Consider the following 72,089-nt stretch of genomic DNA (forward strand, 5'->3'; position numbering starts at 1 on the left):
TAAGGTTTGAAATGAGGTTTTGGGGTAGGCTATAATTCTTCAAAGTCTCCCGATTTAGGTGCTAAAAATGGTACCCGAGTTCTCCTTGCTGGTGCCCCCTTGGGCTTGCCAGACCCTTAGTCCTAAACCCATCACAGGCTCATGTGGACTAAGTTAAACCCGAGAGGACAAATTCCCTTATGTCTATGCGGAGAATAAATTCACACGAAGACATAAGGTATATGAATCCCGAAGGCTACTTGCTAGGCATATGCGGTGAATAAATTCACACGAATGCGTCGCTTTCACCCCCACTTAAAACGGGTTTGGAGCTCGGGTTTAGAGCCTTAGATGAAAAAGACTTTAAGGGCTGAAATCATTGAGAAAACGGTTAGTACAACTATTTACGCGAAAAAATATAATCAAAAGTAAGCAATAAGGATCGAAATGTTACCTTAAAATTTAAACTTACCCTTTTCGTTGAAAAGACAACTGGAAATTATCTTAGCATGACTCACTTACCTGTGTCCCCAGCGGAGTCGCCAAGCTGTCGGATCCGTCTTTCGGTTGGGCCCCGGAATTGGGCTTCGACTTGAAAATGTGGATTGGAGTCGCCACCGATCATTTATTTAAAGATAAATGGGTTGATCGGATACCCTATTTCTTACCTGATCTGCGTCTTACCAGAAATATGTCGGGCTCGGGAGTCGGTTACGGTCAAGGAAGGATTAGCACCCTTGAACCGCCCTTTCGGTACTACGTAATTTCCAGTTGTCTTAATTAAGAAAAATAACAAGTTAAATTAAAAGATAAAATAATGATCCAAAATTACTTACCTTTGACGGATTTACAAATATACCCTTTAAAAGTCAAAATATGGGTTAGAAGAGATGAATAAATGATAAATAAAGTAAAACAAATAAAATAAGGAGATTAAGTAAGAAATAAAGTAAATATAAAATGAATAGAATATATAAAATAAAAAACAATAACACTAATATATGCACAGCAAACAACTAAATAAAAATAAAATGATAATGCAAATAAATAAATAAAACAAGTAAAAGAATATAAAAACATAAAATATAGGATAAATATAAAAATAGATAAATAAATGAGTAAAATATATAAAAAAGTAAAAGCATATATATATATATAAGTAAAATAATAATAAAAAAGAAAATCAAAAGTAATATACGTATATATACATGCAAAATAGGAAATATATAAATATATATATATATATAACACTAATAAAAAAACATATACATATATAATAAAATTAATAGAAAGTAATATGCATATATAACAAGAATAATAAAGTAGGAAAAAATGATTTAGGGGGAAAATTAAATATTTTAAAAAAAATGAACACGCCTCGGGGGTAGATCTAGGTTCGAAACTTCGAAATTCCACCATTTTTTAGTCATCGGCGCAACCCACGTTTTGGGTTATTCGAACAAAATCTCAAGAAAAATAACGTGCACATGCGAGAAATGAACGAACCAATGTAAAAAAAATGCTACCTTTTATTTCCTTTTCGAATCGTTTACAACAACTTTGCCTTTGTATTTTCCGTGCTTTCCTCTGTGTTTTGTGTGTAAATCGTGTGTTACAATGGTGAGTTACAATGGCTATTTATAGTGCTTGTGGATCCTATCTTTAGGAATTTAAATCTTAGTAGAACTCTATCCTATTTTTAGGAGTTTGAATCCTAGCAAAATGTTATCCTATTTTTAGGAGTTTGAATCCTAAAATTCTATCCTATTTTTAGGAGTTTGAATCCTAGTAGGACGAAAATGTGTGTTGACAATATCGAGACCAGATCTTAAATAGTTATAACAACCTTTTCTCGATAAATTTAAATAACCAAACATTTCTTTATCTTCCGTTCCCAAATTTTAAAGTGATAGATCAATTTTTAGGTGTCACTAATGGGATACACTTTTAATTTAAAATCGTTAAAAGCGGACCTCTAATAGTTAAGACAGCCCACTTAAAACGAATTTAAATTAAAAGGGTATTACCTTTAATCCAATTATATCGTATGGTCGAGATATGCACATGAATTACATAACCATGTATTTACAGGACATTCTAAATTAAAAAATCTAATATGTTATGCTTAATGTAAATGAGCTAAAGACAAAGGAATAATTATAGAAAAAAAATATTAGCAACATGACCAACCCACATCATGCATGATGAATCATATCTCAAAGTAATCATTATTTTATATCAAACTATGAACTAATGCACACATACCCATCAAAACAATCATGCGTTAAGAACCAAATTTAAAGGATAAACAAATCTAAGGACCCTATTTTAATGAAAGTCAGAAACTATTTTTGGTATAACAAGAACCTTAAATGTTCGCCTCTCTTCATTTCTCTATTATTCAATGGTGTCGATTTAATAAAAAACCAATAAATGTAAATTAAAAATTAATACTAAAATAAATACATAGCATGTTCATGCGTATAATTATGCATCATAAATTAATTTACAAGGAGTAAAACATACGGTTATATACCATTAAATGTATACATATATGCGTACTATTCATAATACATGCATAGGATCCAGAAAACAAATGTCTATATATGACATGCATTCATGAAAAAATATATATATTGGCAACTAAAATATAAAGAAAATTAAATCTTCATAACATAGGCAATATGCGAAATTTCATGAACATGGAGGGGCCTTAAACAAATTGATTCATTCTATTTTTACTAAAGTAAAAAAAACGTCATTACTAAACCCCAAAACAATCAACAACTTAAAATAGATTTGTTTTTGCTTACATAACTCAAAATATTAGCTTGAATTTCCCTGACTTCTGCCGCAACAATGGAACAAAATACCCCCTTATCAGAACCGAGAGCCCTCTATTTGAATCCCCTTTTCCTTCTCCTTGAATTCTCTTTTTATTGCCGAAAGCCTCCTCTCTTTCCTTAATTGCTTTCTTTTTCTCATAATATGCTGCCCCCACTACTTTGAATTTGCTGATGGATTAGGTAGGAATAATGAGGGTAAGTAATGTATTAGTTTTTGACTTGGAAATTTGCTAAAACTTTCGGTCGATATATATATTCCTGCACTTGATATGTTTCTCTTGGTGGGGCATGTTGAGACTTCAGGTATTAAACCTGAAAAACATGTAAACTATAATATTAAAGATAATAATAATAATAATAATAATATATAATTAATATTTATAATATTTTTTATGTCCGGTCAAAAACGGGTGTCTACAGTTATATCTTATTTATTTTTTGTTACTCATCATTAAAAAATTAGTAACGGTGTTAAAGTGATATTTTTAAGTTATTTTTTATTTTTCACTTAATTATTCTTTAATTAATTTTTTTGTATTACTTATTATTAGGACCTTAATTTCTATATTCGTCCTAGACCAGTAAAATCTCATAAACGGGTCTGAACATTCGCTAAACATTCCACTTTGCCGGAGCCGCAATCACCGGTGAGGGAAAAAATTTACTTGGTGGAATCATGGGAGTAATGGTTTCTACCCCAAAGGCGACCATCCCATGATACAGATGGGAAAATGGTCTCGATTTCTCCTCTTTGGAGAGTGAAACCTGTTTTCGGGGACTGCTTGAACACCCACGTTTGAGAGAATCCTAGACCATTTCACATAATCGCATTTGTTTACCGGTGAAGGTCTTGCTTTCACTCCTGTTACAATACATTGGAAATAAGTCTAAAAAAGATAAAAACTTGCAACTTCAAATCCTGATATTTAACTAACAACTGAAGTTATGAACTACATGATATGAATGAATGACAGAGAATAAGAACACAAATAGCAGCAACAAATGTAGAGTGGGTCAATAAGTCTAAAATTTGCAATCGGAACATTTTATATAATGATGAAGAAGAAGTTGGAAATGGGCAGAACTGCTTCTTCTTTAAAAATGGATGTTGGGAAGATGAAATAAAATAAGAAATCATTATTTTTAGACATTTATATGAACGTTTCTATGAAAATAAAAAGGACACGTGTCAAACTAGTATTCGTGGGGCACTAAGAGGGGCATATAGTGGGGGCAGAGGATTTCTGTTCAGTATACACACAATTTTATATATACATATATGCGCATTGAAGGGTAATAAATAAATGAATTCTCGTCAAATGGTTCACGAACATGAATCAAGTCAAAGAACTGCTATTAAATCCACCATCTTAGACTGCATTCTCAGACTGAATTTTGCCTTCACCGTCCATGTACAGATCATAGTTCTTAAGTTGCAACAGAGAGATAAACTGGAGACTATCGGCAGCTGCGCTTTTATGAGAAAGAAACTCTTGAGACATACACTTCATCGTTGGCGGGAACTTTGGGTTCGACCTTAAGCAAACAAAGTCAATTGTTGCTGAAAAACAATATCATTTGCCACTCTTCGATCGCTCGGAAGTGATATGCGTGGATCTAATATATCACTTAATATTATATTATTGGAAGATAATGTTGAGTGATGCCACAAGTTCACTAGGCTGCTTTCCCAAGAGTATTTTGTTGCGGAAGACGGCTATCAGATAGAGCAAAATTGCAACTGATAATTCGAGAAAATAAAAATGAAGATAAAAGAGACAAAATTTACGTGGAAAACCCCTAAATAGTATAGGGTAAAAACCACGAGCAACGGTAGAAGAATTTCACTATGAGAAAATAGGAATTACAACTTCTCTCGATCTACCAAGGATAAAACAATGATAATTATCTCTTGATAAAAAAGATAAAACAACTCTCAAGAAACTCTCTAAATTCTCTAGTATTGGGAGAAAGCTAGAATGATTTAGGATGATTTTGAAGCTAAATGAGCAAGGGTATTTATAGTTGAAGCTTAAGGACTAATCTTATAAATAGCCTAAAGTATAATGACTAAATTAGCATTTTTACCATTTAAAAAATTCAACAATATCAGGCTGATTTTTTTGACAAATCCATTGCACCTTTCGGTGCATTAAATTTATGCACCTTTTGGTGCATAATCAACAATCTCCCACTTGTAGATTTGATTGGAACAATCATATCTTTACATCATTCTTTCTACCTTGTACCTTCATGTTGTTTATGTTTCTTCCAGGCCATAAGAGGATCGACACCAAGTAAATTTATCAATGTTGATCGGCTTCGTCATGAAATCTGCTATGTTGTCTTTGGTATGGATCTTATACATATCTACCGTCCCTTCTTCAACCTTTTCACAAATAAAATGGTACCGAACTCGTATGTGATTTGTTCTTGAATGAAATGTTGGATTCCTTGCTAGATGCAAGGCACTTTGACTGTCACAAAACAGAGAGACATACTCTTGATTGTGCCCAAACTCCTCCAATAGCATCTTTAACCAAATTGCTTCTTTACTGGCTTGTGTAGCTGCTACATATTCTTCTTCTGTTGTGGACGTAGCCACAACTGAATGCAATTTTGAAACCCAACTTACAGCTCCACCAACAACTTTGAACACATATCCTATAGTAGATTTGCTTTTATCCAAATCCCCTGCATAGTCAGAATCAACATACCCATTGATAAGTAAGTTTGATCCTCCATAATATAAAGTAACATTTGAGGTCCATTTGATGTATCTCAGGATCCTCTTTACTATATTCCAATGCTCTTTGCCTGGATTCGCCATGTACCGACTAACCACTCCCACTGCTTGTGCAATGTTTGGTCTTGTGCATATCATAGCGAATATTAAACTTCCCACTGCCGATGCATACGACACTCGAGACATCTCCATCCTCTCTTCTTCACTGCTAGGACTCATACTGGAAGATAATTTGAAGTTAATAGGAAGAGGGGTAGAAATTGGCTTACAATCTTGTATGTTGAATCATGACAAGATTTTTTTTCAAGTAATTCTTTTGTGAAAGCCAAATCTTCCTATTACTTTTGTCTCGGTGAATTTACATCCCTAGAATCTTGTTTGCTGATTCCAAGTCCTTTATTTCAAATTCCCTAGCCAATTGTGCCTTCAATTCGTCAATATGATCTTTGTTGGGTCATGCAACCAACATGTCATCCACATACAATAGCAATATAACAAAATTGTTATCACCAAACCTCTTGAAATAAGCACAAGGGTCTGCATTAAGTCTGTTGCATCCAAGGCACATAATGAAGGAATCAAATCTCTTATACCAATACCTCGGCGTCTGCTGTAGACCGTACAGAGATTTGTTCAACCTGCAAACCAAGTTCTTCTTTTCCTCTTCTTCAAAACCTTCAGGCTAGAGCATGTAAATCTCTTCTTCAAGATTTCCATGAAGAAAAGTTGTTTTAACATCTAGCTGCTCTAGATGTAAGTTTAATGCAACACACATTACCAAGACTACTCGAACTGTTGTTAGTCGAACCACAGGAGAAAAGATTTCATTGAAATCAATACCTTCTTTTTGAGCATATCCTTTGACCACTAGTCTTGCACGATACCTCTCCACTTGATCGTCACCATTTCGTTTGATTTTGAAGACCCATTTGTTACCAATTGGCTTCCTTCCTTGTGGTAGTGGCACAAGGTCTCATGTATTATTTTTATGAAGGGTTTCAATTTCTTCTTACATCGCCATCATCCATAGTGAAGCATCTAAGCTGTTTATTGCCTCCTGGTATGTTAATGGCTCACTTTCATATGTTAAAAGATAGTATGTAATATTTCCTTCTATAACATAATCTGAGTGCCAATTGGGATGTCTTCTCACATGATCTGATTAACGAGTTGTTGGAGCTTCAGAACTCTCTGGTTATTGTTCATAATGTGATGGTTTTGCTTCAGAAGAATCTTCTTGTTCAAACTCGTTTTACATATGTATTTGTGTAGTCTCTGACTTTTCAGCGCTATCATCGTCTTTTTTTCTTTGTAGCTCATCTTCTACAAAGATAACATCCCTGCTTATGATCACTTTGCGGACAGTGGGATCCCACAAGTGATACCCCTTTACTCCATCAGCATACCCCAAGAATTTGCATTTCCTGGATTTTAGATTCAACTTTGAAATTTATTGGGAGTTGTACATCACGTACACAATACTTCAAAATGCATGGAGGTTTGAATAATCAGCTGGTTTACCAGTCCACGTCTCCATTGGTGTCTTGAGTCTATTGCAGTTGATGGAGCTCAATTCACCAAATAATAGGCGGTATTGACAGCTTCTGCCTAAAATGATTTTTCTAGGCATGCATCCCTCAACATTGCTCTTGTTCTTTCTAACAAGGTTCTGTTCATCCGCTCTACCACTCAATTTTGTTGAGGAGTATTCACCACTGTGAACTGTCTTTTGATGCATTTTTCCTGTAAAAGTCATCAAATTCTTCACTTGTGTATTCTCCTATATTATCTATTCTGAAACACTTGATCTTATTTCCAGAATCAAGTTCCAATCGTGCTTTGAAGCTTTTGAAAGTGGAAAACACATCTGATTTCTTCTTAATAGGGTACATCCAACATCTCTTGGAGTAGTCATCAATAAATGAGACAAAGTATTTTGCTCCACCTATGGATGTAACTGGTGCTTGCCATATGTCAGAGTGAACCAATTCTAGAACACTTTTGGCTCTAGAATTTGATGTGTTGAATTTCAACCGGTGCTGCTTACTTGCTATGCAATGCTCACACAAAGTAATTGATACATTTGTTAGGCCTTGAAGTAGGTTTTGCTCCACAAGGACTTTCATTCCTTGTTCTGACATGTGTCTAAGTTTCTGATGCCATAGCATTGTAGAATCTGAACTACATGAGGCAACATAGGCTTATGCTTCTAGCAAAGTCTCTCCCTTCAGCATGTACAAGTTTGCAGCTATTTTTTCGCCTTTCAGCACCACAAGCTCTTTGCGGAAGACATTCATGATTCCTTTTCGTGTTTCAATCTTGCTTACATTATTATCCAACAATCCGTAGGATAATAAATTTTTCTTCGTGCCTTTCACGTGCCGTACATCTTGAACAACTTTAATTGTTCCATCATACATCTTCAATTTGATGGTCCCCACGCCAACGATCTCTAAGGCATGATCATTGCAATTATACACAAATACTCCTGAGACAGGTTCATGATGATGGAACCATTCTCTTCTTGAGGTCATGTGATATGTTTCTCCCAAATCAATGAGCCATATATCTGCAAATCTTTTTCTGCCTTCCACGGTGGTTGACGCTTCACAACATAGAGCATCTCCATCATCTGAAGTGTTTGCGGTATTGCCTTGTGGATTGGAGTTTTTTTAGACTCCAACAATCCTTCTTCAAGTGACCCTTATTTCCATAGTTGTAGCACTTTAAATTATTTTTGCATCTCGACTTCAATCTACCATGTTTGTGACTACTGCTTTGGCAACGTTCTGTTGATCTCCCTCTCATTGTTGTCAACGCTTCTGCTTGTTGCAGATTTACTTGTCTGTCTTCCTTGTTCTTGCGCCGATTTTCTTCTTGTAGAACAGCAGCTGTAACATCATCGAAGACTAGACTGGTGACATTATTGTTTGTCAAGTTGATGATGAGTTGATCATATGAATCAGGTAGACTTTGAAGTAGAAGTTTAGACGTTCTTGTTCTCCTATTTTACATCTTAAGGATGTAAACTAAGAAAATAAAGTGTTTAGCGTGTTTAAGTGCTCAGTCACTGAAGTAGATTTTAGCATACGGAGAGTGTACAAATTTCTTTTAATTTTTTTTTTATTGTGCAACGATGTGACCTCATACAATTTGGTGAGATGATCTTATATCTCCTTAGTTGTCTTCTTCTCCTCGATGCTTGACAATACTTCATCTTCTAATGCTAGATGAAAGTTTGCCATAGCATTCCCGTCCATTTCGATCCATTTGTTGTCATATGTGAAATCTACCGGCCTTTCACTAATAACTGCTAGATAACCGTCTTTCCTCAAGATAACCTTCATCTTCAATTTCCACAATGAGAAATCTCTCCCATTGAATTTTTCAATATTAAATTTCGTTGTCATAGCTTCTATTACGGATAGCTCATATTACGTATAGCTCCCACTATTTCACTATCGTGAATAGTTCTCTGGAACCTTCAAAGAATGGGTAATACTTCTTACATTCTTATGTTGGAGGATCCACCTTTTGGTGACAACCACAAAGACAATAAGCAGATATTACACACTCAAATCTGGCTCTAATACCAATTGTTGTGGAAGACGACTATCAGATAGAGCAAAATCACAACTGATAATTTGAGAAAATAAAAATGAAGATAAAAGAGACACAAAATTTACGTGGAAAACTCCTAAATAATATAGGGTAAAAACCACGGGCAACGGTAGAAGAATTTCACTATGAGAAAATATGAATTACAATTTCTCTCGATCTACCAAGGAAAAAACAATGATAATTATCTCTTGATAAAAAAGAGAAAACAACTCTCAAGAAACTCTCTAAATTCTCTAGTACTGGGAGAAATCTAGAATGATTTGGGATGGTTTTGAAGCTAAATGAGCTAGGGTATTTATAGTTGAAGTTTAAGGACTAATCTTATAAATACCCTAAAGTACAATGACTAAATTAACATTTTTACCATTTACAAAATTCAACAATATCAAGCTGATTTTTTTGACAAATCCATTGCACCTTTCGGTGCATAGTCAACATATCTCAAGTGCCAACACTCCAAAGCTATACACATCACATTTTTCAGTTGCAACCATGGTATAAGCAAGTTCTGCGACCAACAGCAAAAGGGTTACAATTAAAAACAGTTATTAGAATCATTTGAAAGATCGGCAAACATCAGTTTTTACAGAACTAGAACTTCGACACTTGAAAGCCATGGTGTTTTGTATGTAATCCCCTACTTATCTTTAGCCACAAGCATTTGAGTAGTTTATTATGGTTCAAAAACTTGAAGGCATATACTCAACCTTAATTAGATATGATGGTTAAAATAAAAAGTCCAAAGTGAAACTTTACCTGATGCAACTTATCCGTAGGTACCAACCATCATTGTTTGATTGGATAAATCAGGATCGAGGAGTCTAGGGGTGCCGAAATCTGAGACTCCAGCCTCAAAATTTTAGTTCAATAAAATGTTGCTGCTTGATATGTATCGATGAACTATTGGTGGGTGGCAATCATGATGCAGATAAGATAAAGAGCATGTTGTATCTTTGATTACATTACTCTTTTGATCCAATCCAGCTCCACTGCTTCCGTATCGTCTATGAAGACATAAAATAAGCTTCCTCGGGGCATGTATTCATAAATCAAGAACATGAACGATTATGGAGACAAAATCCATGAAGCTTCACGATGTTCTTGTGTCATATTTCAGATAACATTTTAGCCTCGTTCTTGAAACTCCTCTCAAAAGCTGGGACCTCTGCTTCTCTGCGGTGAAGTTTCTTTAAGGCAACAATGTTTCCACATGGTAAACGTGCTCTATAAACACTACCATAACCTCAGGTGCCGATACAGTACCGGATGTCAAAGTCGTTTGTCGTCTCAACGATGTCTTCGATCGCAATTCTTCCATCAAAGTCCCAGATTGAGAATAAATCTCCATTTTTTGTGACATTTGGCTCAAGGGAACCGGTCTTTCATGAGGGATTGGACCTCACAAAAGATTTGAATCAAGCTTAAAATCCTCCAAATTGATATTGATGAAGGGATCCGGTCTTTCAACTTATTCTCACCGAGATGTAATGCAACCAAACTTTTCATGTCTCCTAATTCTGATGGGATGAAACTAGTGATTTGGTTTGAAGTACAACTCAAAATTTCCAAATTGGTTAAGCCACCCAAAGTTGGAGGAATTGCCCCCCACTGATAAATTACAATTTCAATCATAAGTGGTTCGAAGAATATAGAGGTTAGTTAGAATAAAATGTATCCAAAGGATGCAATATTTTATTTACATTGTTACTTTATGAAACCTGAATTTAGAAGAGAGAATAGGAGGTGATATGTTTGCTGCTGATGGATTTTAGAATTAAAAAATAAGAGCGGACTGCAACTTCATGTTAGAGGTCTTAATAGTGCTCATAATGTAACTTTGAAAAAATATGAACCTCTAATGAATCATAAACAACATGTTGAAGTTATCGTTACAAAATAATCTAATCAAGTCCAACAAAAATGTCATACTCATCTTATAATTAGAGTTGATTGTGTTTGATTTATTTTATAACAAGGATTGATTTTTCGTGGATATTATGAGTCTCGTTATTTTTATAATTAATATAACGTTTTAGAGTTTTTGAAGTTTCTTATTACTTATAATAAAACTATTAATAAAGTTTTCAAAAATATTTATGGTAATTTTAAACTAACATTACTGACGGTACAAAAAGATATTGTTAGTGCAGTTTCTAATAAGCTTATTTGTGCAATTATTGATGATTTTAAAAATGAATTTAAATATTTAAGTGATTTGATAGATAAAATGAAAAGTTTAATAGTCAAATTAAAATCTCCGATAATCATGTGGTCATGGGTTTAATTTTCCCTAAAATTAAAAGAAATTAAAAGGAATCATATAACACCATAATCTCCCTTTTACTCTACAACAATGGATACCACATCAACTAAGAGTGGCCGTGAACAAATGGCATCGAAAGATTGTGATACCATAGTTCCGGCAGCCAAATACCATTCCTCTAGACGAACACCTTGCTCGTGTTCATCATCATCGTCATCTTCACTCGGATCTTCGTTTATCCCGGGAGATTCGCCTCTCAGTCCCGCTACTCCGCTCCGATTTTCGGGTGTACCATTCTCTTGGGAGCATTCGCCAGGGGTTCCTAAGAAGCTACAAAATCACAAGAAGAAAGAGTCCACAAAGTTGCTACCATTACCTCCTCCAGCAACTCCATCGACCTTGAAAAAGAACGATTTTGAGGACATTTTAGCCCGGAAAAAGCATCCGGAGCTGCCGCTGAGAGTCTCCGTACGGATCCGTTTTTCGCGGCAATGATGGAATGTTCCAAGGATGATACCAACGAGCAATCTGCAAGCAATATCTGGACTGGAATTAAGGTAACAAGGAGTATCAGTGACAGGTTCGGATTCATTAATCTTTGCTCCTCTTGTAAAAGAACTTGTACAGTTTTGGAATCACTAGTTCATCTTCCAAGGCCTAACACAACACCTAGTTACGACCGAGTTACTCGTCGCTCTCGTTGAAATTTAGGGATGAATCAAAGAGTTGATAGGTAGCCGTCTTCTAAAAATTTAAATTTCTCACATAATTTAAGTATTTTCTTCATATTTTCTATTGATAATCTGTTTTCGCTCTCTCAACATAAAATTTTATGTTCTTGTTGTGTAACTAATCAAGTTGTGATCTTGGTGTTGAAAAACAAGACAACCTACATTTTGTTTCTTGATTTCATTTCTTTGGTTTTCTTGTGTTGTTTTTGTTGCATGCGAGGACAAGGATATATGATCTACTGAAATATAATATGAATAGACAGCTGAAATGTTAGGGATGCCTTTGTTGTTTAGTGAATGAATTTTGGCTATTTGATGATGGGATATTATCTAAGAATACTACACTACTCCATGTGAGATCCATTGGACCACCATGCAAAACGACAGATGTTTGTTAAATTTGATGTTTTCGAAGTTAACTGGTTTTAGGCATCTCATTTTCTGTGAATATTATTGACGTTTTCCCAAGTTGACCAGTGTTTGGCTTTTTCGGATTATTATTGGTACCCTAACGTTGATATTTTTAATGTGATTAGTATATTTATTTATTTATAAATTACATTATTAATCCTTAATTCATCATTTTTATTTTGGATATCAGTTGTAAATATAGAATCGTTAAAAAAATAATAAAAATAAATAAATGAATAAACTCACTCAAAAATAATGAATCGATTTCATTGATTCTTTTATATACTTAAAAAATGAATCGATTTCATAAAAACTTTTATATACTTAAAGTTTATATTTGATATTTTTATAAATATTTAATATGATGAAAATATTTTAAAAGCATGTTTACTTCAATAGTTTTGTGATAATTTTCCTATTAAACCATATTATACATTAGATTAGGATATACATTAGAATAGGAAAATTCAATATTATACATTAGTTTACATGATTTTTTTTTCTATATAACATTTAAACCGTTCAGATTTTCAATCTCTTAAATCGAAAGATATGGCACACTTAAGCACGTTCGGAAAATTATTATTATTTAAATAGTATCAAGATATATTGATTAGTCAAGAAAAGTACCATCAACGACATCTTGCCAAATATTTACTGGACAGATACATTTATAACTATCAAAAGTAAAATATAACAATGAACGACTATTGATAGCCTGATAAGTAAGAGCACGAGTACTTGAAGCAATGACATACATAAATAGATCTGATTAGTGCTTAAATTATGCATTATTTTGTGGTTAATTACTCCTCGATTAGTTATTCTAAGTTGCTAATTTGATCGTTTTCATGCATTTTTTGTGCAGAATAATTGTTTCCAGAAAAAGTGCTAAAAGACACGAATTATTGTAAATTTTTTATTTTCTGGAGTCATGGTTGGATTAGTGGGCATGAATTGGGGCATGACGCGTCTGACGTGACATCTAGTCAGCAGCTTCTAGAAGGTCCAATCGGCAATTTCATGGAAATATGAGACTCAGCCACAAGTTCAAGATTCAAATTAGAATTATCTTTTGAAATTAGGATTTATTTCTTGTTTTTAAGAATTATCTTTAGGATTAAAATTTGAATATTTTTGGAATTATGTTTTAAACATTTCTTTTACAATTATAGGGTTTTAGGAAGCTATAAATACCCCACCGAGTAAGCTCAAATCATCACTTGTATCGCATTTTCTTCTTTTTCTAGTTCTTAGTTTTTTTTATAACATTTCTCTTTTTTTACTTCGCTTTCTTTAGATTTTATTTTAAAGATTTCTTTTATCAAAGACGCTAAGCATGATTTCTATCATGCTTAGCTAAGTTTTCCAAAGTTAAAGGTTAAAGCGATGACTCAATTCCAATAATGAGAATTGAAAAGCACATCATACCTTTCAGGGTTAAATTCTCAGTTTTCGAAAATCAAGGATTGATAATCAAACATCCTTCACAATCAAAGCAATTTAATTTCAAAAAGTGCATGTTGGAATTGAATTTCAGTTTCTATTAATAGTTGGGAGGAAGGATTGGCCTGTGGCACATTCGACTTCCTGTAAACACACTTGGGGGCGGTCCGCTAAGGGAAACTAAAATCGGGTTAGATTCTCAATTGAGACGGTACAATCCGAGTTGGGGTTTTCAAGAATTTAAAGGTGCTGAATTAGTAAACGATTGTGGCAATTAATTTAGAAAGAGTTGAGATCTAAAAATTGATTTTAGATGCTCGATTCATTTGAGAGAAAATAAGTTACAGGGGTTGGGCCTTTAGATTGTAACCGGTGTAAGCCATAAGGTAAAATCCTATTCAATTATCGATTTAAATTGAGGCAAAAGGTTTAGCTTAAGGCTAATTTTTTCATCAATTGTATTTTCACTTTAATCTTCTTAATTTATTTTCTTTGAATCAAATATTATCTTTATCTCAACTCTCAAAACCCATTTTTTTTCTTTCTTTGCAAATCACGCCAGAATTAAGATCAAAAGCAAGGAATTTGTCAACTTCCTAGTCCCTGCAGATCGACCCTTACTCTCTCTATACTATCTTTCATATTCTTTTATTGAGATTTAGGCTAAACTTTATTTGACATCAAAACGACGTGTTGTCAAATTGGCACCGTTGTCGGGGACTATGGTAGAACATTGATTTAATTTTCTTGTTTTTGATTTACGATAGGAAAAATTTGGGCTCATTAGAAGAATTTGATTATGAAATCGAAGCGCGGGCTAGACGAATTCACGGTCAAACGCTCCGAGACAAGAAAAAGAAACGACAATAACGATCCAATCTTGATGAAATCAACACTACCTCTCAAGAAGACTCTACCGAATCTCAATCCATCAATCCAATCGAAGCTGATCACACACCCGAAGAAATTAATCCAATCGAAATAGAGCACATGTAGAGCATACAACCTCCAGGACTAATAGGCGATCAAACCATTCAAAAACTAGCCGTAACTCTTTTGGTACAACAACCCTTTTACATCACTTTCCCTCAAGGTGAAACATCGTTTCAACTCAAGACGGGGTTGATACATCTACTTCCTACCTTTCACAACCTTCCTAGTGAGAGTTCACATAAGCATTTGATAGAATTTCACTTGGTTTGTTCAAGTATGAAACCTCAGGGAGTATCCGAACACCAAATTAAATTAAGAAGAAAACATGAAACCCATCAATACCTGGGGGCCTTCGTGGGATCCATATTAAACACAACCTGGTGGATTTCCTCATCCGAAACTGAATCATAAAGCACAGAAAGACAATGAGACAACACTTGAGGAAAAATTATGGATTTAACATGAAGGCCTCGTTTGGTTCACGGAATATTTCATTCCTGAGAGGAATATTTTTCCGAAAGATACCCACGTTTGGATGGGGTAACATTCCCAAATGCCAGTAAAAAACCAATACCAACAGTGCTATTTTTTCCTGTTTCCCCGAGAATCTTAGTCCCCCGTCTCCCTTAGGTATTTTCTTATTCCCGTCCCAGCTGTCTAAATTACCCTTCTCCCTGCTTGCTTCTGGCTGAAACAAAATCTTCTTCTTCTTCAATTTGGCGAGAGTTGTTGCGAGGAGATTCCATTACTTGTCCAACAAACTTCTTCTTCTGTGGTGCTCCACGAAGACGCCACCACTGATGATGAGAATGTGAAGCAGCTGAAGGAATGCTCTGCTCTGTACTTATCCTTGCAAGTTAATAAAATCCCCCCTTCTCTTTTTATTCTTTGAACCATACGCTAAACCTTAGTTATACCCCAGCTTCTTTCTTTTCTCCTTTTTACAGGATTGTCTTGTTAAGAGCAACAAAAATTGGAAACTTGTCAAATGGGTATGCTTTTAATCCTTTGATTCTCCCGTTTCTATTAAAACCCACTTAATTAACTTGGCTCTTTGACCAAATTTCTGTTTTTTCCCCCTTAATTTTTTATTTTGCAGAGGTTCAGGCTTTGAAGACATGCAATGAGAGGAGAAAGAATAGCAGTGGGAAGTGAATTTTTTTATGTTGTAAGAATGATGAAAATTACCTCAACAATTCACAATTTCAGAACAATTTTATATTTGTTTTTGTTTTAAATTTGATTTGGCCGAGTAATGTAATGCAACAACCATTAATAGACTTCATTGTTTCTTGATCTTGAACAAAAGACCCTACCGAATAATGCTTAATTCTTCCACAGTAATTGTCTTGCTTTAGAATCTTAAAAATTCACAGTGAAAATCAACACTTCAAAGATACTAGAGATAATGAAAATATGCACAACTTTGATCTCTATATATCCATCATTAGTGGAATTATTTGACATGTGCAAGTGAGACTACTACAACATATACTGCATTATCTCAACTTTTCTATGTACAAACTTATCTTTTTGTTTAATTGTGATTCGTCTTTTTCCCTTATATAAGAGTTTTATTATAGACAAGTAAGATTTTGCAGTCTACGTCAATGGGGCAAACCTCGTCCTTGCTCCAAAGGAAAACTATCTTCTCTTCCAGCAGTTAAAAGATGCAACAACTCTAGCCAGTGTGGAAATATTCTTCTTGCTTATCTCTCATGTTGCAATCCTTTGTATATGAAAAGGTTGAATTACAAGTGATCTAATGATCAATGAGAAAAAAATTGTCATACTAGGAGGGGTCTTTTATTGAATGGACAACGTAAAGAGCGACAGTTATCGCCTTGTTCTATGAAGAAATGCTAGGTATTCATGGAGCATAACACCTTGCAGCATGATTCTTGAATACCTTGCATAGTGACATTCCTTTCATAGTCAGGTGAAACATGGGAATCTCCTGATTTCTGATTCTAGAAGTGTGATGATGGCTGCTAATTTTCATTTGCCGCATACGGATGACGGAACTGCAGGGGATGAGGTGAGTCTGTAGAAACTTGAAGAAATGACTTATGTTACTGAAAGAAAAAATTACTAAATTACTGTAAACTTGTATGCATCATCAAAGTGAATGTCGCAAACCAATGTCTTTATTGTTGCCTAGACCTAGTCCAATTATTAACTTCGTTAACACCCTCTGCTCTGAATCTGTAAGTTGTTTTTGTTGATCTTCTATTTGCTTCAGGTTAAAGCTGTTGGGTGATGAGGTTTACTGATGTTCTTACTTGATGTGATTGAAACAGTTTGGTTTATCATTAAGGTCACCTTCTTCATTGATTAGTAATCATTGATATTTTTCATTAATTTGCTACTTATTTAAAGCTTAAAATAATTATTAGTATGAACACTGTCATTTTTCTTTTTCTAGCTCTTTAGTATTAGATGTTGTTTTACTGTTTTCAGAGAGTTGGTTGCTTTTTGTGTTATTAGCAACAGTTAGTATAGTCAGATATTATGGAATATTAGACTACTGGCTTTGATAAATTACACTGTTTATTTTTCAGATTAATCAAAATATCTTTTTAGGTTCTAATTTTACTTTAGAACACCTCAAAATCTGCCAGAGTTTGGAGGTACACGGAATAAGAACTCATGAAGATGTTTGTTTGTTCATACGTTGCGTAGGGGTTGGTTGAATTGATTAGTCTTCTTTCACATCTATTTTTAAGTTCAGGTTTATAATTGATCCATTGCCATAGTTAAATTGCCATTGTTGATAGTATTCTTATGTTGCTGTCTTAAGGTGCATTCATGAACTATCTTACTGGGGTTCGGGTGTGAATTTCATAAATGGATGATGTGTCCAATTCATAATGTTTGATATATTTAAGCATTCAGATGTATTTGAAGGGTGCCTGGAGTTTCGCATCCCTGTACATATGAGAAAAATAAAGAACCAAAGCAGAATAATTCTTGATTGTGGTTTTGGATTGATATTTTTGTAAATTTGTTGCTGCAAATAGTATTAAGGCTTTTGTACATACCCATTTGATTGTTTCGACAGGTATTTGTATTGCAATTGGTCTGTTCTTTGATGCAAATTATTGTCAAAACATACTTTACAAAATGCAACCAAATCCATGGAGGATTACTTTCTAGCGGGTCCACCCAATTATTGTCAAAACATACTACAAGTGTAGTACCAATACTACTCCTTTGATTTTGACTCCAAAATTTTCTAGAATCTCAAAATGGTACCGATATCATTGTCTGGTATCGATACGACTATATATAAAAGTATCAATACTCCTTGGATGGTATCGATACTGTTTATTTCAAACGGTCAAAATATTTGAATTTTATGCAGGTAGTATCGATATCATTAGGGATGGTACCGATATCAAGACGCTCCCAGCAACTATTTTGTGTGGAAAACATTACCCAACGGAATCATTGTCGTGGTCGATTCAATATCATATTGAAAGTTAAAAATCTCTAATATTGAACATTTAGTTAAATGTTAAAGTAAAATTTTAATATATTTTTAGATTAATTATGTAAAATTTAATATTAATTAAAATTAAAATAATACATTATATATTTAAATAATAAAATAATATATCATCGATGAATTTTTATATAAATAATGTTTATTTATATATATTATCGATGATTTTTTTATATAAATAATTTTTATTTAAATAATTAGAATTTCACTTGTTAAAAAATATAAAACAAGATCAATTTGGTAAAATATACATTCTAATAATATTTTATTCCTTCAATCAAACACTGTAATCTTACATTACTGCCAAACAAACCAAACACAATAATATAACATTCTCAGTAATGTGTTAGGTAATGTTACATTCCGATAATCTTATTCCCGAAGATAATCTTACATTCTGTGAACCAAACTCACCCTAAATCATTTTCTCTTCCCCTTCACTCTGTTGGCCAACATTCCGTCTCTTCGATAAAGTGCCAACGATAGCTCTTGTGAGTGGTATTCGTCAGAAGCATCAAATGGATCTGGGTGTTCAAACTGGCTCCATTGTTTCTGCATAGCACGCATGGCAGCTTCATACGAATCATGTCCTCTAGAATCCGTTCGATCTCCATATGTTACAATCCCATTTTCATGGTGATCTGAATCAATGTTATCGTTTGTATGTAATTGAGCGGAAGGATCAAAAGATTCGTAAATGTGACCCCTTGAGATAGATCTACTAAGTGATCTTGAGGATGCATCATCTTTTCGTCTTTTGGCCCACGCAAAGCCACTCGATGAAGAAACTTGGAACGGACCAGAAAAGGGAATATCACCTTGAGATTCATGCTTTACATGATAAGTCTCTTCTGGTGCATCAGTAGAAGTATTTGGCACTCCTCATTGATAATAGTTATGTGCTTTGAGATTTTGATATGATTACCATTAATTTTTCGAGAACCTTGAATTTCTGCGGCAGAAGCAGTATCCTGTATGTAAAAATAAGTATAGAAAATTGGTTTTCCTGGCACCCGAAAATACAAATAGAAGGGAACAAGGAAGAGAGAGAGAGACCTCAACCAGTGCCGATTTACTTATTCCATGGGGTTTTCTTACAGGCTTTCTAGATTCAGGCAAACGATTTACTTATTAGGGTTCCTTGAAAATTTTCAGAATGGGAAGAGAGTGACGGGGAAGAGAGGAAAAATGATTTAACTTTTTAATTTTTCAATTGGAATTAATATTTTTTTACTATTTTATTATAAAATTTATTTTTTAAATATTAAACAAAAGTCGGGTGGTATTTTTGAACTGAAGTTTGGGTCTTTGGTAGAAGGAAAAGATCAACCATCACATTTCTCCAATCTTTGGTAGCCTTAATATACAGTTAAAAAAAACGTTATCGGTTTTATTATTATTTTAAATAATAAAATCGGTAAAAAATATCAGAAACATTATTATTTTTACCGATTTTATTATTATTATTAATTACCGATATTAGTAAACGCGGTATAAAAACAACTTCCCACCTAAGTATCCAGTAGAAGTTAACAATACAAATCTAAGTAGATTAGGCCATAATTTGAGATCGAGTAGAGACTCGAGCCCCGAGGACCGGTGCTCTTCACCGTCGCTTACTAAAGGACTATTCTGATGAATCGGTGTCGATGGGGCTTTGTGTCGGCGGAGTTTGGTCCGTTATCCGCCAAAGCTTGACAGACTTATCTAGGCTACCACTGTAAAGAATCCACTCGTTTTCACCGGATGTTGATTCATGATCCTTTTCGATTGCCAAGCACTTAATAGGACCGTAAATGGCTGGTCACTCTCCCTTCTAACTCTCTTCTCCAAACCTTCACCGATCCATCAGCTGAGCCTCTAAACACTAAGCCATTACACCCTGCAACAATGGAGTTAACTGCATCGTCGTGAGCTCGAACCGATTCCAAGCATTTCGAATCCGAAATTCTCCAAACTTTGAATGTTTTATCCCAAGAACCCGAGTAAAGCAACGTCTTATCTTTGTTGAAACACAAGCATTTAAGCCTTTGTAAATATTGGGGAAGAGAGAAGAGGGGTATTTTGGGTATTTTCTATTTTATTTTATTATTTATTATTTATTTTTTTAAATAAAGAAAATAAAAATTAACATGTGATGTGATGTGATGTGTTCTAATTGATGTGTGAATTTTGTTTTTAACTATGCTAACAGTTTGGGACAAACATGTACAATCTATAGTTAAGTGACAAAACGTCCCCAAAAAATAATTTAGGAGACAATTCAATACAAGTGATATAGTTGAGGGCAATGGGGACATTTAAGCCATAACTTTTCATTTTTCCCTTTCTTGCCTTTTTAGGATAAGTTTATTAATTGTTCTTTTAATTCCTTTTTTAGTGGTTTAACGGTGGGTTTAGTCACATCAAAAATATATTAAATGTATTATTAGAATAATCCACTTGTCAATATGCTATTGATGAGGCACCAAAGTAGCATCCATAGGGGGCAGAGGAATTCTATTTGCAATCTTGGTAGTTCAAATATATAGGATACAAGTGTAGAAACATAAATAAGCATGTAAATTCATTTAACCACCTTTAAAGATTTTATCCGATAAATCTGTAGTTTGAATTCCAATGTACACAATCTTTTCTTCTATCCCAAGGCTATGTATATAAAGATCACCGTTTAGTAATCCATATCTTATAGTTCTAACGTTCCCCATCATCAGTACCCACAGCTGATAGTGATTACAAGGACCAAAGTAGTTCTCCATCATCGGTACCAACAGCTGATAGTCATTACAACGACCAAAATAACATTGCTCAAGTCCTCAATCACTACGAACAACACATAAGAATTGTCTGTGATCTTTGTTTCTTTGATTTCCAGTTCAGAGAGGTTGCCTAACAGGCCAAAATGGGACATTGGGTTGATTCCATTGTCCTCATTTCTTCATACCATTTCATGGTTTTGGCTCTTTTTTGCTGCAATAAGCTGGCAAATGGGTGCGATTTGTTCACAGGCAGATGGGTTTATGATCCATCTTACCCTCTCTACAATGCCTCGGCTTGTCCTTTCATTGAAAGAGGGTTCAGTTGTCAGAAAAACGGACGCCGGGATCTGCTTTACACTCGATACCGGTGGCAGCCGTCTCGGTGCTCCGTCACAAGGTACAACTCCGCGCGCGACGCACACACACGCATACGAACAAGTTAGGATAATATGTATTTATTTACAATTTATTTTTCTTTTTGTTGTAGGTTCGATGCATTGAACTTCCTAAAGAAGTTCAGAGGGAAGAGCATAATGTTTGTGGGAGATTCTCTGAGTCTAAATCAATGGCAATCCTTGACATGCATGCTTCACTCTGCACTTCCTAATGCCACATTCAACATTACTAGAGTTGCAGATCTCTCCACATTCGAATTCCAGGTCCGTAAAACCGATCATCTTTATTCATGTAATAGGTGTAAATGTGTCGGATTTAAACGATCAAGACCGTGTTTGTGTTCGTCTTATTTTTTAAAGTATTAATGCTCAGTTTGTGTCCGTTTATTTATTTTTTTAGTAATATATTCGTTTTCATATCATTTATCATTCGTAAACATGTTGCTGTTTGCTTAATGTTATAAGCAACTCTCTCTTTTCACTTTTAATCTGCAAGCCAAAGAAAAATAGAGAAATTATGTCACTAATTCTTAAACTCTCTAGACTTTATAATTTGAACTCCAAAGTTTATCTTGTTTTCAATTTAGTCCCATCATTACCCATATTTAAAATATAAAAAATTAAAAGTAAAATGAGAACAGGGTCGATAAACGAGTTTCCAAACAAATGTTTTCGTAAACATAAACAAGCTGAACACATATTTGTTTGTGTCCATTTATTAAAGGAACATAAAATTTTTATTCATAATCATATATTTAGCTTAATAAACTGACATAAACATACATTATACAAACGATTTACGAACAATTTATCATAATAATTTGAGAAAATTGGCTTTGTTGCAGGATTATGGAGTGAAGGTGATGCTTGATCGAAATTTGTTTCTAGTAGATGTTGTCAAGGAAAAGATTGGGAGGGTATTGAAACTTGACTCTATTGAAGGAGGCCAGCTATGGAAAGGAATTGACTTGCTTATCTTCAACACTTGGCATTGGTGGAGTCGTCGTGGACCCACGCAACCGTATGTTTCATAATATACTTCCATACTAGATTTAAATTATAATTACGATTATGTTTTTTATTGCCTTATGTTTGTTACGATTACAACAATAGTGAATATTTTATGGGCATTATGGATATTAGTAGTGGACAGTTATTTGAATCCCTGAACATAAATACATTATATATATATATAATTAAAATATTATAACGCATGTATTAAAATAAACTTTCCAGGTGGGATGTTATTGAAGTAGGAGGCGTAATTAAGAAAGACATGGACCGTATGCTTGCTTTCGAAGCCGCACTCAGAACATGGGCTGCATGGGTGAATGCCAACATCAATCCTTCAAAATCTCGCGTCTTCTTCCAGGGAATTTCTCCATCACATTACAAGTAACCCTAACAAACCACAGTTTTCGACGTCAAAACTCTCCAACTCGAATCGAATTTAATTTTTTTATTCCGTTATTTTCAGTGCATCTTCGTGAAACGAACAAAAGGCGAGGAGTTGTTTAGGGCAAACGCAGCCATTACTTAGCTCAACCTATCCCGATGGTGTTCCACCAGCTTTAGGTGTGCTGAAGAAGGTGTTGACCACAGTGAGAAAGGGTGTCACGTTGCTCGATATAACAATGTTGTCATTGCTTCGGAAAGACGGGCATCCGTCGATATATGGGACAGGAGCGGCGAACGGGATGGATTGCAGCCATTGGTGTTTAGCCGGAGTTCCAGATACTTGGAACGAAATTCTTTACAGTCTTATTGTTTGAGTACTTGGATAGTTTGTTAATATTAGCTAATAATCTTCTGTGAAAAAGATAATAACAGTATACAGAATGATCGATTGTTGATTTGATTAGTATGAGGATTTGAAAGTAGATAAGGTTGACGTTATCATTTTTTTGTTTGTTAGAATTCGTTTTTTTTTTCTAATTCAAATGAGCGTAAACACAAACGTTAGGCAAAGTTACAAAGACGGATACGAGGAGATCCTACCATATTCCAATCCAAAATCTCATGAAAATTAGGTGGAGAACTGCCAATTGTCAAGAGTTCACCATTGATGTCGCCAATGGACTTGACCAAAAATCAGCAGTCATATTTATTTCTCGTCGGATAAGCTTAAAATTTATATGTTAGTTTCTATTAAGCAGGTAAAAAATACCACGAACTAGAGCAATAGGGTTGTTGGGTGTGTAACACCCCAAATTTCGGGCTAGTAGTTTCAGATATACCTGAGAGGCACGTGGGCTCATGGATTTCATAAATTAAGTCATTGGGCTTAATTGGGTTTGGACTTGGGCTCAATTAGCCATAAAAAAAGGGTTTTTGAATAGTAGAAAATGGTAAAGGACCAAAAATATAATTTCCCCATTTTTAAAGATGAGGGTTTTTATATCTTATTTCATCCTTTCTCTTTATTTCATCCTCCTCATTTCCTCTTCCTTCATCTTCTCTAATAGCCATAGCTCAAAGGTAAGGTCTTGAACCCTTTTCATGCTTCATTTTCGTTCATAATCCCCCTTGCAACATGGTTTTAAAGAATCAAAGTCTTGGTTTATTCCTAGCTAAAGAAAAGTGGGGTTTATATTCAAATCATCAAGGAAAAGAGTGTGACTAAACAAGGAGCTCAATTTTGGGATTCAAACATCAAGATATTGTATTTATAATCCTTTGAAGTGTTAAACTTTCATAAATTTCAAGAATTTGCTAAGATTTAGTAGTTGAGCATTTTAGGGTTCACATTTGATTCATGCCATAAATGACAATTTTTTCGTAAAGAATGTGTTTTGATGTCTCTTTAAGATCCTAAATAACTATCCACAACATTAGTACATGATTTAGAATCAAACTATGGCCTTTAGGATGATTTTTGTGTGTTTTTCGAGCCTAAAAAAACCATTTTAGGGTTTGAGTGTCGATATTGGGATGAACAGTATCGATACTGGTTGAATTAGGGCAAAATTAGGGATTTCAGGCAAAGAGTATTGATACTTTCCAAGAGTATGAATACTTTCCTGAAGAGTATCGATACATTCCAAGAGTATGTATACTTTCTCCAATAGTATCGATACTTTACCCAATAGTATAGATATTTTCCAAGAGTATCGATACTTTTAACAACAGAATGCATTTTTTGGTATCGATACTCATAGAGGTATCGATACTTTTAGCAACATAATGCATTTTTGGTAACAATCAGAATAGAGCAACTTAATAAATAACAACAGTAACAAATTAATAAGCTTCGTATAATGTTCTAGATGAGAGAATGAGCGAGATAGAAACTAGTGGGAGGATAACCTCACTTTAGTGAGTCCAGCTATGCTAGAGTATAGTCAGCTTACCTTAGTTTTTGAGTTGGAAATTGTCAGTGCGCGAGGTACTTCGGGAGCGACCATGAAGCCTAAACACTCGCGAGGAGTGGGTTAGCGATGTCAGTGTTGTGTGACCTTTGGGCCTTAGACATGTTTGTATAGTTGCATCAGCTCAGTACATCAGGATATGTTAAAAGCTTGGCTTGAAGACTATGTGCGGCCGAGCCAATGCTTAAGATAGGCGGGAATTGTACATATGCTATATGACACTAGGTTCCTCATCTGTGATCTACCTGATGGCTATGTGAGGACCAGGAGATCATTCTGTATGTTAGTGGGAATTGTACCGATGTTATGTGACATTGGATTTCCTTAGTAACTAGTGCCTGATGGCTATGTGAGGCCAAATACTAGTTAGGGTACATTCAAATAATGCACATTATATACTTAATATATACCCAATGTCATAATTTTCTATCATATCTTCATATTCTCAGGAAGGGTTGACATATACGAGCCAATTTATTTTTTATCTTCTTGTGAATTGTCTTCCACTCCAATCGATTAGGCGTATTGTGTCAATTTTTTAAGTAATATACCTTGAAATACCCATTGATTCCTTATTAACATTAACGCTGTTTTGAACACAACTGTTACGTTCCAAAATAGTGTTACTCGGACATCTTTACTCTTGGCCATGAACCCTATGATTATTGGAAATAGAGGAATAAAAATTAATGATTACTTTTTAGAAAGAGCATTAACTCCAAAACTTTTTGAATATAAAAAGTGGAATAACTACAACACCTTTAGGTCATGCTTTTGATCCTTTTCTTTTTCGGCTGATGCCTTAAATTTTTTGTCGTCGATAATTTAATATTAGATTGCTTTATGAAGAGATTATTCTATTCCTTATTAGGCTGAACTTTTAAATCAATTAATATGGGAAAAATGTATAAAATTAATTAACATCTAACCTGTGTGTCATAATTGCACTTTTTACTTACTAATTAGGAAAGAATAATATATAATATCAGGAAATCTTCTGGCATCATTTTCCTAACACACACATATAATTAAGCATTTAATAAAATTTATAGCAAGATTCTTTACTTTGGAATCGTAATTTAGCTTGAAATTTGTCGAAAGAAAAAAAAAGGCAAGACTTTGATATATTCTTGTCAACAACACAAGGACATGAAAAAGGAGGCTTTCCTTAGAAGGATAGTATCTAACTATGCACAAATGATTGCAAATTTAATTTCCCTTTACGTTTGGTGCAATGGAGGCCATATGTAGGTAGTGTGAACATTTCATCTGTTTGGTTCTAATATTATAAAATTAGTTAAATTGATTGAATTAGTCCACCTAAAATCTGAAAACAAATATTTCTGTTAGTTAAGGTTTAAGTTTTAGGTTAAATATAATATGTGTAGGACAGACACATGATTTTATGTTAATATGATAAATTTATAAAATTTTAAGATAAACAAACTTATAAATGTTTAAGAGACGAAAACATATTATCAATAGAAAATAAAAATAAAATATATAAAATATATTAGAATTCAAAATTTTCAATGAGACGATTATCCTTACTCATCTTCTTTTGGTCCATTCTTGCATACTGGGATTTTCAATCTAGATTTCTTCTGATTTGGATTATATAATGTGGGAGTCTCATTTAATTTTGTTCTGGTTTAAATTTTCATATATTATAACTTTCATCTTAATACTATTTTTTAATCGTTATTTATGATATAGATATTTAGATATGCATTATTTATATTTTTATAAATTAAGAAAACAAAAGAATTGGTCATTGAATTGATTCACAATGTTTGTACGTAAAATTAATTTCATCTTAAAAAAATATCGAACCCTAAATATAGCATATATCATTATTTAAGAAATTAACACATTAAATCACATAATTAACAAAAAGGTATCTTTGCTCTAAAGTGATCCCAATTTGACCTCTACTGAAAGAAAAAAAAGAAAGAGAGAAAAACTTTCCTTACAACTTGTGATTCGTAAATATATATAATGTACAAACCCTTTTAAACTCTTCATGGAATTGCTACCACTTGGTCCCTAGAAATCCAACTTCTTACATATAATTTCTCTCGTCTCTTGCAATGGGAAGTGGGTTCCCTAGGTCTTGTTGGATCATCCTGTCTTGGATTCTCATCTTATGCATTCACCAGGTCCGGCTCAGTGAACCACAAGCGGCCGGTGGCTGCGATTATTTCCGAGGGACTTGGGTTTTCGATCAAACCTACCCTCTTTACAACACCTCTGATTGTCCGTTCATCGAAAAAGAATTCGACTGCCAAGCCAACGGTCGACCCGATCAACTCTATCTCCGATACAGATGGAAGCCAAGTGTTTGTATGCTGCCAAGGTAAGTTAAGTTCATCTTCTTCATGATAACAGGGAAAGAACTATGCAAAGATTAGTTGAATTTTAGGTTTAGGTCTGTTGATACAATTATAACATTACAAGGTAGTTCAACTCTTTTATTGTTATATAATTATTTAACACATTGACGGTACGTAGAATAATAATTTAGGGTTTCTGATTTTTATATATTTGGTTCCAGATTTAATGCTGAGGAATTCTTTAGAAAGTTGAAGGGGAAGAAAATCATGTTCATAGGGGACTCACTAAGCTTGAATCAATGGCAGTCTCTCACGTGCATGTTGCATTCTTCTTTGCCACAATCAAACTACACTATTCATAGAGAAGGCCAACTTTCCACCTTTTATTTACCGGTGAGTAGCCATTGTTATTTCCTGATTCGAATATTAGACGTATCTAGAGATAGATCGAGGGAAAGTTAAACAGGCAGTTGCCTTCTAAAAAATTTAAATTCTCATATAATTGAGATATTTTTCTGTATTTTTTATATTAATAATATGTTTTTACCACTAGACTTTTATATTTCGTCTTTAACATAAAATTTTACGTCTGTTATTGAATGCATCAAATGTAAATTTAATAAAATTGCAGGAGTATGAAGTTTCATTGATGCTATCACGCAATGCGTTTCTTGTTGATATTGTGGAAGAAAAGATGGGCACCGTTTTGAAGCTTGATTCCATTAAAAACGGCGAATCATGGAAAGGATACGATTTCCTCATCTTCAACACTTGGCATTGGTGGCTCCACAAAGGAAGAAAACAACCGTAAGAAAACACATAGTTTGAGTAATTTAAAACCCTATTTTATAATTGCATTCCAAATAGATTTATGCTCCAACTTCACTGTCTATATAATCTCGTTATCTCTGTTCGAGTCGAATTAAATTGAATTGAAAAATTACAACTTCTATATAAATAATTTTTTTAATCGTATGAGGTGATTACAATATAATATATGTTTATAATTTTCTTAATCAATTGATAACGTACACACACCTTGCAAATGTAGCTGTTTGAGCCTAAAAACTTTAGGAAGAATAATATTTTTTTTACCGCTGAAATCACTTGACAGATTCTTGATCGATTTAATTTAAATTTGAATTAAATTAAATTCGTGTAATGATATGAATATTAGGTGGGATTTCATTGAGTCAAGAGGAAAAGTGATGAAAGATATGGACCGTATGGTTGCATATAGAGAGGGGCTAACAACATGGTCGAAATGGGTGGATTCCAATGTTAACACTACAACTACCCAAGTATTTTTCCAAGGCATTTCTCCAACTCATTTCAAGTAAGCTTAGCTCTCTCCCCCTTCCCTTATTCACTATTTATATATTCATAAGTATCAAGATTCAAATTATAGTTTTTCGATCAAAATAATACATAAAGAATATGATCTGATTGAACAATTCGAAATGATTTGTTACGAACTTTGTCTCACACAATATGATATTTGTTATGTTCATCCGATAGTGGCGAGGAATGGAACGGGACCAAATCATTAACTTGCAAAGGTCAGATCAGACCGGCTACCGATTCAACATATGAAGGCGGTCCGCCGACGGCAGTAACGATCATAAACGAAATGTTGAAAAACATGTCGACACCAGTTGTTTTGCTCGACATAACGAGACTATCGCAGCTGAGGAAAGACGGCCACCCCTCAATTTATAGTGGTCTTATGGGAAATGATTGTAGCCATTGGTGCCTAGCTGGTGTTCCTGATACATGGAATCAAATTTTATATGCAATTCTTACATATAGAGGAACTTAGCTTATGATTGTTCTGATTTTTTTTTCTCAAGAGAGTTGGGTTGAAGCAAACTTGTCGGTGACTCAATTTAAACATGAGTTTGCTGATATAGACTTATAAATACTAAAAAAAATTATAGGTGATTGAATCAATAAGATCATTAATTTTCAATTCAATTGATTTAATTGTTGATTGTCGATTAGACAACGATAAACTAAAATGATTAATAATAATGAAAGAATCTATTTAAAAAATAGAATATATATATATATATATATATATATATATATTTTATTAAAACCGATTTAAATAAATTTTTAAACCGGAGGATTGCGACATTGTTGCAAGTCGAGACACCAACCGACGCAAGTCTTGTTTTGACGTTAGACTAGCTATTTCGTGATATTCTTTTTATCTTTTATTAAAAAAATTAATAATACAAATATATATATATATATATTTGTTGGCACATAAGAAACGCGTTTTGTAGTCTACCAATTCAATTCCATGGATATCAGCTTGGAGGAGAGCAGTCAGTTCATCCGGTGGTTTATCCTTAACAATAGATAAAAATAGTTAATTTTATTAAGAAGGAAAAATATAAAATTACAATTAGATTTACGGCTATAATTATAAACGAAACATATAATTAAGATATTCCTCTATAATTATTAACATAAAAATTAGTTACTTAAGATGATATTAGGGACATATAAGGAAAAAGTGAAAAACTCATTAAAAAAACCCAAATAGTAGATAAATATGAATAGATTTAACTACTAAGGAATATGAACCACAACATGTAATTAAACTACTGAAAGAAACGAATGCAAATCAAAGTCAAATATTGTGAGAAAACTATCTATGAATGTAGGTTGCCTATCCAAATTCAATTTGAAGATCTAAAACATAGAAGATTAATGGGATAACAAATTTGTGTCATCTTGATTAGTCGCGACGACGTCAAATCTAATCCTAAGAAAAAAATAGACTACAATAATGGTCAAATGATCGAAAAAATTGAAAACGTGCCAAAAGATATATAAAATGTGTCATAAAAAAGAATGTCGTGTCACAAAGATAAACTTATTAGAAACAAAAAAAAATGAGAGAAAAAAATAAAAAGATAAAGAAATTGAGAACCCAGAGCATTTATCTCAATTTCGGCCAATTAGCCTGGTCTTGTATAAGATTGTCACGAAGGTGATCGTTAACCGATTGAAACCATTCCTACCACGATGGATTTCAAAGACCCAAACTAGCTTTATTCCTGCAGGGCTATTTCGAATAACATAATGGTCGCTCAAGAGGTTGTGCACTCGATGAAACAAAAAAAGGGAATGAAGGGTTGGATGGCGATCAAGGTTGATTTGGAGAAAGCGTATGATCGCTTGGAATGGTCATTTATTGATGACACCCTGTTTGACATTGGTTGGCCCCCGGATTTACAAAAACTGATTATGTGTTGTGTATCATCTGCTTCCACTCAGATCTTATGGAATAGAATCATGACAGAATCCTTCAAACTGTCGCGAGGAGTCCGTCAGGGCTATCTTTTATCATCTTTTCTCTTTGTCTTGTGCATGGAAAGGCTTTCACAAGAAATTGAGCGAACAATGGATGACAAGTTATGGAAACCAATTTGTTTATCTCGTGGTGGCCCGAAGCTCTCTCACCTGTTCTTCGCCAATGACCTTGTTCTCTTCGTGGAAGCTTCCCTTGATCAGCTTGATGTCATTGGGAAAGTTATCGGTGTTTTCTGTGATGCTTATGGGCATAAATTCAGTCTCTCAAAAACTAATATTTTCTTTTCAAAAAATGTTGATGAATATTAGTCAAGACTTTCAATCCACCCTTGTTGATAAATTGGGAAGGTACCTTGGGGTTCCTCTTTTGCATCGCCGTGTAAAATGTGCGACTTATCGTTATCTTGTTCAAAAAGTCAGAGTTCGTCTCTCAGGGTAGAGAGCTAAATACCTTTCCATGGCAGGTCACATTGTGTTGGCAAAATTAGTGTTAGCAGCCATCCCTTCTTATGCGATGCAAACTTGTTATTTGCCTAAAAGGGTGTGTGAGGAGATCGAATGCCTAATCAGAAATTTTGTTTGTGGAAGCACTGAGGATAAACAGAGTGTGCATCTGGTTCGGTGGGATATTCTTTGTTCACCGAAACAAAAGGACATGCTTGGATTTCGAAGGTTACACGTTCAGAATGATGCCAAGCTTATGAAAGTTGGCTTCCGTTTAGTGAGAAATCTCGACCAGCTTTGGGCCTGGGTACCTCGAAGTAAGTACAAAATGGTTGAAGCTCTTCTTGAATCAATCATTAGGAATAATTGCTCACGCTTATGATGGGGTCTTGCCCTTATATGGAATGAGGTTCGAGGAAGAAATGTTTGGAACTTAGGAGATGGCCTCACTGTGAACTTCTGGGATGACCCGTGGCTGGGAGAGTTGGGTCCCCTTCATGTGTCTCGACTAACCCAAGGTAGGCAGCCACCACATTATGTGAATCTGTCTTCTCTCATAAGGAAAATAGAGATTGGCATTGGGAGGAGATCATACCATTCATACAACACTCGGTGTATTTGAATTTGATGGCCTCAAAGCCACCTATGTTGGACATACTTTTACCCAATGAGCATAAACGCAGCGGAAAAAATCGTTATAAATATCTGCAACCATTGCTTACACCATATGTCGAAACCCGGGATTTGATTGCACAACTGTCAAATTTGTTCGGACCATCTTGAACCATCACGAACCACCGTCGAATACTTCGAACTTGGCTGCACAAAAGCTATAAACGCCAAGGATCTTTTAAGCATTCAAAAACCTCACTTAGATGGAGTATATTTTCAAATGCTCTCAAATAGTATGTTTTGGAATGTGATGTGTTGGTGCTGAGGGACCTAAGCTAGATGGGTATTTATAGGGGTTCTTACCATAAAAAACCACCTAAAATAACCCCATATCCCACGTTCCAAAATGGAACTGCTACACGAACATGCATAGTGAGAGTCCATGAACCACATTAAGGGGATCTCAACTAATCACTTAATGCAATTTTAATAAATTGTCTTCATTCTCCCGCTTGGTTCATGTTTCCCAACATAATTTAAAAGTCAAAACATAATCCATGAATCATAGCGATATTTCCTCTTATAGTTGAGTAATATCTTCCATGTATCATAATGTATCATGTCTCAACACTTAGCCAAATTTCTTAATGAATAAACCCAATGTTTATTATAGGTCCAAACTTTAGTAATATTTCTCAAAATAATTAAAATTAACGTGCACAAAACAAAATGAGAAATATTAAACTTAATAAGTTTCATTAAAATCGTTCTTACAACGAAAAATTACTAGGTGGAAACAAGTCCCATAGTGACAATATGATCCTTAAATTTATGTGGTGACATGCTTTTAGTTAAAGGATCAACTAACATATGCTCAGTGTTAATGTGCTCAATGACCACTTTCTTTTCTTTAACACCTTCTCTTATGGCCAAATACTTAATGTCAATGTGTTTACTTCGACTTTTACTCTTGTTATTCTTAGCCATAAAGACAACAGTAGAATTGTCACAATATATTAGTAATGGCCTAAAAACTGAGTCCAAAGTATAAGTCTAGAAATGAAAATCTTTAGTCATACTCCATGTGAGGTAGCCTCAAAACACGAAATAAACTCAGCCTCCATAGTGGAAGTAGCAGTTAAGGTTTGTTTGACACTTCTCCAAGATATAGCTCCACTGGAAAACATAAATATGTAGCCCAATGTTGATTTATATGAACCAACACAACCATCAAAGTCTGAATCAGAGTAACCAATCACCTCCAAACTATCTGATTGTTTGTATTTAAGAATGTAGTCTTTTGTCCCTTTTAGGTACCTCAAAACTTTCTTTGCAGCTTTCCAGTTGTCAATACCAAGATTACTCTGATACCTTCCCAACATTCCAACGACAAATGCAATGTCAGGTCTTGTACAAAATTGAGCATACACCATGCTTCCAAAATCGTTCTTCGGGCATTAGTTCAAATGGAAATTATCACCCTTCATGATAGCAGCAACACTAGGTGAACAATCTTTCATCTGAAATCTTTGTAAAACTTTATTGATATAGATTTCTTAAGATAGACATAAGATACCTCGATGTCTATCACGATGAATCTTAATGCCAATGACATAAAATGCATCACCCATATCTTTTATATCAAAAATTTTAGAAAGAAATTGTTTCACCTCATGTAGCATACCCTTATCATTAATTGCAAGTAAAATGTCATCCTCATATAGGATAAGAAAACAAATTTTACTCCCACTAACCTTCTGGTATATACATTAATCCATGATGTTCTTAATAAAATCAAATGAAGAGATAACTTCATGAAATTTTAAATACCACTATTGCGAGGTTTGTTTCAATCAATATATTGACATTTTCAACTTGAATACCAAGTGTTCACCGTCACTAGAGGAGAATCATTCAGGTTGTTTCACATATACCTCTTCTTCTTGGTCACCATTGAGAAATGCAATTTTCACATCCATATGTTGTAACTCAAGATCAAAATGAGCTACTAATGCTAACATGATGCGTAAGGAATCTTTCTTAGATATTGGACTAAAAGTCTCAGTGTAATTGATTCCTTCACGCTAAGTGAATTCCTTTGCAACGTGTCTTGCTTTATATCTTTCAATGTTACCCATTGAGTCTCTTTTTGTTTTAAAGACCCATTTATATCCAATGGCTTTTACACCATCAGGCAATGGTACAAGATCCCAAACATCATTTCTTTTCATGGAATTCATCTCATTTTTCATAGCATTATACCATAATTTCAATTCATTGCAGCTCATGGCTTGTGAAAATGACTCGGGATCTTTTTTAGCTCCAACATTAAATTCAAACTATTGTAGCTACACAATGTAGTCACTGAAATTGTTGATTTTCTTTCTCTATATCTTCTCAATGTTGAATCAACATTTTCTTATGGATCATGTTGTTCAACTGGTTGTTCAGTAATTTCTGTAATTTATTGAACAACTTGATCTACTTGAATATTTTCAGTATCTTATGGAATTTCATTGATTGGTTGTTCAACACCCAATTGTACTTGAGGGGTACTCTGTATGATAACCAATCTCTCACTTAAAGTGGATTGAGTTCTTAGGTAGATCACTCCCACTCATTGAGACATACTCAAGAAATTTTGCATTTCTTGATTCCATAATTCTAGTGTTATATGATGGACAATAGAATCTGTATCCCTTGGACCTTTCAGCATATCCAATGAAATACCCACTAATGGTCTTCGCATCCAGTTTCTTTTATTGTGAGTTATAAATTCTCATTTCATATGGGCATCCTCACACGTGTATATGTCACAAACTCGGTTTCCAATATTTAAACAACTCAAAAGGTGTCTTTGGGACAACCTTTGTTAGAACTCGGTTTAATATATACATAACCGTTTTGAGAGCTTCAACCCATAAATACTTAGGTAGCTTAGAGCTACTAAGCACACCTCCCATCATATCTATTAAATTTTAGTTTCTTCTTTTCGCAACACCATTTTGATCTGGTGATCCTAGCATGGTGTATTGGGTAACTATATCGTTATCGTGAAGAAACTTGGACCAGATGATTGTCCATCTTTGATATATCTACCATAATACTCACCACCTCTATCAGTTCTCACGATCTTAATTTGCATATCGCATTGTTTCTCTACTTCAACCTTGAAAACTTTAAAGGCTTCTAATGCTTCGCTCTTACTATGAAGCATGTAGAGATACATGTGTCGCAAATAACCGATAAGTGCTTAATTTAGTTAATATTTTACTTTTAAATTACTCCTTAATCATTGATTTTTTTGACTTATTTGTTCATTTTAATTCATTTTCTGTACAAGACGTAAGATTCTGGAAATTGCACAAAAAGGACACGATTCTATAGTTTTTTTTACTTTCGGAATCAAAGCTGGTTGGAATTCAGATTTGAATTAAACTCAAGTTTAGAATAATATTTTAAACATTATATTTTATCTTTGTATTTTAGTTTAAATAGGTTTTAGTATTTTAATTAAGTTTTAGGATATTATTTTTATATTTTATCTTTGTTTTAGGTATTTTAGTTTAAATATGTTTTAGTATTTTAATTAGGATTTAGAATATTATATTATTTTTTTATGTATTATAGTTCAAATAGTTTTAAGTGTTTTAATTAGGATTTAAGATGTTTTAGCTTGTTTTTAGGAATTTGAAGGCTATAAATATCCTCTAAGGGTGAGCCTAGAAATATATCTCTCTCATTTGAGAATAAAATCTTCCTTTTCTCTCTAGCTTTCTCTCTATTTTCGCATACTTTTCTAATATGCTAAGTATGAATTTGGTCATGCTTAGCTAATTTTCTTTTAAGCCGAAGGCTAAAGCGAAGACTCAATTCCAAACGAGAGAATTGTAAGGTACTTAAATCGCTTCGGATTCTCTCTGTTTTATGAGCTTACTTTTCAAATCAAAACGATTTCGACATTGGTCCGGATATTGTTATGGTTAATGTTTGAAGAAGGATTTGCTTATTGAAGCATATTAAACTTCGCGAGAACACACTTAGCAAAATTGTTTGCTAAAAGGAAACTGAGATCAGAATCAGTCATTGTTGAAACGACGCAATCCGAGTTGGAAGAGAAGAATTGTTCTTGTAGTAACCGACGTGAATCTTGAAGTAAAAATAAGTTTCGATGATCCGAGGAATTTGAGGCGAAGCTGAAGTCTGAGGCTTCTTTCACAATAAGTTTCTCTTTATCCTAATCTCTTTAATTTATTTATTTAATTATTTTTCTTTTATTTAATTCTTACATTTTATTTTAAAAACAACTTTTAAAAATCCCCCTTTTATATTTATTACTATTACTATTTATTATTTTATTATTTTTCCTTTTTTTATAATTATTTATTTTATTATATCTTTTCAACTTTACCTGGAATTCTATCTTTTCCTAAAATAAAGAAACAATTTTATTAAATCATAAAAACCATAGTCCCTGTGGATCAAACCTGCTTCTCTATACTACCTTTTCCTTTTTATTTATTAAGAAGTCAGAAATTATTTTGATAGCTAAACGACGGTTATCAAATTGGCATCGTTGTCGGGGACTAACGGCAAGTACTGATTTATTTTTCTAGTTTTTGATTTATGACCAGAAGAAACCCAAGTGAATTAGTAGATCTAGATCCGGAGATCGAAGCACGAGCACGAATAATCCAAACACAAACGTTTTGAGAAAATAGAAAAAGACAAGAAGAACAAGAGCAGAAATCAGAAACAGAATCAAATCCGGACTCTGAAGCAGACACATACAACATTCCGATGGTAGAAGAAGAACAAACGATCAGAGAACTAGCCACAGCTCCTGTCACTCAGACGCCATTATGCATCAATTTTCCTAGTGACGGGACTCCGTTTCAATTAAAGACGGGACTTATTTATATTATTCCCACATTTCACGACTTTCCCACCGAAGATCCGTACAAACACTTGTTTGAATTCGACATGGTTTGCACTAGCATGAAACCACAGGGAGTTACCGAAGATCAAATTAAATTGAGAGCTTTCCCTTTCTCTTTAGCCGACTTGGATAAAGATTGGTTATTTTATTTACCTCCAAATTTAGTTAATTCATGGGCTGACATGAATCGAATTTTTCTTGATAGGTTCTTTCCGGTGGTTAAAGCAAGCGAGTTACGAAGGAGCATTCTTTCCATTCAACAAAATAGAGAAGAAAGTCTTTATGACTATTGTGACCGATTTAAAAAGCTTTGCGCATGTTGTCCACAACACGGATTAAGTGAGCAAACATTACTTCAATACTTTTATGAAGGCCTTTTGCCAATGGAAATGAAAATGGTGGATGCCGCCAGTGGAGGAGCATTAGTCAACATGACCCCAACAACAACAAGGGAATTGATTTTAACCATGGCAGCCAACTCTCAACAGTTTTCAAGTGAACCCAGCCGACGGGTTCACGAGATAAGCACTTTTTCCCTTGAGAATAAGTTAGACAAATTAACTGAAGTAGTTAATTCACTTGTTGTAGGAAAATCTGGAGCAACAAAAGCATGTGGAATATGCACAAAGCTAGACCATCCGACATATTATTGCTCACTGATACAAGAAGGAGGCAATGCATAAGTCAATGCCATAGGAAACTTTCCAGGTCCTCCATAAATACAATACAACCCATAAAATAATGCTTATAATCCAGGATGGCGAGACCACCCAAACTTCAGCTATGCGGCAAATCAAAGACCAACTTATCAACCAAGGTCTCCTCCTCAACAGCAAACGCAAAAATCATCATTGGAGGAACTCATAGGAAAGTTAGCAATTTCAAAAGAAAAGATGATTGCATCCCAAGAAAAGTTCCATAGTCGAATTGAGACACATCTTCAAGAGTTAGATAACCAAGTAAGCCGACTAGCTCAAACTATGGGAAAATTGGAATCACAAGGAAGACTACCTTCTCAAACAGAGTTAAATCAGAGATAGAATGCTAGTGCTATCAAACTCAGAAGTGGAAAAGTTATTTCACCCGAAGTTCCAGCAGAAAAAGACGCACATCAAGAAGAACAAGAGGAAACACCACCTCCAGAAATACAAGGTACGTCTAACTCACATCATTCTCTTTCTTCTCATGAAATCATGCCACCATCCTTCCCATCAAGTTTGATGAAGCGTGATAAAAGAGTTGAAGAAAAGGATATCTTAGAGGTGTTCCAAAAAGTTCAAGTCAACATACCTCTTATTGAAGTAATTCGACAAGTACCAAGGTATGCTCGATTTTTAAAAGAACTTTGCACTACAAAGAGGAAACTAATGGGGCATGAAAAGGTAAATTTGGGAGAACATGTCTATGTAATTTTTCAATGAAAGCTCCCACCAAATATGAAGGATCAAGGTATGTTCTCTATATCTTGAAAAATAGGTGATTTTAAAATTAAACGTGCAACGTGTGACTTAGAAGCTTTAATCAACGTTATGCCATTATCTATTTATAAAATGATTACTAATGAGCCTTTGAAGGAAACGAGAGTAACCATACAGTTGGCTGATCGGTCCGTGATCTATCCAGTGGGAATGATGGAAAATGTCTTAGTGAAGGTCAATGTATTATTTTTTCCTGCAGATTTCTATGCCATTGACATGGAACATGATAGGTTAGATACTTATTCCGAAGTACTCTTAGTCCGACCTTTCCTAAGCACCACACATACAAAGATCAATGTTAGAAGTGGCATACTGACAATGGAATTTGATGGTGAGATCGTTGAATTTCATGTTTACAAAACAATGAAATGCCCTGATCATGTTGAAAAAATTAATTCTGTTGATGTTATATAGATCCTTCAATTGATGAATATATTGAATATAATATCTCCATGGATCCTGAACCTTGCCACGAAGAGGAAGAAAGAGAGTTTGAAAATGTTCATTCAATCAATTCTGATTTATTTTTACCTTCCTATAAAACTAAAATTTTACCTTCTGTTTTGCAGGCACCTGAGATAGAATTGAAACAAATGCCAAAACACTTAAAGAATGTCTTTTTAGGAGAAAATGCTACTTCACCAGTTATTATTTTGGATAAGCTTTTAAAGCTAAAAAAGATCCGAAGAAAAGCCTATGAGAAAGCCAAAATCTACAAGAAAAAAAAAATAAAAGAATTATACGATCGTAGAATTTCTCATAAGGAAGTTCTTAGTTGGAAAAAGCGTATGAAGTGGAGGAAGTATTTCTCTCGAAACCTATAGTCTGAATCAGGTCGTTGAGCTTACGACGTTAAACAAAAGCGCTTGATGGGAGGCAACCCATTTCGTTTTATTTTCATTTTATTTATTTCATTTCATTTCATTTATTTTATTTTATTTTTAATTTTATTTTATTTTTATCTGAATAGATTTGAATTTCGATAGAATATTTCTTACCTTCTCCCGGACTCGTCTCGACATGACCATGGTCACGGTCGCCACTAGATTGGGGAGTATTCCTTTTTCCTCTCTCTATTTTTAAATTTGATATACGTTTTGAGACAAAACGAAATAAGTGAGGGGGGAAGGATAAACATGTGTCAAATTTTTCTTGACTTGTTTAATTGTTTGAAATTGAGTTATTCTGATGTTGATATGTTGGGATCGTTGGTTGCTAGTCTTGAATTTCGCTTTATACTCTTGTTTCCTTTTGGATTATGACCATGTTTTTTGATCGAATTTAATTTTCATGATTGGTGATTGATATAGTTGGTGATTTTTTTGTTGAGTATTGATATTTCATGCTTTTGTCGATAGAAATGAACTTGACTCAATGCATATAAAATTTTCTTATGAGATTTGAGCCTAACGAGCATACATTTTCTTTCTTGCTCATTGTTTGACTTGTGTGTGCCGAACTAATTAGAATATTCTAGAACTTGTAATCACAATGCATATCAAGACTACATGTTGAACGTAATGTTTTGATGTGATAGGGGCACCTAGGATAAACCCACTTTTCCCAAAAATCCTACCCGTTTATATATCTACTAGTGAACCACATTTGAGCCTATTTCCCTTTCTTTATTTTTACACCTTATACTTAAACACGAAGCCTTTTTTATTTTTCCTCTCTTTTCACACCCTTGCCGAGACTTGAGATCTTGTATCATTGTTGTTCCACGAAAAAAAATCTAAAAAAACGAGAAAAAAACAAGTTGTTCACTGTTCGAACAGAAAAAGAAGAAGAAAAAAGACCCTTTGTTCAAAACAAAAAGGGAAGGAAAAATCGATCGCTTCAATTGTCTTTCATCTATTCTTTTTCCTTATTTTATTCTTCATTGCGCTTCATGTTAATTCGTGGATTGGTCTTAATTATTTTGATCTCTTGTTTCGTTATTTTAAACCTTTCATTTCGGCCTTTTCCCTACCCTAACCTAAGCCCCGTTACACCTTGTTTAAAGACCCCTTGATTATTGCATTATGTTCATTTTTCTTAGTGGAGACTTGATTGGATTCCAAGCCTATGGTAATATTTTGGTTAGTTTCGGTTTGAGCGATTTCATTTACCCCAAACACTTTGAGCGGATATGTGTGAATCTTTGTGAGGTATTGAGTCATGTTTCATTGAAATTGGAAATTAATTGGGATACCTTGCTTACTTTAAATTTTGTTGGTTGTCTTTGCTTGATTGTAACTTGAATTCGGCAAATGTCATGGACATAATTCGATTGGAAGTTTGAGAAATAAATTGAAATTGAAGATGACAACTTATGATTTTGATATGTTAATTTAGGAATGCTTGAGGACAAGCATTGAATAAGTGAGGGGGGGAATTTGATAAGTGCTTAATTTAGTTAATATTTTACTTTTAAATTACCCCTTAATCATTGATTTTTGTGGCTTATTTATTCATTTTAATTCATTTTTTGTACAGGACGTAAGATTCTAGAAATTGCACAAAAAAGACACAATTATGCAGTTTTTTTACTTTCAGAATCAAAGCTGGCTGGAATTCGGATTTGAATTAAACTCAAGTTTAGGATAATATTTTAAACATTATATTTTATCTTTATATTTTAGTTTAAATAGGTTTCAATATTTTAATTAAGTTTTAGGATATTATTTTTATATTTTATCTTTGTTTTAGGTATTTTAATTTAAATAGGTTTTAGTATTTTAATTAGGATTTAGAATATTATATTATTTTTTAGGTATTTTAGTTTAAATAGTTTTAAGTGTTTTAATTAGGATTTAAGATGTTTTAGCTTGTTTTTATGAATTTGAAGGCTAAAATACCCTCTAAGGGTGAGCCTAGAAACATATATCTCTCATTTGAGAATAAAATCTTCTTTTTCTCTCTAGCTTTCTCTCTATTTTTCGCATACTTTTCTATTATGCTAAGTATGACTTTTGTCATGCTTAGGTAATTTTCTTTTAAGCCGAAGGCTAAAGTGAAGGCTCAATTCCAAACGTGAGAATTGTAAGGTACTTAAATCGCTTCGAATTCTCTCTCTGTTTTCTGAGCTTACTTTTCAAATCAAAACGATTTTGGCATTGGTCCGGATATTGTTATGGTTAACGTTTGAAGAAGGATTTGCTTATTGAAGCATATTCAACTTCCCGATAACACACTTAGCAAAATTTGTTTGCTAAGAGGAAACTGAGATCGGAATCAGTCATTATTGAAACGACGCAATCCGAGCTGGCAGCGAAGAATTGTTCTTGCAGTAACCGACTTGAATCTTGAAGTAAAAATCAATTTCGATGATCCGAGGAATTTGAGGCGAAGCTGAAGTCTGAGGCTGCTTTCAGAATAAGTTTCTCTTTATCTCAATCTATTTAATTTGTTTATTTAATTATTTTTATTTTATTTAATTCTTATCTTTTATTTTAAAAACAACTTTTAAAAATCCCCTTTTATATTTATTACTATTAATATTTATTATTTTATTATTTTTCCTTTTTTATAAATATTTATTTTATTATATCTTTTTAACTTTACCTGGAATTCTATCTTTTCCTAAAATCAAGAAACAATTTTATTAAATCATAAAAAACATAGTCCTTGTGGATCGACCCTGCTTCTCTATACTACATTTTCCTTTTTATTTATTAAGAAGTCAGGAATTATTTTGATAGCAAAACGACGATTATCAGTAACCAGCAATAAAAGTGATGAAGTATTTCTGACCTTGTACATCCATATCTGGGCAAAAATATCAGAATGGATGATTTTCAATTTGGTCAAACTTTTTTTGGCACCTTTCTTTGACTTGTTAGTCTGCTTACCCTTAACGTAGTCTATACAAGTGTTGAAATCAGAAAAATCTAAGGTACTAAGTACCCCCATCATTTACTAATCTCTTTATCCTTTTAATGGAGATGTGTCCTAATCTTCGGTGCCACAAAATAGAGGAATCTTCATTTATAACACAATGTTTGGAACCAGTTTGGATGTACATAACATTATGAGTTGCATAATTTTGCAAATTTAAAGAGTAAAAATCATCAGATAAAATTCCATTTCTAACAATTTCTGATTTATAAAACAAACTGAATTCATTGTTTAAAAAACTAAAACAATAACCAATGGTGTAAGTCTTGAAATAGAAATTAAATTTCTAGAAAAACTTGAAATATAAAAAGTATTTTCTAAAATTAAAATAAAGCTACTACTAAGAACTAATTCGCAGGTCCCAATACCTTCCACATGCAATTGCATCTTATTTCTTGAATAGATGTATCGCTTAGTCCCGCTGGTTCCTTTAGGTTTCTTAATCCCTGTAAGGAATTCGAGACATGGATTGTAGAACCAAAATCAATCCACCATGTGTTATAATTAACATCAACCATATTTGACTCAAAACAAACGAGTGAGATTGATTTACCTTTCTTCTCAAGCCAGCTCTTAAACTTGACACAGTCCTTCTTTATGTGTCCCTCCTTTTTACAAAAGAAAACTTGGACTCTTTCTTAATGTCAACTTGAGGTTGTATTTTAACCTTCCCCTTTGGCTTGGCTTGGACTGATTTCTTTCCTTGAGTAACTTTCAATGCTTTCTCTCCGATCTCTAGTATGAGTCTACCCTCATCTTGATCACACATGGTCAAAAGTTCATCAACAGACCACTTATCCTTATGTGTGTTATAAGAGATCTTAAATGGCCTATACTGAGGTGGAAGAGTGTTTAGTATAAAGTGCACCAGGAAAGAGTCAGACATTTCAACCTTCAATGCTCTAAGTCGAGCTGCTAAATCTCACACTCTATTTTGAAAACCGGACCGGACCGACCGGTTCAACCGGTTCAACCGGGAACCATTACTTAGTCCGGTTCAATCTAAACCGGTTGAACCGCTATTAGTGAACCGGCCAGAACCGCTGAACCGTTCCAACCGGACCGGTTGAAAACCGGAAAAAAACGGGAAAAACCGGAAAAAACCTGGATTTTTGTTTTTTTTTTAAAAAAAAATTAAACCAAACAACGTCGTTTATTAAACGAGCCAAGTCGAACTCGAGTATTGCTGAGCTCGACTCGAACTTGAAAATTTTAAAAGTAAGCTCAACTCAACTCAAAATCACAAGCTAAAAATTATCAAGTTCAACTCAAACTCGAAATATAATATTGAAACTTGAACTCAAAAAGGCTTGAACTCAAAAAAAATTAGAAGCTCGATTGAAGCCTAAAATTCGAGCTTGATTGAAGTGAAAGAATAGTTATATAATTATAGTTATATAATTTTGTTATGATTTTTTAACCCTAAATTTATTTTTTAATTATAGTTATATAATTATATTTATTATTTAATATGTTTTACCTTAAATATTATGTTGTAGTTAATTTAAATCATTTTGTTTCACTTGATTTTATGGTTTTTAACTTATATATGTTATGACTTGCTTTGAATATGACTTGTGATATAAAAAATTATTTTTTATTAAATATTTTTGGTATTTTTATTTAATTTTTTAAATAATTATGATGTCGTCCGGTTCTTCCGACCGGTCGGACCGGTTCGACCGGTTGAACCAGTGAACCGGTAGCATGACCAGTTTGCTAACCGGTCCGGTTCTGAAAACCATGATCTCACATCTTATTGATGTGATCACGTACACCTTTCACATTAGTGAGCCTTATGGACGTGAACCTCGTAATCAGGGTGCTAGCCAAGGATTTTTTAGAAGTTTTGAACTGCTTTTCAATAGCCCTTAATAGTTATTGTACATTCTCATAATACTAAATTGAGCCACGAACATCAGCATGAACCTTGCTCTTAATGAATATAATTCTAAGGCGATTAGATCGCTCTCACTTTTCATACAGATCAAGATCAACTTAAGCACTGGTTTCAGTGATATGTGGCTCAGATTTCCTTATGGCAGAGTCAATATCCAAACACCCAAATTGAAGAATAATATTCTCCTTCTATATCTTAAAATTCTCACTGGTTAATTTAGGGATATTTACTCTATTATCAGACATATTCACGGGTTGTAAAACTGTAAGAAATAATGGCATACGTGCTTAATCAAAAATTAGAGACAAACATAAATCATAATTTACAAATGAAAATTATGTAAACAATGAATCTAGTGACAAAATTTGCTTGTGGGCTAAATTTTTAATTTGATTAGATCCATCTTATGATAGAATTAATTCCTATCCCCTTGATAATATTATTAAACTCACTTTCATAATTCATGTAGGTAACTATGCAAGCCATCTAATAATTTTACCTTAGTAAATTGTTTAACAGAATTTAATATCTAAGCTTTATGAATGTGATTTTGAACTTTAGTAATTTTATTTAACTAAAGATGTTGTGGCTAGTCTCTAACTAAATAAAATTATGTAAATCAATTAGCCATATATTAATCCTAAACTTTATTCAAAATTGTTGCTAATTCATCATGCAACATCTTATTCTATAACCCTAATAAGACCATTACCGTAATAAATAATTTTATTTAATCAAAGTTGTTGTGGCTAATTTTCTAATTAAATAAAAATTATTAAGATTTCTAGACATAATATAAGGTTTTATTGCTAAATACTTTATGCAATAATCCTAAAGTTTCATGCACCTAATGTATGTTATTAATGATCATATAATTCACATACATTTAATAATAATTTAGGCACATAAGATTCATACAATATTTCTAATCCTTTTTATAAAATTATTTCAACATAATTAATTTTAGAAATATATCCTTAATTAAATCTAATGATTTTAACAACAAGTTTGCAACACAATTTTTCTGCAATTTTAAAAACCATGGCATCAAAATTCCAGAAACATGCAAACTTTCAAAAATCAGGCAAGACATATATTTAACCAAGATCGGATACCAAATGTTAGACATGCTTTCACACAATGAGCATAAATGCAACAGAAAAAATCATTATAAATACCTTCAACCATTGCCTACACGGTATGTCGAAATATGGGATTTGATTGCACCACCGTAAAATTCGTCGGACCATCTTCGACCACCGTGCACCACTACGAACCACCGTCGAGCATTTCGAACTTCGTTGCATAAAAGCTAAAAAAGCCAAGGATCTTCAAAGCACTCAAAAACCTCACTTAGATGGAGTATATTTCCAAATGCTCTCGAATAGAATGTTTTGGAATGTGATTTGTTGGTGCTTAGAGACCTAGGCTAGATAGGTATTGTTGCAACGGCTCTTCCGGTGGCAACGGGTTCGAGTTCTGACTTGGAATCGTGATGGAGTCGCCACCGATCATTTTTGATTTTGGTAGATCAGACACCTACTTACCAATTACTGGATCCGCATCTTACTAGAGATGTGTCGGATTCAAGAGTCATTTACGATTGAGGAAGGGTGAGTACCCTCGAATCATCCTTTCGGTATCAACTGATTATCGAGTTGTCTTAAATATGAAAATTATAAATTTAAATAAAAATTTAAGATCGATATAAACTTATTTACCTTTGACGATTGCTTGGAAATTTAAAGGGTTCCTAAAAAATAAAATTCACGTTAAGAGAAAAAATAGAGTAATTAAAAAAAATATTTAAACACTGCTAAATAATAAAAAATTAGAGTACTAATTTAAATAAAATAGAAAATAGTAAAAAGGACTAAATTAAATTAAAACAAAATTAAATGGTTGATTTACAGTCGGTGATTGAACTGAATTACACTTCGAAGCTGGGAGGACAACGAAAATAATTTAACTATTGACTAATTACATCTAAGACCCTCCTACATATATGCCCAAAACTCCTATTTTTCCTCATTTCAACACTTTCCCCAAATTTCCACCCCCAAACTCTCTCAACTTTCTCATTTCTCTCCTTTCTTCGATCCACAACCGACCATCTTCTCCGCCGAAACCCTGTCGTTCCGGCCACCACCCACGATGGCCAGAGAACCTAAAAGCCACCCAAAACAACCGTCTCACCACCTCGAACCCGAACTCGATTGATTGTTTTTCCAAAAGGAGATCCCCTTTTGATTTCGAATTATTTCCTATTTTATTTGATTCTTTTCCTTGTTGCTTTGTTAATTTCTCTCTTGGTTCGAATCTGATTATTTTGATATTATCTTCATTTCTGCCTCTGTTGCCTTGGTTTCGAGCAAATCTCCCCATTTCACCGGCGCGTGGTTTTCACACGCCATTAATTGACTGGGGTGCCTTTCGAAGTTCTGGAGTATTCCAAGATTAATCTTGGCCATTGATTTCTCTTTGATCATGTGGTTCTCCTCTGTGCGGTGCTCGAGTTAAGCATAAAACCTTAACACCCTTGGATTAGGCAGCTTGCAAAACTGGGTCAGGCTTGCTTACTAGGCCTCTTCTCTGGGTTTTGACATTCGAACATGGACTTGGATATGTTTATCGATTTCGGACCCTAACTTACACCTAAAATAAAAAAATAAAATTAAATTAAAATAAGATAATAAAAATAAAATAAAATAAGAAAAATAATAATATAATATATATTAAAATATATTTTTTTCAAAAAAAAGAACTATAATATATATTATATTCTCAAAAACCATATGTTTTAAATATATATATATATATATATATATATATAATTATATATTTTTAAAAACTATATTATAAATTTTTTAAAACTATTTATTACATATTTTTTCAACACTATATATATATATATACACTGTATAATAAGAATCCTTAGGACGACTCCCGAACGAAAATGGGTAATAACCCCATATCACACGTTCCAAAAATGGAACTGCTACACGAACATGCATAGTGGGATTGTGGGAGGTCAAGAACCACATTAAAGGGATCTCAAATAACTGCTTAATGCAGTTTTAATAAACTGCCTACAACCTACGCACCATGGTATTTCGGGTTACGCGGGGTGGAAATGGGAGGATAAGAGCAACTTCTCTACCAAGACCGCTTATCGCCGACTTTACAATTTGGATCGGGTGGAAGTGGATCCGATTTGGAAGAGAATTGATGAGTATAATGGTTTCCCCCAAGTTAAAAATTTCTTTTGGATTATTTGTAGGGGTGGTCTTCTATCTAATGAAGAAAGAGTGAGGTGAAACATGGCTTCCGATGCTGGGTGTGTAGGATGTGGTGCGGCTGTTGAATCAGCCATTCACGTTCTTCGTGATTGTGTGTCTGCAAAGGCTGTGTGGAATATGGTGATCAGGAATGAGCATAAAGCTGAATTTTTCCGGTTTGACTTGGTACCTTGGATCGCGCAGAACTTCTCGTCCAACTGTCGATTTCCGAATAATCCTGGTGATTGGGATTTGTTGTTTGGGCTGATTTTATGGAATCTATATGGACTCGAAGGAATAGATTAATGTTAGATGTGGATTTTACGGAATTCGAATGCGTTCTTCAAAGGAGTATTTGAATGCAGCAGGAGAGCCTCCGCTTCCATTTGCAGCAGCGTAATAGGATGCAATTGCAGAATCGACAAAGTGTTGGCAGGCTCCTCAGCAGGGATGGTATAAGCTAAATTCTGATGGCTCCAGGCAAGCAGACTCGGGACTGAGCACATGTGGCGGAGTTATTAGGGACTCAGATGGTAATTGGGTGGTCGGGTTCTCCAAAGCAGGTGGTGTTTGTTCAACCTTAGATGCTGAATTGTGGGGAATATTTGAGGGGATGAAGATGGCTTGGGAGTTGGGTATTCAAACATTAGTTGTTGAATCGGACAGCAAGCAGGCGATTTCGACAATTGATCCTTGTCAAGACTCGGATTTTAATTCCCCGATGGTGTTGTGTATCCGTGAGTTAGTTGCTCGGCCTTGGAATACTGTCATGGCGTTTATCCCTCGTGAGTGCAACAAGCTTGCCGACGGAATGGCTCGAATAGCCTGGTCTCTGCCTTTCGGATTTCATCCGTTCCATACTCCCCCTGCTGTGGCTTTCGAGTTGATCCAGACGGATCGTGTGGCCTCCTCAACCGGCTCTACGTAACCTTTGCTCTGGGTTGCTATCTCTTTGTACAAAAAAAGAAAAACTAATATAGTTGTTTGCGAACTATAAATGAAAAAGAAAACAGCAAGCGGGGTTTCGGAAAATAAGAATGGTGGCACTAGGGTTTTTCTAATTAAAAGAACAAATATTAATAATTACTTTTTTAATGATTTTCCGAAAAAAAATCAAGTTCATTAATGTAATTTATTACTGTTTTTATAATATTGTAACGAAATAAAAAATTATACAAAAATCTAAATGACCTAATTTTCTTCTCACAAGCCCTTATTTGCGAGTCACGGTAAGCAGCTGCAGCACTATAGAAACTCGAAACAATCTTTGTATATTCTTTAATTCTCGAGAATCCCTTCTCTCCATTAATCTTCTTTTAACCCGATCTCTCCTTTGTTTTGCAGTGTGACGCGGCCGTATTTTGGGTGGGCTCGAAATTGGGCTTCGACGTGAATAATTGAGTTAGAGTCTTCACCGGTCATTTTAAAAACATTTAGATAGATCGGACACCATCTTACTTTATCTGCATTTTACCAGAAATGTGTCGGGTTCGGGAGCCGGTTACGGTCAAGGAAGGATTAACACCCTTGAACCGTCCTTTCATGTACCAATTAATTTGTCGATTATCTTTAATTGCGAAAAATTAAAATTAAAATTAAAAAAACTCTATTCAAATTATTTACCTTTAATTGATTGATTTTCTCTAAAAAAGGGTAAAAAAAGAATGTTATTTTACAAAAAAAAATATATGAAAAAATGTTTTTTAAATTAAATATAAAATCAAGTTTAAAGAGAAAAAAATAATGAAGAAACAATGAAGAAAATAAATTTTCAAAGAAATAAATAAAATAATAAAAAGAGTAAAATATGCTAAATTTTTTTAAAAAAAGAAAAAATGCTTAGAAAAAAAATAAATTTATATTCAAAAAAAGGAAAAAAGTCAAAAAGGTTGAAAAAGTAAATAGTTGAAAAATGAAAAAGTTGAAAAAAGTTGAAAATGGAAAAAAGTTGAAAAACATTTAGAAAAAAATAAATAAGTATTAATGTTAAATTGAATAAATAAGAGAAAAAAATACATACATATATATATAATAATAATAAAAACAAAAACAAAAACAAAAAACAAAAATAAAAACAAAAAAATATATATATATATAAAATAATGTAAAAAAATAAAAAAATATTAAAATTAGAAGAAAATGAAAAAAATATATATAAAGTAAACAAATAAAAAATATAAAAGATCAAATAATAATTAACCAGATACCCAGCAGTGACTGAAATAAAATAATTATAAATATCATGACCCAATTCAAAAATACACCATAAATAATAAAAGGATTAAACTGAAATAATCACACAAAAATGTAGCCAAAGTCAAATGTTAACAGAAACAACATAACAGACAATAATGTGACTAAAATATAATTACTGAGAACTAAGTGCTCCAAATCGAATAAAGAAAAACTCAATTAAACCGCTGAAAAGCAAGAATACAAAAGCAAAGGGACCCAAACTGACATTATCCCACCCTCTGAAAACACGCAGAAGACCCCTCAGAACGACGTTGTCCTGCGCGTGGTATTTAAGTCCAAAACTTGGGCCTTATTTCCTCGCCCCATCATTTATTCACCTTTCAGAAAATAAAAAAGAGAGAGAGATGGAGTTTAAACTCTCTCAAATTCCCCTGATCGGGGAGGGGAGGTCGCCGTTCGCCGGCGGCGCATGACGGCCCACGGTGGTCGGAGTGAGCAAAACACTCCAAGCACGCTCCTCTTTTTACCCTCTACCCCAATACAAAGTTTGTTTAGCCTAAAAAACTCCCTAGAACTGTAGATCTAGGTCTGAACACCTTTGAAATCTGACTTTTCGACGACGAATGGAGGCTCCGGCGAAGGTAACATTCTTTGTTCTCTCTTTCTTTTATTATTGTCTCCTTTTTGTTGGTGCTTGGTTCGAATGGTATGGGGATTTCAATGGTGTTTCAATTATATTTTTGTATTTTTTTCAAATGCCCGAAAACTCTTTTCAAGTTTGAATCTCCCCCGTCCTCTTTCTTTTTCATATGATTTTCCACCCCTTTCGTGTTTATATTCGTATGAATTTATATGCCTATAGAGTTCCCTATTTTTCGTGCAACTTTAGTGTTACTAGGACTAGAACTCGTGTTTGTTGAGTTGTAGTGGTTGGGTGCGTCGAAAAATTGAGGTTTGTTGGTAGCGACTGAAAGAGGGATTCTCCCACATTTGATTGTCGACAGCGCTAAAAATGAGAGGGGTGAAAGTTAGGTTTTGCAAACCCTAACTATTCTGGGTCAGGTCTGGTTTCAGCTTGGATCTGGGTCGGGGCTCCAGGTTCGTGTTTACTTGGGGTTGCTTTATTTGTATTTGGGCCTATAACATAAAAAGAGAAAAAATGTGTAAATAATATATATATATATATATATATATTATATAATATATACATTATATACTCATATAATAAGGACAAAAATATGGTGTCTACAGCTGCCCTTCTTTATCCTTTTTCGTGAAACGAAAAATAGGACAAAGATAAAAGGACACAAATTTTCGTTCGGTGGAGTTGAAAATTGACTCTGATATTTCAATTAAGAATAACTCATTGCTGAACTAAGTTGAGGATGACTCATCCGTCGCGAAGTTGATTCCATCTTGAAATGATATTGAATAGAAGCTTTAGTTCGGAATTTGAATCGGGATATGGCTTCTCGTTGGCAAATTGTAGTCAACTTCGGTCTTCTTCTCAGTTTAAAGACCTTGGTTTAAAAATTCGACCGAAAAATAGTTCGTTGACTCCACCATGTGGTTGATAGGCCCTCGAGCTGAACAAAATCGAGCTCAAAAATCTTTGTGGACAGATAGCTTTTCTCGACTTAAGCTATGCTGTAAATTTGATGTTCCTTTGAGATGAGTGTAATCGAACTCGAAGGTCTTGGTTGACAGATAACCCTTCTCTCCTTGAGTTATGCTGTAAATTGGATATGCCTTTGAGTTGAGTGTAATCGAACTCGAAGGTCTTTTGGTGACATATAACCCTTCTCGCCTTGAGTTATGCTGTAAATTTGATATTCCTTTGAGATGAATGGAATCAAACTCGAAGGTATGTTGTTGACAGATAACCCTTCTCTCCTTGAGCTACGTTGTAAATTTGATGTGCCTTTGAGCTGAGTGTAATCGAACTTGAAGGTCTTGGTTGACAGATAACCCTTCTCGCCTTAAGTTATGCTGATGCCTTTGAGCTGAGTGTAATCGAACTCGAAGGCCTTTTGGTGACAGACAACCCTTCTCTCATTGAGTTATGCTGTAAATTTGATATACCTTTGAGCTGAATGTAATCGATCTCGAAGATCTTTTGTTGATAGATAGCCCTTCTCGCCTTGAGTTATGCTGTAAATTGGATATGCCTTGGAGCTGAATGTAATTAAACTCGAAGGTCTTTTGTTGACAGATAGCCCTTCTCGCCTTGAGATATGAAGTAAATTTGATGTGCCTTTTAGCTGAGTGTAATCAAACTCGAAGGTCTTGGTTGACAGATAGCTCTTCTTTCCTTGATCTATGCTACCAATATTTCCTTTAAGCGAAAAATGGCTCCCCTTCACGGGTCTAAGACGGTCATAATTCTTCAGGTGGTTCCCCTTAATGGGTATGAACCAAGTGATATGATTTTTGGCCCTTCACGGAAAAGCCATGTAGTAAATTCTGTCAGTCGGATATCATTCGTCGTGGAGTTGAAATCTGGCTTGAAAACGTTAACTAGAAACTAGCCACTCATTGTTGAGTTAAGTTGAACTGGATCCATTCTGAATTGGCTCTCGAACCCGTCTGAAGTTGATTCTGAGCTCTGTCGATCCTTCAATATGTCAAGTTGGTTGAGGTGTAGCTTCTCACTGTTGAGTTAAACAACCACCATCGATCTTTGAAGGTGCTTTGGAATCGAGTATCTTTCGTCTTAAAGTCGAAACTTGACTCTAAAGCTGGAAAAAAATTATGTATGCAAAAAATGATAAATGTTATGCTCTTAAGTATGTCTACGATGCATGCAACATGAATGGAATCTCGTTCTTTGTCTGCTGATCTGGTCCTTGGAATTGATCGTGCCCCATTTTTTTCTTGGGTTTCAGCTTTAAGGACCTTTCATATTTGAGATTGTCCCATTTGAAAATGTTTTTCTCCTTTTTCTTATTTTAGGAGGGAAAAAGGATATGAGAATATAAATTTTTTGTAAAACATTGGCTCTTAAATCAGACTCATAATCGAATCAAATCATAAACATGAGTTTACAGAAAATCAAAAGAATCAATAGCTCTTTTAATGCTTTCAAAGTTATAGCTTTTTGACAAATGTCGAAGTTGATGAGTTGGTTCAGGTTTGCCTTATATTTTCTAAGGCTTTGGCCATCAAAATGTCACAGTGTGCCTCTTTTTCTTGGCTTGGTATTTTAATCAGATGCAGACAAAATGACACAACTAACATAATCAATTACTAAACCTTCTATTTCAGTTTTATGAAATCTTCCATTTGTTCAAGCTTCGTAGGCTCTTCTAACAAAGGCAGAGCAGAAATATCGGTCTAAAAATGAAATTCTTGAGTGCTCTTGTGAAATTGACTATAACAGGTGTTCCTTAACTCCCTTAGTCAATCTTTTACCGAAATTCCTTATTTAATTTTCCATTGTCTGGCTAGATAGATCCATAAAGCCGAGGCGTTTAACCAATTTCTCTAGAGGGATAGCTCAATATCATTGTATAGATATTATAATCACCTTTATCAGGCTAGCTGAATATTATCCATAAAGCCGGGGCATTTAACCAATTGCTCTAGAGGGATAACTCAAGCTTTATTGTATATTATAATCACCTTTATCAGACTAGTTGAATCTTATCCATAAAGCCGGGGCATTTAACCAATTGCTCTAGAGGGATAACTCAAGTTTTATTGTATATTATAATCACCTTTATCAGACTAGTTGAATCTTATCCATAAAGCCGAGGCGTTTAACCAATTGCTTTAGAGGGACAACTCAAGTTTTATTGTATATATATATAATATTATAATCTGGGTATACGGGTCCAATTTCTTAAGTTTGTCAAGAAGAACCTGTTATAGTCTAGGTGCTGTTGAAAATCAAGAAATCTCATCTTTAGAGTTCAATTTTCAAGCAACTGACCTAAACTAGATTTACCTACTCGACTATTCCATCTGTAAAGACCATGATCATCATTGAACGTCTTAAACAAGAGTATAGTAATGTCATATGTAAGAGATGCCCCATGTTTTCCGCTCCTATGCATATCTAAATACCAATCCTCTTGTTTATGGTGTTCGAGCATATCTTTCTGAGGTAAGGCCAAAGTCCTTTGTTTTATTGATTGTCACTTTGTCAAATATTTGTAACTCTGAATCATTTACAGAGTCTTTTAATTTAGTTGATATTAAAATAATTTCAAGTCTGCAAATTTGATTCAATGCTCAGCATAAATTAATTTAAATATCCTTATAAAAAGAAATATGTCAAAGTTCAAAAGAAAGTTACAAAAAGAAATATGAGAAAGTTTAAAAAAAACAAATCTAAACAGGATGCTGCAAAATGGAATAAAGTCTCATTAGGATACCCCATTATTTCCAGAATATCGAGGATTAGAGCCTTCATCTGTACTTGCTCCCCATTTTTTAACCGTTTCACTTGCAAGGGCTCATTTTGATGTACCCTCAGATGCATAAATTTCTAATTAGGGAGTGTTCTTGCTTTCATCGTAAAATTCTAGCTCTTTTATGTCAATCATTAGCTGGATCAAGGCTCTAAATTTGGTACATTCTTGTACATCATGTCCATCTTCACTGTGATAACAACAATGACTGCCACCTTTGGAATCTGATGTGCTAGGATGTGGTGCAAGAAACCCCACATTTATCATTTGCCTCCATACCCAAACAAGATGTGACTTCACTTCGGAGACTCTGGTTTTGGCCTTTTTACCCTTCTCCTTGGTGATTGTATTTTCCTCGTTATCTTGATGATTAAACAGAGGGTTGGGTGCAACGTTGGGTGATTCTGAATTATTGAAATGAATCCAGCTCATGTTACACATTCTTTGGATAATTCTCATCAAGGCGAGGTAGATTTCAATAGCATGCCCCAGAACACCTTCATGATATTCACAGTGCGCATTTTCGTCATACCACCTGGGGTATGGGGGCTTTAGAGATTTCTCTGGATATGGTGACACCACATGTGCATCAAACAACTGTTGATAAAGCTCCTTATATGTCATGGGAATGGGATCAAAATGCTCCTTCCCCTATTCTCTCCTTGGCTCTCTCGAATGTTTTATAGAAGCACCTGATGGTACAGCTGCAATTAGTTTGGATTTGGAGATTGTAACGCCTTTGCTAGCGTTGAAAATGCTAATGATCTCTCATTCTTTCTTCTTCGTGGGAGGTTTTCTATTCGACCTAGCTCCTTGTTTAATGGTCATTTCTACAATCTTTGTTTTGACTTCTTCACCAAATTTCGAAATGTGGTAACCACCTGAATTATTTTGAAGTCCTGGTAAGACTCTAAGTGACTTTACCAACTGTGGAGTAGGTGGTACAACTACCCCTTCAGATGCCCCTACCCCAGGAGAATTCCTTTGACTCAAGCCAGACAACCTTGAAATAATCTGGTCAACCAATAAGCCTTGGTTCCTAGTGATGAAATCCAAGGTACTTCGTTGATTTTGACTTATTTTTCTCTTCCAGATCCTTCTGTAATCTTAGCATGTTATGTAACATCCTCAATACCGGGTTAATGACCAAATTGAAATATTTCAGAATTTGGTGATTAAAGTAGAATAATTGAATAGTTCGATGATTTATCTGAAAATATTTCCTAAAAGTTGTTAGTAATTATTAAAGGAATTAAAGGGAAAAATGGTCATTTGACAAGGAAATTTTTTATATTCCTTTTATAAGATAAGGGAACCACGTGGGAAATGAGAGAATTCTCCAAAGTTTTCTTTCTTCTTCTTCCTCCTCCCGTATCTCCAAGCTCAAAGGTGAGTTTATTTACTTGTTGATTAATTATTGATTTTAAAGTTGGGTTATGATCATTAGATGATAATTAAGCTTTAGGAAAACTTAACTTGTTCTAAAACAACAAGATGAAAGATATAAAAGAGATTAAAGAAAATGAGGTTTTAGATGAATTTCTGGAAAAGAGTTAATAAGTGAAATTTGAGAAGGAATTTGACTTGTCATCACTAAGAATAAGAGATTTATGAAGTTAGAAAGGATTAATAACAAAGTTGAAAGTTTAGTAAGATTCTTAATTTTAAGAATCATGATAAGATATGGAAGATAGAGATGATTTATATGAATACAAGTTGATTTAAGTAATTGTAGTTGAGTTTAAGGACATGATAGGGCCTTAAAATAGAAGAATTAAAGGAAGATTTAAGGATTTTCGGGTGTAAAATACAAATTCTGGGCAAAGTGTATCGATGCACATTCAATGTGTATCGATGCACTTCCAAATAAATGAACATCGAATGCAATTATTGCATCGATGCATAAGGAGTGCATCGATGCATCCACTTAAAAATAAAACATCGAAGGTGAATTGTGTACCGATGCACAGGTAGTGCATCGATGCACATGTTAAGGAATGCATCAATACACTGTAGAGTGCATCGATGCATACATTTATTAAAAGATGAAAATAGCTTTCTTTTTGCCTAAGAAATGATATATTAGAATACATCAATTGGATACTAATATGTATCAATGTATGATTATATAGATATCAAGAACAAACAAGTTCCAGAACGATTATCAAGTTAAGATTCAATCGAAAGAGAGAAAAATCATAAAAGTGGATTGGAACGTAGTGAGTGCATACAAGTTAGTTTATGATGTTTAATGGAAATAAGACTTGCGACGAGTCTATTTCTTATATTAGAATGCATGAATTTATGATCATATGCATATGTTTGATTTGGGTATATGTGATATATATTATAGTATGTATTAAATGATTTGTGTGAATACATGTAGTGTGATAAGTTATAGGAATTAATATGAATGATCTATATGATTACATGGGAATGTGAAATATATTATATGATAGGTGACCATACATGTTACATAGTAAATGTGATCAATTATAATAATCAATATATTATATTTATATGACTACATGAGAAGGGTGATGAGTTAAATAAGATTAGACTATATAGTAATATGAGAATAATATATTAGTGAAGGGAATTGAGTATAAATGATGATGCCAAACTATAAGATAAGTGTTATAGAGAAGAAGTATACTTAAAGAGAATTATGGTATAGGAGTTATATAAAATTTAACTAAATAAATAAATTAACTTATTATACAAATAAGTTTAGATATGTGATATAAATTATATGTTATGGTATAAATAATTATGAGAATAAATGAAAAAATGAGACAAGATAAGTATTTACTTATAGGATAATATGAGATTATATGAATATATAGTATAACTTTATGAGGAATAATCGGGTGTTATATGATTTAGGTATGGAAATGATCTATGTGTAAGTAAATTATGTGATTATGTGTGAAATGGAGTAAAATAGGTAATTATAAGGTATGTGAATATAGGTATATAAAATAAGCCACATGACTATGAATTAGGTGAAATTAAGTAGTGAGAATGATATGACAGAAAGCTACCAGAGAATATGTTATGAGAAGATATAAGAACAATTATAAGCTATGTGATATGTAAGTTTATGAAAATGTTCTACGTGCAAGTGATCTACGTGTATGTGTGATTTATATGGAAATGAACTACATGACTACGTGTGATCTTATAAAAATGTAATAATAAGACTATGTGTATATGTGAATGTGTGATAACATAAATATTAATGTCCATGTTATATGTCATGAGAGCTAGAGGTATAGTTGGCATGCCAAGAGTCGAGGGTCTATGCAGTCCTTCGGGATATATATGTATTCTTTGGAACATGTATGAGGTCTTTTGAGACACATATTTGGTCATTAGCATATGTATATGATTCTTAAGGAATTTTCTACGTGGTCCTTAGGGACATTTTATATGGCACTTCAGTGCAATTCTACGCGGCACTTTGGTGCAATTATATGTGGCACTTCGGTGCATTTATACGAGCTGTGGTGACAACATTAGTGCACAACCTCTAGAGACTCACATATCAATAGTTCTCACATATGTACATGGGCTAATCAAGAAATGATAACAAATAAATATATTGTGATATGATAAATTTTATAGCAAGGACATGATGAGGTATAGGTATAGTATATGATTAAGAAGGTTAGGTATATGTGCTATGTGATTAAATGATAAGTAACTAATGATGATTTATATGCATGCATGTACTTCTCATTAGATAATTTGATATGATTTATATGATGATGTCTGTATTGCTTGGTTAATTGAATAATATGTTGAGTAAGAAAAATAATAGATATAAGAGGATATAATTATAAGATATAAATGATAAGAATATTGATAGTGGAATAAGGTTAAAGATTTATAATAATGTGTGATATGTATATGCGTATAGTATATTATATATAATGTTATATTGTTTTGATGTGCCATTATAAGATGATATGTTCATACATGTTTAAGCATTTAGAGTTTTCTTTATAAGTTTAATGCCTCACTAAGTCATAGACGTAGCGTGTTATTGTTTCACACGTAGGTTACAGAAGCGAGAATAAAAGCGAAGAAGAGTAAGACAAGTCAGCATCTCCTTGACAAAATTTCAGATCAAAAAATAGATGATTTAAATGATTTTGGTTATTTTGAATATAGTTGGCATGTACTAAATTATTGAGTTAAATATGCTCTGATCGATTTTGGTTATTGTGGTCAATTTATGTAAATAAATCGCTTTTACTTTAATGAAAGTTTTAATTTTTCTTTGAATTTTGTCAAGAGTCAAAGTTTGAAAAGTCAATGTGACACCTCAGACTCGTATTCGGGTCGGGTACGGATCTGAGGGTGTTACATTTAATGGTATCAGAGCTAAGGGTTAGCCGATTCTCGGCATAAACCGAAGTCCAAAGTGTCATAAAATATGTACATGCCAACACATAGTGAATTTTTTTTTATCTGATAATGTAAAGAGTATGTTGTCTTGCTAATAGAATAAGATTAATTTAATATAGTAGAAATCTGATTTAGAGAATTTCAAAGAAAGCGAGGGGTGAACATGATGGTTGTAGCAATTCACCTACCCTGGCCAGGCAGGAGGAAGAGCGGACACCTCAGGAAGTGCCTCATAAGATCAAAGACTGATTTCATAAAGTTGAAATCATATTAGAATAGTGATAGAAAGTTTTCATAGGTTTGAATTGGAAAAGTGATTTGAAGTATTCTTATTATTTCATGGATACGATAAAATATGGTGAACAAGTGTCACCATAAGAAAGTTAAAAGATCTAAGGATGTGGTTAGAATTTGTAGAGAGTTCGAGAATAAGTGCGTCAGTGACAAGCGTATAAGATATATACAACCAGAGTTTATGAGTTTGAAATAAAGGAATAGTACTGTGTATAAGCAAGAATGTGGATAAAATAAGGGTTTGAATTTTAGATGAAAGGAGTTAGCGTTGGCTAACCAGATTATGTGATGTAAAATATATAGAACTATAAAATTTTGAGATGTTGTCAGGATAAGACAACCAAAGATGAGGTGGATCAGGATACAGTTGTATATTTTGATCACAATAATGTGACATAGTGAAGAAGATGAGGATTCGTATGTTTGAGTAAAACTAAGGATTGATAAGAAGAGTTTAAGAATGGGTACATCAGTGATCAGTTTATAAAATAAAGGGAGTTAGAATGTTGAGTTGGAACAACGAAAATTACATGGTGTATGAGAATAAATGTGGATTTGATAAGTTAAGTAAACTATCGCTGAGATAATTCCGACTGAAAGGAATGCATATGAATGGCTCGATGAAGGTCTATGTTTTAGATTGGAATAATTGGTGCTGACTAACATAATTATGTGATGATAAGTGTATTAAGTTAAAGGATTAGAAGATGTTGTCAGGGTAAATTAACTAAGTATGGTGTGAATTGAGACATTATTATGTATTTTGATCACAGAAATGTAAGGTAATAGAAGAGACAAGAGAATAGTAATGTATATGAATAAGAGTGTGGGTTGGATAAGTGAGCAAATTGCACTGGTTGGATTTCAACTGAGAAGATGAATATGAGTAGTCTGATTAGGGCTTATGCCCTAAATTGAAACATTGTTATTGATTAATTGTAATAGTATGGATAATAAAGTTATAAGATTTGAAGAAAAGATAAAGTTAAGTTAATCAAGTATGATGTGGATTTGGATATGGTTTTGATCATATAGATATGATGTAGGCAAGGAAATAAGTATTTGTATGTTTAAAAAGGGGGATTTGAGGAAGGAAATACAAGTACAAGAAATGGTAAAGAATGAGGTTCTGTATAAGTAAAGTGGATTATCAAAGTTATGAAGATGCGATGAAGATCGGTAATCAGAGATGAGTATAAATGATAAAAAAATAGTATGTGAACATTAAAGAAAAAGATACGATATGTATAAGAATATTTTGATTTTGAAGGAAAAAAATAAAGAGATATGAAAAAATTGTGTGTATAGTAATACAGAAAAGGATTAAGAAATGAGCAAAAGCTTGATTTATGTACAAAGCACATAGAGAATGATGGAAAAGATCAATTTATCCATAATATTGAGGAATAAGGATTTAGGGTTGTTGTCCATATAATGAATGATATTATATGGACTTATAAAGATGTGAACGTATATGAAGAATTGAGTATGAGAAAATTGTAAGTTTGCTAGTGGTAATAGGAAAGATTAAGGGAAGCAACATGAAAATATTAGAAGTCGGGATATTATAAAGGTATGCAGTGAAAATTTGAGGACGAATTTTCTTTAAAGGATGGGAGATTTGTAACATCCTCAATATCGGGTTAGTGTCCAAATTGAAATATTTCAGAATTTGGTGATTAAAGTAGAATAATTGAATAGTTCAATGATTTATCTGGAAATATTTCCTAAAAGTTGTTAGTAATTATTAAAGGAATTAAAGGACAAAATGGTTATTTGACAAGGAAGATTTTTATATTCCTTTTATAAGATAAGGGAACCACGTGGGAAAGGAGAGAATCCTCCAGAGTTTTCTTTCTTCTTCCTCCTCCTCCCGTATCTCCAAGCTCAAAGGTGAGTTTCTTTGCTTGTTGATTAATTATTGATTTTAAGGTTGGGTTATGATCATTAGATGATAATTAAGCTTAAGGAAAGCTTAATTTGTTCTAAAACAACAAGATGAAAGATATAGAAGAGATTAAAGAAAATGGCTTTTTAGATGAATTTCTGGGAAAGAGTTAATAAGTGAAATTTGAGAAGCAATTTGACATACCATCACTAAGAATAAGAGATTTATGAAGTTAGAAATGATTAATAACAAATTTGAAAGTTTAGTAAGATTCTTAATTTTAAGAATCATGATGTGATATGGAAGATAAAGATGGTTTATATGAATACAAGTTGGTTTAAGTAATGGTATTTGAGTTTAAGGACATGATAGGGGCTTAAAATAGAAGAATTGAAGGAAGAGTTAAGGATTTTCGGGTGTAAAATACAAATTCTGGGCAAAGTGTATCGATGCACATTCAATGTGTATCGATGCACTTTTAAATAAATGAACATTGAATGCAATTAGTGCATCGATGAATAAGGAATGCATCGATACACTGTAGAGTGCATCGATGCATACCTTTATTAAAAGATGAAAATAACTTTCTTTTAGCCTAAGAAATGATAAATTAGAATACATCAATTGGATACTGATATGTATCAATGTATGATTATATAGATATCGAGCACGAACAAGTTCCGGAACGATTATCAAGTTAAGATTCAATCGAAAGAGAGGAAAATCATAAAAGTGGATTGGAACGTAGTGAGGCCAAGGTGAGTGCATACAAGTTAGTTTATGATGTTTAATGGAAATAAGACTTGCGGCGAGTCTATTTCTTATATTAGAATGCATGAACTTATGATCATATGCATAAGTTTTATTTGGTTATATGTGATATATATTATAGTATGTATTAAATGATTTGTGTGAATACATGTAGTGTGATAAGTTATAGGAATTAATATGAATGATCTATATGATTACATGGGAATGTGAAATAGGTTATATAATAGGTGACCATACATTTTACATAGTAAATGTGATCAATTATAATAATCAATATAATAGATTTATATGACTACATGAGAAGGGTGATGAGTTAAATAAGATTAGACTATAGAGTAATATGAGAATAATTTATTAGTGAAGGGAATTGCGTATAAATGATGATGCCAAACTATAAGATAAGTGTTATAGAGAAGAAGTATACTTAAAGAGAATTATGGTATAGGAGTTATGTAAAATTTAACTAAATAAATAGATTAACTTATTATACAAATAAGTTTAGATATGTGATATAAATTATATGTTATGGTATAAATAATTATGAGAATAAATGGAAAAATGAGACAAGATAAGTATTTACTTATAGGATAATATGAGATTATATGAATATATAATATAACTTTATGAGGAAGAATCGGGTGTTATATGATTTAGGTATGGAAATGATCTATGTGTAAGTAAATTATGTGACTATGTGTGAAATGGAGTAAACTAGGTAATTATAAGGTATGTGAATATAGGTATATAAAATAAGCCGCATGACTATGAATTAGGTGAAATTAAGTGGTGAGAATGATATGACAGAAAGCTACCAGAGAATATGTTATGAGAAGATATAAGAACAATTATAAGCTATGTGATATGTAAGTTTATGAAAATGTTCTACGTGCAAGTGATCTACGTGTATGTGTGATTTATATGGAAATGAACTACTTGACTACGTGTGATCTTATAAAAATGTAATAATGAGACTATGTGTATATGTGAATGTGTGATAACATAAATATTATTACCCATGTTATGTGTTATGAGAGCTAGAGGTATAGTTGGCATGCCAAGAGTTGAGGGTTACGCGGTCCTTCGGGATATATATGTATTCTTTGGAACATGTATGAGGTCTTTTGAGACACATATTTGGTCATTAGCATATGTATATGATTCTTAAGGAATTTTCTACGTGGTCCATAGGGATATTTTATATGGCACTTCGGTACAATTCTACGCGGCACTTCGGTGCAATTCTATGTGGCACTTCGGTGCATTTATACGAGCTGTGGTGACAACATTAGTGCACAACCTCTAGAGACTCACATATCAATAGTTCTCACATATGTACATGGGCTAATCAAGAAATGATAACAAATAAATATATTTTGATATGATGAATTTTATAGCAAGGACATGATGACGTATAGGTATAGTATATGATTAAGAAGGTTAGGCATATGTGCTATGTGATTAAATGATAAGTAGCTAATGATGATTTATATGCATGCATGTACTTCTTATTAGATAATTTGATATGATTTATATGATTATGTCTGTATTGCTTGGTTAATTGAATAATATGTTGAGCAAGAAAAAACAATAGATATAAGAGGATATAATTATAAGATATAAATGATAAGAATATTGATAGTGGAATAAGGTTAGAGATTTAAAATAATGTGTGATATGCATATGCGTATAGTATATTATATATAATGTTATATTGTTTTGATGTGCCATTATAAGATGATATGTTCATACATGTTTAAGCATTTAGAGTTTTCTTTATAAGTTTAGTGCCTCACTAAGTCATAGACTTAGCATGTGATTATTTCACACGTAGGTTACAGAAGCGAGAATAGATGCGAAGAAGAGTAAGACAATTCAGCATCTCCCTTACAAAATTTCAGATCAGAAAATAGATGATTTAAATGATTTTGGTTATTTTGAATATAGTTGACATGTACTAAATTATTGAGTTAAATATGCTCTGATCGATTTTGGTTATTGTGGTCAATTTATGTAAATAAATCGCTTTTACTTTAATAAAAGTTTTAAATTTTCTTTGAATTTTGTCAAGAGTCAAAGTTTTAAAAGTCAATGTGACACCCCAGACTCGTATTCGGGTCGAGTACGGATCTGAGAGTGTTACATTTAATGGTATCAGAGCTAAGGGTTAGCCGATTCTCGGCATAAACCGAAGTCCAAAGTGTCATAAAATGTGTACATGCCAACACATAGTGAAATTTTTTTATCTGATAGTGTAAAGAGTATGTTGTCTTGCTAATAGAATAAGATTAGTTTAATATAGTATAAATCTGATTTAGAGAATTTCAAAGAAAGCGAGGGGTGAACCTGATGGTAGTAGAAATTCACCTGCCTTGGCCAGGCAGGAGGAAGAGCGGACACCTCAGGAAGTGTCTCATAAGATCAAAGACTGATTTCATAAAGTTGAAATCATATTAGAATAGTGATAGAAAGTTTTCATAGGTTTGAATTGGAAAATTGATATGAAGTATTCTTATTATTTCATTGATACGATAGAATATGGTGAACAAGTGTCACCATAAGAAAGTTAAAAGATCTAAGGATGTGGTTAGAATTTGTAGAGAGTTCGAGAATAAGTGCGTCAGTGACAAGCGTATAAGATATATACAACCAGAGTTTATGAGTTTGAAATAAAGGAATAGTACCGTGTATAAGAAAGAATGTGGATAAAATAAGGGTTTGAATTTTAGATGAAAAGAGTTAGCGTTGGCTAACCAGATTATGTGATGTAAAATATATAGAACTATAAAATTTTGAGATGTTGTCAGGATAAGACAACCAAAGATGAGGTGGATCAGGATACAGTTGTATATTTTGATCACAATAATGTGACATAGTGAAGAAGATGAGGATTCGTATGTTTGAGTAAAGCTAAGGATTGATAAGAAGAGTTTAAGAATGGGTACATCAGTGATCATTTTATAAAATAAAGGGAGTTAGAATGTTGAGTTGGAACAACGGAAATTACATGGTGTATGAGAATAAATGTGGATTTGATAAGTTAAGTAAACTATCGCTAAGATAATTCCGACTAAAAGGAATGCATATGAATGGTTCGATGAAGGTTTATGCTTTAGATTTGAATAATTGGTGCTGACTAACATAATTATGTGATGATAAGTGTATTAAGTTAAAGGATTAGAAGATGTTGTCAGGGTAAATTAACTAAGTATGGTGTGAATTGAGACATTATTATGTATTTTGATCACAGAAATGTAAGGTAATGGAAGGGACAAGAGAATAGTAATGTATATGAATAAGAGTGTGGGTTGGATAAGTGAGCAAGTTGCACTGGTTGGATTTCAACTGAGAAGATGAATATGAGTAGTCTTATTAGGGCTTATGCCCTAAATTGAAACATTGTTATTGATTAATTGTAATAGTATGGATAATAAAGTTATAAGATTTGAAGAAAAGATAAAGTTAAGTTAATCAAGTATGATGTGGATTTGGATATGGTTTTGATCATATAGATATGATGTAGGCAAGGAAATAAGTATTTGTATGTTTAAAAAGGGGGCTTTGAGGAAGGAAATACAAGTAAAAGAAATGGTAAAGAATGATGTTCTGTATAAGTAAAGCGAATTATCAAAGTTATAAAGATGCGATGAAGATCGGTAATCAGAGATGAGTATAAATGATAAGAAAATAGTATGTGAACATTAAAGAAAAAGATACGATATGTATAAGAAGATTTTGATTTTGAAGGAAAAAAAATAAAGAGATAGGAAAAAATTGTGTGTATAGTAATATAGAAAAGGATTAAGAAATGAGCAGAAGCTTGATTTATGTGCAAAGCACATAGAGAATGATGAAAAAGATCAATTGATCCATAATATTGAGGAATAAGGATTTGGGGTTGTTGTCCATATAATGAATGATATTATATGGACTTATAAAGATGTGAACATATATGAAGAATTGAGTATGAGAAAATTATAAGTTTGCTAGTGGTAACAGGAAAGATTAAGGGAAGCAACATGAAAATATTAGAAGTCAGGATATTATAAAGGTATGCAGTGAAAATTCGAGGACGAATTTTCTTTAAAGGAGGGGAGATTTGTAACATCCTCAATATCGGGTTAGTGACCAAATTGAAATATTTTGGAATTTGGTGATTAAAGTAGAATAATTGAATAGTTCAATGATTTATCTGGAAATATTTCCTAGAAGTTGTTAGTAATTATTAAAGGAATTAAAGGGCAAAATGGTCATTTGACATGAAAAATTTTTATATTCCTTTTATAAGATAAGGGAACCACGTGGGAAAGGAGAGAATCCTCTAGAGTTTTCTTTCTTCTTCTTCCTCCTCCCGTATCTCCAAGCTAAAAGGTGAGTTTCTTTGCTTGTTGATTAATTATTGATTTTAAGGTTGGGTTATGATCATTAGATGATAATTAAGCTTAAGGAAAGCTTAATTTGTTCTAAAACAACAAGATGAAAGATATAGAAGAGATTAAAGAAAATGGCTTTTTAGATGAATTTCTGGGAAAGAGTTAATAAGTGAAATTTGAGAAGAAATTTGACATGTCATCACTAAGAATAAGAGATTTATGAAGTTAGAAATGATTAATAACAAATTTGAAAGTTTACTGTGATTCTTAATTTTAAGAATCATGATGAGATATGGAAGATATAGATGGTTTATATGAATACAAGTTGGTTTAAGTAATGGTATTTGAGTTTAAGGACATGATAGGGGCTTAAAATAGAAGAATTGAAGGAAGAGTTACGGATTTTCGGGTGTAAAATACAAATTCTGGGCAAAGTGTATCGATGCACATTCAATGTGTATCGATGCACTTTCAAATAAATGAACATCGAATGCAATTAGTGCATCGATGCATAAGGAGTGCATCGATGCATCCTCTTAAGAATAAAACATCGAAGGTGAATTGGGTACCGATGCACAGGTAGTGCATCGATGCACACGTTAAGGAATGCATCGATACACTGTAGAGTACATCGATGCATACCTTTATTAAAAGATGAAAATAACTTTCTTTTAGCCTAAGAAATGATAAATTAGAATACATCAATTGGATACTGATATGTATCAATGTATGATTATATAGATATCGAGCACGAACAAGTTCCGGAATGATTATCAAGTTAAGATTCAATCGAAATAGAGGAAAATCATAAAAGTTGATTGGAACGTAGTGAGGCTAAGGTGAGTCCATACAAGTTAGTTTATGATGTTTAATGGAAATAAGACTTGCGATGAGTCTATTTCCTATATTAGAATGCATGAATTTATGATCATATGCATAAGCTTGATTTGGGTTTATGTGATATATATTATAGTATGTATTAATTGATTTGTGTGAATACATGTAGTGTGATAAGTTATAGGAATTAATATGAATGATCTATATGATTACATGGGAATGTGAAATAGGTTATATAATAGGTGACCATACATTTTACATAGTAAATGTGATCATTATAATAATCAATATAATAGATTTATATGACTACATGAGAAGGGTGATGAGTTAAATAAGATTAGACTATAGAGTAATATGAGAATAATATATTAGTGAAGGGAATTGTATATAAATGATGATGCCAAACTATAAGATAAGTGTTATAGAGAAGAAGTATACTTAAAGAGAATTATGGTATAGGAGTTATGTAAAATGTAACTAAATAAATAGATTATGTGTATATGTGAATGTGTGATAACATAAATATTATTACCCATGTTATGTGTTATGAGAGCTAGAGGTATAGTTGGCATGCCAAGAGTCGAGGGTTACGCAGTCCTTCGGGATATATATGTATTCTTTGGAACATGTATGAGGTCTTTTGAGACACATATTTGGTCATTAGCATATGTATATGATTCTTAAGGAATTTTCTACGTGGTCCTTAGGGATATTTTATATGGCACTTCGGTATAATTATACGCGGCACTTCGGTGCAATTCTATGTGGCACTTCGGTGCATTTATACGAGCTGTGGTGACAACATTAGTGCACAACCTCTAGAGACTCACATATTAATAGTTCTCACATATGTACATGGGCTAATCAAGAAATGATAACAAATAAATATATTGTGATATGATAAATTTTATAGCAAGGACATGATGAGGTATAGGTATAGTATATGATTAAGAAGGTTAGGCATATGTGCTATGTGATTAAATGATAAGTAACTAATGATGATTTATATGCATGCATGTACTTCTTATTAGATAATTTGATATGATTTATATGATGATGTTTGTATTGCTTGGTTAATTGAATAATATGTTGAGCAAGAAAAAACAATAGATATAAGAGGATATAATTATAAGATATAAATGATAAGAATATTGATAGTGGAATAAGGTTAGAGATTTAAAATAATGTGTGATATGTATATGCGTATAGTATATTATATATAATGTTATATTGTTTTGATGTGCCATTATAAGATGATATGTTCATATATGTTTAAGCATTTAGAGTTTTCTTTATAAGTTTAATGCCTCACTAAGTCATAGACTTAGCGTGTGATTGTTTCACACGTAGGTTACAGAAGCGAGAAGAGAAGCGAAGAAGAGTAAGACAGGTCAACATCTCCCTTACAAAATTTCAGATCAGAAAATAGATGATTTAAATGATTTTGGTTATTTTGAATGTAGTTGGCATGTACTAAATTATTGAGTTAAATATGCTCTGATCGATTTTGGTTATTGTGGTCAATTTATGTAAATAAACCGCTTTTACTTTAATGAAAGTTTTAAATTTCCTTTGAATTTTGTCAAGAGTCAAAGTTTGAAAAGTCAATGTGACACCTCAGACTCGTGTTCGGGTCCGGTACGGATCTGAGGGTGTTACATGTTCTCTTCAAGTTGAGAAATCTTTGCTTCCATTTTCCTTTGCGGGGGTGTTGTGAGGATGACACGTGTTCGAAGCTTATGGAGTAAACCCGGTGTTTGTTCCCTTTTTCATGAGACATCTATTGTTAGTTAATGTGAATGTAATGAAAAAAAAGAAAAATTATGCGACATATGCAAGAATGTATGATGCATGAAATGTTCGAGGCATTGATTCAAAAATGTGTATGTTATTATAAATAATCCTTATTGGGGAAAATGTGTTATATCTTAGGAGACAAAAAACCACTATGTCTTCTAGACCCCAAACAACTTCTAACAGGTTGACTAGTGTTCTGCCTTCGTCTTTCACTGGTTGAATACCCTGTCGAACCGTTCTGATCTCTCTGAAATCTCGAATGGTTCCATCTCTGGTTTTCATTATATGCTAAGTCTTTTCCCTAACAGAAACGTCATTGAAGCCCTCCATCGTTAAGAGCTATCTAAAGTTCATTTGCTTGTTTCTTGAATTCGTCAACAATGGCATCCAGCTCAACTAGGTTTTCGTCATCTTGTTCTCGTTGTCTTCGAAAGGACTCTCCGGGTCAGTAACCCTTTTCTTGTCTTGCCCCTGCAACTTTTGCCAACCCGTTTTGGAAAAGTTAACTTTTGACGTGCTTGGTGTAAACCCAGTCTATTCCGAGTCTTTTCTGACCATATCTGGATTTCTGAGCTTTTAATCTCTTGTTTTATAACCCTTTTTTCTATTAATGTAAATTATTTACGTTTAACAAACACGTTTTTGGTGGATCAACACCTCTTTTGAATAATGCAAATGATGAAAATAAAATGAAAAAGAACTAACATTAAAAGAGTTAGTGAGGTAAGGATTATAATCAGAACAATAATGAAAATAAAAGTCCTAACCCACATGATATCTACCCCACATGTTTATTACTCCTACCCGGACATGATCTCTATCCCGCAAGTTGATTTTGAACAAGTCCTAACCGCATAAATTTCTAGTTCACATGCTTTGAACAGAAAATAAAGTAGGAAATAATCTCAAAACAACCTAGGGTTTGAAGTGAGGTTTTGGGGTGGGCTCTATCCCTAGCTGGTGCCCCTTGGGCTTAGCAGACCCTTAGTCCTAAGCCCATTACAAGCTCATGTGGACTAAGTTAAACTCGAGAGGATACATTCTCTTATGCCCGCACAGTGAATAAATTCACACGAAGACATAAGGTATATGAATCCCGAAGGCTACTTGCTAGGCCTATGCGGAGAATAAATTCTCACGAATGCGTCGCTTTTACCCCCACTTAAACAGGGTTCAAAGCTCGGGTATAGAGTGTTAGATGGAAAACTTTTTTCAAAAATCTGAAATCATTAAAAAATGTTAGTACAACTATTTATTTGAAAAATAATCAAATGTAAATAATTAGAATCGAATATATAAATTTAAATTTAAATTTACTATTTTCAAATAAAAGGCAACTGAAAATTAATTATGGCCTGACTCACTTACCTCTCTTAAACAGAGTCGCCAAGTTGTCGCGGCCGTCTTTCAAGTAGATCCAGAATTGAGCTTCGACGTGAATAATTGGGTTAAAGTCGCCACCAATCATTTTAAAAACATTTAGGTAGATCAGACACCATCTTACCTGATCTGCGTTTTACCAGAAATGTGTCGGGTTCGGGAGTCGGTTACGGTTAACGAAGGATTAGCACCCTTGAACCGCCCTATCGGTACCAATTAATTTGATGATTGTCTTTAATTGTGAAAAAATGAAATTAAAATTAAAATTTAAAAAAACTTAATTCAAATTACTTACTTTTAATTAGTTGAAATTCCTTTAAAAATGGTCAAAAAGAATGTTAGATCGCAAATATAAAAATAAATAAAAAAATATAAAAAAATAAATTAAATATAAAATCAAGATTAAAGAGAAAAAAATAATGAAGAAACAATGAAGAAAATAAGTTTTCAAAGAAATAAATAAAATAAAAAATAATAAAAAGAGTAAAAAAAATGTTAAATTTCAAAAAAAAGGAAAGAAAAATGTTTATAAAAAATAATTTTCTATTAAAAAAAGTCAAAAAGGTTAAAAGTAAATAGTTGAAAAAAGGAAAAGGTTGAAAAAAAGGAAAAAGTGGAAAAAGTTGAAAAAATTGAAAAAAAACGTTTAGAAAAAAATAAATAAATATTAATGTAAAATCGAATAAATAAGAGAAAAAATTCATACATATATATATATATATATAATAATAAAAACCAAAAAAAATAAAAACAAAAAAAGAAGATAATAATATATATATATATAAAATGATGTAAAAAGAAATACAAAAAATATTAAAATTAGAAGAAAATAAAAAAATATATATAAAGTAAACAAATAAAAAATGTAAAGGATCAAATAATAATTAATCAGATACCTAACAGTGATTGAAATAAAATAATTATAAATAACATGACCCAATTCAAAAATATAGCATAAATAATAAAAGGATTAAACTGAAATAATCACAAAAAATGTGGCCAAAGTCAAATGTTAACAGAAATAACATAACAAACAATAATGTGACTAAAATATAATTACTGAGAACTAAGTGCTCCAAATCGAATAAAGCAAAACTCAATTAAACTGCTGAAAAGCAAGAATACAAAAGCAAAGGGACCCAAACTGACAATATCCCACCCTCTGAAAACGCGCAGAAGACCCCCCAGAACGACGTCGTTTTGCGCATGGTATTTAAGTCCAAAACTTGGGCCTTATTTTCTCGTCCCATCATTTGTTCACCTTTCAGAAAATAAAAAAGAGAAGGAATTTAAACTCTCTCAAATTCCCCTGATTGGGGAGGGGAGGTCGTCGTTCGCTGACGGCGCTTCGCGGCGGAGCATGGCGGCCCACGGTGGCCGGAGTGAGTAAAACACTCCAAGCACGCTTCTCTCTTCACCCTCTACCCCAATCCAAAGTTTGTTTAGCCTAAAAAACTCCCTAGAACCTTAGATCTAGGTTTGAATACCTTCGAAATCCGACTTTCCGACGACGAATGGAGGCTCCGACAAAGGTAAGATTCTTTGTTCTCTCTTTCTTTTATTATTGTCTCCTTGTAGTTGATACTTGGTTCGAATGGTATGGGGATTTCAATGGATTTTCAAGTATATTTTCGTATTTTTTTCAAATGCTCAAAAACTCTTTTCAAGTTCGAATCTCCCACACCATCTTTCTTTTTCGTATGATTTTTGCACCCATTTCGTGTTTACATTCATATGAATTTATAGGCCTATAGAATTTCCTATTTTTCATGCAACTTTAGTGTTTTACTAGTACTAAAACTCGTGTTTATTGAGTTGTAGTGGTTGGTTACGCTGAGAAATCGGGGTTTGTTGGTAGCGGCTGAAAAAGAGATTCTCTCACGTTTGATCGTTAGTGGTGTTGAAAATGAGAGGGGCGAAAGTTAGGGTTTGTAAACCCTAACTATTCCGGTTCGGGTCTGGTTTCATCTTGGATCTGGGTCGGGGCTCCAAGTTCGGGTTTGCTTGGGGCTGCTTTGTTTGTATTTGGGCCTGTAACATAAAAAGAGAAAAAAAATGTGTAAATAATATATATATATATATATATATATATATATATATATACATTATATACTCGTATAATAAGGACGAAAATATGGTGTCTACACAGTGGAACATATATAAGTAATCCTCAACCAACTCAACACAATAGTGGCCAAGAAAGAATGACAGAAGACGATGGGCATTGAGGATGAGACATAGATGCTTCAATAAGGTCTCTTGGATATTCAGCTCATGCTTGATGCAATGGAGGAAGGTCAATTATTGATGAACAATCTAGTCGATATTCTTTCGTCGAATAATCGAAAGTTATACGGTCTAGATGATGTTAACAACGAGATGATTAATGTACTTTTGAGTGAAAGTGAAAATGTTAAAGACAATATTGAAACAATATCTGTTCTAGCCCATTGATAACATAATTTGGGTGAATGTTTCGGGCGTTTTCGATCTAAAAAGTTGCAAGAACAATCCTGCAGGCTCTTGGAGGCTTGGAATAAG

The 72,089-nt window shown here is 33.4% G+C and overlaps 5 protein-coding genes across 6 annotated transcripts in view; 3 read left to right on the forward strand and 2 right to left on the reverse strand.

Moving 5' to 3' along the window:
- The first annotated feature begins 11,545 nt into the window (after positions 1-11,545).
- Positions 11,546-11,950, forward strand: LOC120154915. The gene has a single exon (XM_039166538.1). The coding sequence runs from the start codon at positions 11,546-11,548 to the stop codon at positions 11,948-11,950; it is 405 nt and encodes a 134-aa protein (XP_039022469.1).
- A 9,393-nt stretch (positions 11,951-21,343) lies between these two features.
- Positions 21,344-22,669, forward strand: LOC120154916 (protein trichome birefringence-like 41). Its single transcript, XM_039166539.1, has 3 exons — positions 21,344-21,637; positions 21,728-21,899; positions 22,481-22,669. Exons 1-3 carry the CDS (start codon positions 21,384-21,386, stop codon positions 22,667-22,669), a joined length of 615 nt encoding a protein of 204 aa, XP_039022470.1. The 5' UTR covers positions 21,344-21,383.
- Positions 22,670-27,046: 4,377 nt separating this feature from the next.
- Positions 27,047-29,180, forward strand: LOC120154767 (protein trichome birefringence-like 41). Its single transcript, XM_039166424.1, has 5 exons — positions 27,047-27,359; positions 27,558-27,729; positions 27,968-28,143; positions 28,514-28,672; positions 28,855-29,180. The coding sequence occupies exons 1-5, from the start codon at positions 27,094-27,096 to the stop codon at positions 29,153-29,155; spliced, it is 1,074 nt and encodes a 357-aa protein (XP_039022355.1). The 5' UTR covers positions 27,047-27,093; the 3' UTR covers positions 29,156-29,180.
- A 3,609-nt stretch (positions 29,181-32,789) lies between these two features.
- On the reverse strand, positions 32,790-33,149 carry LOC120154917 (secreted RxLR effector protein 161-like). The gene has a single exon (XM_039166540.1). It carries the CDS (start codon positions 33,147-33,149, stop codon positions 32,790-32,792), a length of 360 nt encoding a protein of 119 aa, XP_039022471.1.
- Positions 33,150-66,185: 33,036 nt separating this feature from the next.
- LOC120154758 (inorganic pyrophosphatase 1-like) overlaps positions 66,186-72,089 on the reverse strand; it is a 14,446-nt gene continuing 8,542 nt past the window's right edge. Inside the window, exon 6 of one of the 2 annotated variants that reach the window (XM_039166417.1) lies at positions 66,186-66,198. The gene's annotated coding sequence lies outside the window, so the exon portion shown is untranslated. Of the gene's footprint in view, positions 66,199-69,058; positions 69,073-72,089 lie in introns of those variants that run through there. The other variant, XM_039166416.1, reaches the window with a different exon arrangement.

This window comes from Hibiscus syriacus, unplaced genomic scaffold (genome assembly GCF_006381635.1).
Source record: "Hibiscus syriacus cultivar Baekdansim isolate YM2019G1 unplaced genomic scaffold, ASM638163v2 tig00111151_pilon, whole genome shotgun sequence".
Classification (NCBI taxonomy): Eukaryota; Viridiplantae; Streptophyta; class Magnoliopsida; order Malvales; family Malvaceae; genus Hibiscus; species Hibiscus syriacus.

Bases quoted from the DNA above. Each gene is read 5' to 3' on its own strand.
- LOC120154916 (XM_039166539.1), top strand. From the start codon at position 21,384: ATGGGACATTGGGTTGATTCCATTGTCCTCATTTCTTCATACCATTTC. The intron at 21,638-21,727 runs GTACAACTCCGC...TTTTTGTTGTAG, and splicing joins TCTCGGTGCTCCGTCACAAG to GTTCGATGCATTGAACTTCC. The intron at 21,900-22,480 runs GTCCGTAAAACC...GCTTTGTTGCAG, and splicing joins TCTCCACATTCGAATTCCAG to GATTATGGAGTGAAGGTGAT.
- LOC120154917 (XM_039166540.1), bottom strand. From the start codon at position 33,149: ATGGTGTATGCTCAATTTTGTACAAGACCTGACATTGCATTTGTCGTT.
- LOC120154767 (XM_039166424.1), top strand. From the start codon at position 27,094: ATGGGAAGTGGGTTCCCTAGGTCTTGTTGGATCATCCTGTCTTGGATT. The intron at 27,360-27,557 runs GTAAGTTAAGTT...ATTTGGTTCCAG, and splicing joins AGTGTTTGTATGCTGCCAAG to ATTTAATGCTGAGGAATTCT. The intron at 28,144-28,513 runs GTAAGAAAACAC...TATGAATATTAG, and splicing joins CACAAAGGAAGAAAACAACC to GTGGGATTTCATTGAGTCAA.
- LOC120154915 (XM_039166538.1), top strand. From the start codon at position 11,546: ATGGATACCACATCAACTAAGAGTGGCCGTGAACAAATGGCATCGAAA.